The sequence below is a fragment of the Glycine soja genome, chromosome 8, assembly GCF_004193775.1.
Source record: "Glycine soja cultivar W05 chromosome 8, ASM419377v2, whole genome shotgun sequence".
Taxonomy (NCBI): Eukaryota; Viridiplantae; Streptophyta; class Magnoliopsida; order Fabales; family Fabaceae; genus Glycine; species Glycine soja.
In genome coordinates this window covers 34520206-34592294 of record NC_041009.1, presented here as the reverse complement: position 1 = coordinate 34592294, position 72089 = coordinate 34520206, and the positions used below count along the sequence as shown (strand labels likewise).

Genomic DNA, 72089 nt, shown 5'->3' with positions numbered 1-72089 from the left:
AAGCAAAGAAGCTCTGGAACATATTGAGAGGAAAAGGAGAGAATATGTCAATATGCGCATTCAGCACAAAACAAAAACAAAGTCTTGGTGAGTAGTTAGCAAGCCTCACTTTGTAATTCTAAGATCAAGGTTACCAATATAGAGTCTACTTTCACCCCTATCATCATTGGGATCTTGCATTCAACCATACATAAAATATGTGCTAGAATACACTGACATGCAAAATATCAAAATCCAAATGACCAATTTTAGGTACTACCTACATAAATGAAAGCATGTGTTTAAAGATGGAATACGATGCTGACCGAGCATAAATGGTTGTATGCTGTGCCATAGGATGCTACCAAATCAGTAGTAATTTAAACTCTAAAAGAGTAGTATAGTTCACAATTACATTCAGATTTATCTAATAATATGCAAATGGTAGAACTTCATATCTCAAAATTAACTCATAATAATAGTATTAGAAAATTAAATTATAACAATATATGTAGATTAGAGAGTTTGTAAGCACAACACAGACGACACATTATTTAAAAAAATAAGTTGTATCCACATCATAGAAACACAGACCACATGTTATTTTAGAAAATAAGTGGTAAGGAAAAATAATAAAGCACTGTTAAAAAAACCGTAGGTGTAGTAAGATAACAAAGGAGTCATAAGAAAAGGAACACACACATGAATTTTGAAGATTAGAAAACTCAAAATTTATTTGGGCATTTCGCCAAGCATACAGCTTGCAACCCATCTGGCAATAAAAAAAAGAGAAAATGAAACTCCCAGACACAAAAACAAATAAAAGAAAGATGATTTTCTCTGTCATTCGCAAAAAAGAAAAAGAAAATACACATAGGACAATTTCACAGAATAAAAATGCATATTGAAAGGTAGAATAGAGGAAAAAACATGAGAGTAAATATTAGAGAGAAAACATGAGTGATAGAAGTAAATTATGTCTTTTAATTTATGCAGATGGCACTGATGTTTCTGTGGTTTCTTTGGATGAGCAATGGGAAGACTAGACTGACAAAGAAATTAGTGATTTTTTTTAGTTTTGATTTATATTATACATGTAGTTATTTCTGTATTATTTGATTATCATGTTATATGTGAAAATGACTTTGTCACTGTTTTCTTAGTCAACTTTGATAGGTGAGTCATATGCTCTTGATGCCCTTGAGCCATTAAATGGAGTGTTGACCATTCCATTGGCAAATTGTGCCTCAATGAAGTAGAGGTAATTTTGACTTTTTACCAACTCATTTCATTATTAAATAGATAGTAGACAATCCATAACTCAAGACCAAATTGAACACTCCTATTAATATTTGAACTCAAAAAAGTAATTTGTCTCCTAAAAATATTACTCATATGAATATTTTCAACTTATTTTTAGCTCCTACTGATCACAAACCCATATCAATTTTAATAGCTGCACAAATTTCAACATTATCAAATTAAATAAAGAATACAAATTAGAGATCAAATTGACAATGAGTATCAATTTCAAATTATGTGACCAACTTAACAATAGAAGTTTCACTAAAATAAATAAGGATAGGGATGCAATAATATAAGTAAATGTTGAAAAGTTATTATTAATTTCTACAAGATCAAAATGCTTCAATAATAAGGAAAAAAGAAGATGAAAGACCCCAAAGAGAAGAAAGGGAACTTTAACCCTAACCATAAGACCCTAAACCCTAACCCTAAACCCTAAACATACGTAGATTATTTGAACTCAAAAAAATAAATTATGTCTCCTAAAAATATGACTCCTATGAATATTTCAACTTATTTCAATATTTTTTTCATGTAAGTGTTAAAAATAAGTTCATTTTAATTTATTTCAATAAATTTCATGATAAAACTTTTTGGTCCTATCCTTCCCTCAACTTTTACTGGTCAATAGAAACCCTCTCTTTGGTTAGCATGAGTTCATCATCATCATCCAAACCCACATCTGCCACACTTAACTTCTGGTTATGAATGGTGATAGTTGTGCCTTTTATGGGTGCTCCCTTTAACATCTTGGCTTCCCTAGCATAGAGTTGACAACTCAGGGTCATAATGTGCTAGAAGGTGAGAAAAAGTATTAAATATTTTTGAACTTGAAAAAGTATTACATATTTTTAAATTATAATTTCTTAATTTTAATTTTTGATTGTAGCTGCATTTGGCTTAAAAATTGGGGTGCCAAATTTTATATTAAAACAAATGAAAACATGGCATTTGATACTATAACAACTTAATAGTACATGCATTAAAATTGAGGTACCTAAACTCATACCATAACAAACCAAACATGAAATATAAACTCTTCAAAACTACCAACCTCGTTAAACTCAAATAATAAATAGTTGAACCATTAAATATTTTTTATATCAAAACTCAGTGACCTTTATCGGCCCACAAGCACACCCTAACAACATTAAAAAGCCAAAAACACAAGAAAGGAAAATGAAATATCATGCTATGGATTCCACAGAAAAAATGTACCTACTAGTTTGATGTTAAATGTTCAATTAGCCACAAAACATAACCCAATAAGATTAGAGGGCTAGAAATTTAAGAAGGGAAAATGGAAGATAACAATGTGGATCGAATAAAAAAGGGGAATTGCAAATATTAGAAAGAATGATATTTGGCTCTTAGTTTAAAGATAAATTTGTGTATCAAAGTTTGAAACAGATCATGTGAATCTACATTCAATAAAAAAAACTAAATTTATCTTTGAACCATTTATTTTTAGACATCAAAGCAATCACTTCCATTTGACAAGCAAAATATACATTAAGGAGCAGATTTGGATTAGTAAAACATACCAGTATGGTTGAACAAACAATGGCAACAAATCCTCATGCAAATTTAACCTTAAAGCATGCAGCAACTATAAATATTAGAAAATATTTGGCTCTTGGTTATTATGCAAAATTAATATGAGGTTGAGGTTGAAACAGAACCTGTGAATGTGCATTCATTAAAAAAAAAAAACAGAATTATCTTTCAGCCATTTATTTTTTTTACAGCAAAAAATATAATACTTCCATTAAGCAATGACCATGAGAAAGGTATAATTGACTACATATGCTATAAACATATATAAAATTAGAAATAATTGTATTTTATGTCATATTATTACAGTGTAATGATATATAAATAACTATAAGCAAATTTAGTTCAAATACAACCTAGGTTAAGCAATTGATAGCCTGACATTGAAATGAAGCATCTTTATTAACCCCTTAACTTTTTATGCAACAATGAAAGGAAAAATGAAGCAGCATTTGGTACACCAAAATAATAAAGGTGTGACCTGAGAAGCATCACTACACTCCTCTCATGAATTTGTTACTTTTCTCATCACACTCTTCTCTCTTGAATGTGTGTCATTCATTGTGTCTTCAATACAATGGAAAATACAAGTCACAGCCTGTTCTTCAACCTAATAAGATTGGTGTTCAATGTAGTCATCCTGAAAATTTAATAAGAATTTCAGAAAGGTGATTATTTAGCTAATTAACACCCATGTTACAAAACCCACTATTCAGAATGAAATAATAAAAATAACAACAACAACATAACAAAGATAAAATTTTGTCAGCAAATTCAGATATCTGAAACCAAAGGAGCCAAATTAAATTGAAAAAGAACAAAACCAAGAAAAGGATTAAGGAAAATTCATAGGCAAAAAGAAGTTGGTAGCAGAAGAATACTGTTTCTGAGGCCAATATTGAACTTGGGGTGAACCTTGTTGGTGGCCCAAAACATCATTCGGTAGATCTTCGGGTGCTGATCTGCTTCTGTGGGAAGAGCCCTCCCAACCACCTGGTATTGGTGAAATTGCAAACACCCATAAAACACCACCTTGTAAAAATCATTAACAAAGAAAAATAAAATCGAACACCAAATTATCTAGATCTGGTTTTGGGTTTGTTGTCTGTTGAGAGAAGAAAAAATAAAGAAAGAGAGAAACGTATAGGAGAAGCTGAAATTGGAAGGGGTAAGAGATAGATTTGAAATTTGAATTTGAGCTGCAAAATTTGAATTTGACCTATGACCTACACTATCAATTTGAATTTGGACTATTATCAATTTTTTAAGTTTCCACAAACATTTAGAACAGACAAAATCAAAATCTAGCTTGCCACTATCATCAAGATGCAATATCTATATATTGGTTTCATGACTATAATTTACTATTCAAAACATTTTATGAGCACACCAATTTGTATCAACTAATTTATCGTTCATGTTATGATTTGAATATACCACACCAATTTGTTATGATGGATGATGAGATTCCATTGATACAGAGCTACTCATTCATTTTTGTCTAATAGATGGTCAGAATTTCATCTGAGTTTGAATCCTACTAAGAGGTCTACAAGAGATAAGAAATTGTTGAAGAAAGAACAAAAGAAACATCTTGTTCTTTTCTAGGTGATCGGAAAATAACAAAATAGTGAATTTATTCAAGATAATTACTTACTTATCTTTAGGTGATAATATCATAGGGTACAATTTCACTTTCCCATCCTTAGCAACACAAACATGATTTGCAACTTGGGTGATAACAGTAATCCTTTTATGTTTTTTAATGCTTTTGGCAACTGAGAAATATTCAAAGTTATTTCCTCAACATTATTAGTCTGCTCAATAGGACAATAGGAAAAGAGTCAAAATACATGACAAATTAAAACTTGAACCAAAACTGCAAGTCTTTAGACCTGTTAATTAATGATCTTGGGATGTGACAGCCACACTCTGCATAATATACCATATTCCTACATAAGTGAAGTGTCATTTGTACTTTTCTATTGCAAACACCAAGAGATACAACCATGCAATGTCAATTGTTGCATGTTAATGGTTTTTTTTAATTATACTTCTTTTCTTCTCAATCGGTGAACAAACCTTAGATCCTTAGTACTAAAAAAAAACCATCGATATTGACAGAACTTAATGTTAGACTAAACTTTTTAACATGTGATGTTACAAACTACAAAACAAAACACAGGTCATTAACAAAATGTGGAAAAACAAAAAACAAAATGTACCTCCAGCCATTGCCATGAAAGAGCTTCAATGTTTTGGTTCTTCCAAGCTCTCACTCTCACTCTGTAGATGGTATATCACACAAAATTAGAAAGGTGAGGTCAGGGACCAAATACATGTGCTATATATCATCAAGAATGCATGTAGTAGTCATTACCACTCATTATTAGTAGTCGTTTATATTTGGCTTTTCAATTCCAAAACTGATGGAGCATTTTATTTTCCAAAACATACAAACCAAATTATTACATTCTCCCACTTGGTCCAAACATTTTGACTCTTTGTTTAAAATAAGTCAATGCTCAATCATCTTAAGAAATGAATATATGAATCATAGTGATAGTTCCTTTTCTAACATGTAATATCATCCATGTATTACAATATGTTCAATTTCCCAAGTAGTATACTCAAAGTGGTAATAAAACTTAATGAATAAACCCAATGTTTAATCTTGGTCCAAAACATAAATTTTTCTCAAATATATCAATGTGTACCTGAATATGAGAAAATATCACAATATAAAAGTTTTAACTCTAACTTGTATTTATACAATCATAAAGTGGAACCAAGTCCCATTCTTTCTACATGATCCTTGAATTTAAACAGTGGCATGCCCTTAGTCAAAAGGATCGGTGATCATCAACTCAGTGCTTATATGCTTAATGACCATTTTCTTGTCTTTTACTTTTTCTTTGATGGCTAAGTACTTAATGTCGATGTTCTTACTTCAACTTCCACTTTTTTTATTCTTAGCCATAAAGACAACAGCTGAGTTATCGCATAAAATTCTCAAAGGCCTTGAAATAGTATCAACTATCTTCAACCCAGAAATGAAACTCTTAAGCCATACACCATGTGATGTAGCCTCAAAACAAGAGACAAACTCAACTTCCATGGTAGAAGTAGCAATCATGAAAATGTACCCACGAAATAGCTCCACTAGCCATCATGAAAATGTACCCAGATGTTGATTTGCGAGAATCAACACAACTAGCAAAGTCTGAGTCTGAATAACCAATTACATCTAGTTTCTTTGTTTGTCTATACATAAGCATGTAATCTTTGGTCTCCTGAAGGTACCTCATAACTTTCTTTGCAGCTCTCCAGTGGTCAATATCTGGATTACTCTAATATAGTCCTAGCATTTCAATTGCCAAAGCAATGTCAGACCTTATGCACACTTGAGCATACATGAGGCTTCCAACAACTGAAGCATAAGGAATGTTTTTCATTTGTTCCTTCTCAAAGTCATTCTTTAGGCATTGGTTCAAATTAAAGCTATCACCCTTCACAATGGTAGAAACACTTGGTGAAAAATCTTTCATCCAAAATCTCTCTAAAATTTTATTAATATAGGTTTCCTGTGATAGACCTGAAATACCTCACGGTCTATCTCTGTTGGATCAAGTGGCCTCGGAATAATTAAGAAGGGGGGGTTGAATTAATTATTAATGTACCTTGACTAAGTAAAACTTATCCTTCTTAATGTTACTAGATTCAATTAGGCTTTACTACTAAGTTATGTAACTTAAACAAAAGTAAAGCGTAAAAGTAAAGTACACAACAGAAATTAAAAAGTGTATGGAAGAAGAAGACAAACACAAGAATTTTATACTGGTTCGGCAACAACCCGTGCCTACATCCAGTCCCCAAGCAACCTGCGGTTCTTGAGATTTCTTTTCAACCTTGTAAAATCCTTTACATGCAAAGATCCACAAGGGATGTACCCTCCCTTGTTCTCTTTGAACAACCAAGTGGATGTACCCTCCACTTGAACTGATCCACAAGAGATGTACCCTTTCTTGTTCTCAGTTACAACAACCCAAATAGATGTACCCTCTACTTGTATCACAAAGTGATATGAACCCTCATGGCACAAGGGCTGACTTAGGATCGTCTAGGATTAAACCTTGATGGAAAATGCGGAAATTGATTAAGGAAAGGATGAAAAATAAGGTGGTTAATTTCGTGGGTCTTAATAAGGTGGTTCTTGGCATAAAATAGATGAATGGGATGGTAAAATGTAGGTTAAGTGGTGGTTGGACAGAAATATAGAAATGGCAATAACGGAAGCTACAGGGCTCCAAATGAGGTGATTCCAAAACGAGGTGAAAGGTCTCATTTTGAAAGTCAATTTAGGCTCAAGAATCACTTAATTTGAGTGCGTAAAATGGGAGTTATGGCCATGAGATAATTCTGGGCAGAGGTGGATTTTTTGGAATTGTGGTTTGAAAGAACAAGGGTGAAGATGAAAGGAAGGAAAAAAATCACTCTTTCCAGTGAGGGCAACACACAAAGGTTGTGAAAGTCCTTTGATACAGCCAGGGTGTTCTTGAATCACTCAAGAATTTAGGAGAATCACTCTCACTAAGATAAAAGAGATAAACTCTAATTTTCTGAATAAAACTCAACTTGTCTTTATTGATAAAATGGTTCAGCTTATATAGAAGCTTTACAGCAGATTTTAGTAATGACCCACTAACCTAGAATTAAAATAACTTAATGCCATTAATCTAAGGAATTAAAAAAAACTTAATGGCTGAGTGTAACTGAAATTGTGGCAACCAAAAGTCACCCCCAACAGCCAACAAGTCAGCCACCATTTGGTCTCCCAAAAGGCTGATGCCTAGGTTGCCAATTGGGCCCTTATTACAACTTGAACTAAACCTACTAAAGCCCTTTTAGTTGATTAACCCAAAACATATTTTTGGTCAGCCAACTTTACAAGGATTGGGCCATTATTTAGACAAACTAAACACTCTAAAATTGAGACAAAGTGGTGCCATTTAGTCCTCCTCCATTTGGGCCATGATACAACTCACAACCTTGGACTTTTCTCCTTGAAACTTGGGCTTGTATTCAAATAGTATGGACATCACTTGTTGAAGAGCTTCCTTGGCTTTCCTTGCTCTAGCCCTTGTCATAGGCCCTCCAAGTCCTTCAAGTGGATCCTTGCCCTTGCTCTTGGTCATGTCCTCATCACAAAGGATGTACCCTCCAATGTGTTAAGACAAAGAGTACTTAGGCAGTTAGTCCTTTGAATCTTTGTAAGGTGGAACAAAAGATATCTCAGGCGGTTAGTCCTTTGAAATCTTTTGTTTAAGGGAAAAGGAAGAATCAACAGAATTCTTAGGCGGTTAGTCCTTTGAATTCTCTTGGAAAGAGATAAGGGAGACACAAAAGAATTCAGGCGATTAGTCCTTTGTTCTCTTGGAAAAGGGAGAAAAGAGACACAAAAAGAATTCAGGTGATTAGTCCTTGTTGAATTCTTATTGGCAAAGAGAGAGGAGAATGAAAAGATATAGCACACTTTTGTTTTCTGCAGAATTTTCACTTGCAGAAGAACAAGGTTTGGAAAACAGAAAACTTAGAAAGCTTTTTGGCAAAGGAAGAAGAAGAAAGATGAGTAGTAAAGGTTTCAAGATTTCTCAAAAGTTATTCAAGAAGTTCTTTGAATGCAAGTCAAGGTCTTGCTTTTATAGACTCTTCATGTCTTGTCAAGAAAACCATTGGAAGAGTTATAACCTTGAGAAAATCTTGAGAAAAACATTGGAAGAGTTACATCTCTTGACCTTTTATTCAAAACTTGTCACTCGTAATCGATTACACAATGCATTTTATGAAAAGATGTGACTCTTCATAATTGAATTTGAATTTCAACGTTTAGATACACTGGTAATCGATTACCAATATATTGTAATTGATTACACCATTTAAAAATCATTTGGAATGTTGCAAATTCAGTTAAAAACTTTTTGAAATCAAATTTTATCACTGGTAATCGATTATAGGAAACTGGTAATCGTTTACCAGAGAGTAAATACTCTGGTAACTTAGAAAAATTTGAGAAAACTCTTTTTGTAAAACAAAACTATGCTATGTTTGGTTTTTGAAAAATCCTTTTCAATACTTCGCTTGTGAATTCATCTTCTCTTGAATCTTGAATCTTCTTGATGTCTTTTCTTGAATCTTGAAATCAATCTTGATCTTGAACTTGTTGACTCAATCTTGACATCATTCTTTTGGGCTTTTTGTCATCATCAAAACTACTTGATTCATCATCATGAAGCTTGCTTCTACAATCTCTATGAATCTTAATGCCGATAACATAAGATGCATCACCCATATCCTTCACGTCAAAATTCTTGGAGAGAAATTGTTTCACCTTATGTAGCAAAACTTGATCATTGGCTGTAAGTAAAATATCATCTACATATAAAATAAGAAAATATATTTTACTCCCACTTACCTTGTGGTATATGCATTGATCCATGGGGTTTTCATCAAAACCAAATGAGGAATTTAGCCCATGAAACTTAAGGTACCACTGATGGGAGACTTGCTTTAAATCATATATAGATTTATTAAGCTTGCAAACCAAATGCTCACCACTACTAGAGGAGAAGCCTTTAGATTGTTTCATATAAACCTGCTCCTCTAAATCACCATTAAGAAAGGTTGTTTTCACATCCATTTGTTGTAACTCAAGGTCAAAATCAGCGACTAATGTCAATATAATACGAAGAGAATCTTTCTTAGATAAAGGAGAAAAAGTTTGTGTAGTCGATTCCTTCATTTTAGTAAATCCCTTAACAACGAGTCTGTGGAAGCAATGTCTTCCAAGGTTATTTTGATGATGGCAAAGAATCAAGAGTTAAGCAAAGTTTCAAGCAAAGATTCAAGAATCAAGTTCCAAGATTCAAGACTCAAGATTCAAGAATCAAGAGAAGACTATATCAAGATAAGTATTAAAAAAGTTTTTCAAAACATTGAGTAGCACAAGAAGTTTTCACAAAATCATTACCAAGGAGTTTTACTCTCTGGTAATCGATTACCAGAAGGTAGTAATCGATTACATGTGTTTTAAAATGTTAAGATTTTCAAAATTCAAAATGAAGAGTCACATCTGTTGATGTGTAATCGATTACACCTTAATAGTAATCGATTACCGGTGACTGATTTCGAAAAATACATTTCCAAAAGTCACAATTCTTCAAGTGACTTGTTTCTGAAGATTTTTTCAAAAGTCACAACTTTTTAAGTGACTAGTTTTTTAAAGAAATTGCCAAGAGTCACAAGATTTGACTTGAGTCATCAAAAGATTATAAATATGTGACCATGGCATGAATTTTTAAGGAGTGATCAATCATCTATCTTTCAATCTTCTCTCAACATCATTCAATATCTTTCAACTCTTTCAACAGAATTTTCTGATTCTTTTTCTCTTCATCTTTTTAAAAGTTTTTGTTCAAAACTTTCCCTTCCAAGAAAAGTTCTTTGTTCAAAACTTGTGTTATTCATCTTTTTCATTCTCTTCTCCCTTTGCCAAAAGAACGAAGGACTAACCGCCTGAAATCTTTGTGTAAGGACTAACCGCCTGAGATATCTTTTGTTTCCCCATACAAAGATTCAAAGGACTAACCGCCTGAGAATTCTTTGTCCCAACACATTGGAGGGTACATCCTTTGTGGTACAAGTAGAGGGTACATCTACTTGGGGATTTCTATAGTGAGAACAAGAGAGGGTACATCTCTTGTGGATCAGTTAAAGTGGAGGGTAGATCCACTTGGTTTTTCAAAGAGAACAAGGGAGGGTACATCCCTTGTGGATCTTTGGCTTGTAAAGGATTTTACAAGGTTGAAAAGAAATCTCAAGAACCGCAGGTTGCTTGGGGACTAGATGTAGGCACGGGTTGTTGCCAAACCAGTATAAAATTCTTGTGTTTGTCTTCTTCTTTCCTACACTTTTTAATTTCCGTTGTGTACTTTTCTTTTACGCTTTACTTATGTTTAAATTACATAACTTAGTAGTAAAGCCTAAATTGAATCTAGTAACATTAAGAAGGATAAGTTTTTAATTAGTCAAGGCACGTTAATAATTAATTCAACCACCCCCCTTCTTAATTATTTCGAGGCCACTTGATCGAACAAGTGGTATCAGAGCAGGTATCTTGAGAAAATTTTCACAACTTCAAGATTCATGGCCTCCTCAAATTTTTTGTTTCCGGAAGGAAACTCCATCCATAGGCCACCTATCTTTAATGGTGAGGGTTACTACTATTGGAAAACCCGTATGCAAATTTTCATTCAAGCCATAGACTACAACATTTGGGAAGCAATAGAGTTAGGACCTTTCATCCCTACCATAGTAAATGAAAGTACTAGTGAAACCAATGTGAGTGCTTTAGAAAAACCTAGAGATCAATGGTCTGAGGAAGATAGGAGAAAAATTCAATACAATCTTAAAGCCAAAAATATCATCACTTTTGCCCTAGGAATAGATGAATATTTTAGAGTGTCAAACTGTTCAAATGTCAATGAGATGTGGGATACTCTCCAACTTACACATGAAGGCACCACCGATGTGAAAAGATCTAGAGTGAACACTCTTACACATGAATATGAATTATTTAGGATGAACCCTAATGAGAACATCCAAATTATGCAGAAAAGATTCACACACATAGTCAATCATTTTGCCTCCTTAGGAAAAACCTTCCCTAATGAAGATTCAATTAATAAAGTTTTGAGATGCTTAAGTAGGGAATGGCAGCCCAAGGTAACTGCCATTTCTGAAAATAAAGATCTTTCCTCTATGTCTCTTGCCACTTTGTTTGGCAAATTACAGGAACATGAAATGGAACTCCAACGTCTCAACCAAAATGAAGAGACCGACAAAAGGAAAAGAAGCATAGCACTCAAAGCCTCTTCCTCAATACAAGAAGAAGAAGAAGAAGAAGAAAAAGAAGAAGAAGAAGAAGAAGAAGAAGAATTTGATGATGAAGAGGACTTCTCACTTTTTGTGAAGAAGTTTCATAAATTTGTCAAAAATAGAAGAATGGAGAGAAACCATAACTTCAACAATGGGAAGAGATCCCAAGAAGTTTCTCGACACTTAAATGCTATAAGTGTAATCAACCCGGTCACATAAAAGCAAACTGCCCCACAAATGAGTCATGGCCCGAGAAGAATGAGAAGAAAAGATATAAAGAAAGAAGATCCAAGAAGGCGTATATTGCTTGGGATGACAATGACTCATCTGATGGTTCGAAGAAGGAGATTAACCTTCTATCCATGGACTATGAAAGTGATGAAAACATCTCTCAAGAAGTTTAAGTAAGAAAAACAAAAGTCTGACTTCCATCTTTAAAGATCTAAGCACTTGAATCATGAAAAAGGTAACATCAAAACCATTATTTTTTTAATTTTATTTGATTGAGATTTTCTTTTTCAATTAAACTTGTTTATATGATGACTAACAAAATTTTATTTGTTTGTCTTGATTGATTGTTGTGTTTATATGTTTGATTCAGTTACTTTCGTTCTTGAAGCATGAAGATTATTATTAAAACAAATAGTTGATAGTAAATATGATTCTTGCATGATTTTTTTATATGTGAATTACTTGCTTAAAAGTCATTCATAAATTTTTTAAATCTATTATGTTATGTATATTTATTTCCATATAAAAGTTTTCAGATATAAAGTATTTTGATTCCCTTCCAAATTTATTCACCTTAATAGTCATTCAGCACTTAATTCTGCAAAAATGCTCTCTAGTAATCGATTACTACAATACTATAATCGATTACAGCAAGTCACGAAGAGTGTAATCGATTACCAAATTTTGTAATCGATTACAACGCATTCCTGCTCCTATATATTCAGATTTTGAAATCAGAAATCAGAAACCACTCATTCTCTCTCGCAAAACCCTCATTCCCAATTCTTCTTTTTGCCATAACTCACTTATTTCTTATCCAAATCACTCCCCCACAAAGCCCAAACTTCACCTTTTTTTCATTCTCTTTTATTTCAACCGATTGAAATGTCAAAAAAAATCTCTCAAATGGTGGAACCATCAAAGAAGCGCAAAGGTTCTTTGAGTAGAAGCCAATGGCACTCCGAGGCTTAGGATATTCCAGTTCCTTCCTCTATTTCCTCTTCCTCATTGTTCTCATCAGAAGAACAGCATACACGGTACACAAACCTCTTCTCCTCTCATTCTATCATTGATCCTAAGTTCATAGATATGGATTTCTTTTCTGATGAGAGTTTCAAATGCACTCAAGCATTTCAAAACTCAAATCTCATTCCCTTTATGTCTCTGAAATTGCATGTGTATTCTGAATTGGTAAAAGCTTTTTATTCGAACCTTGAAATTCAAGAAAGTACCTTGATTTCAGAATTTTATGGGATAAAGATGGTCATTGACCAATCCCTCTTCTATGATTTGACCCAATTATCTAGTGACGGTGTACCATTTGAAGGTACATTGGACGATGATTGGAAGTTTGATTTTTCTATGCATGATGCCTGCCGGTTGATTTGTAGCAACCAAGCAGATATGACCAGAAGGCTTCTTGCCGGTTCATTGGCTCTTGAAAGTCGTATCCTTCACTATCTTATTGTTCGTATCTTACTCCCAAGATCTTCAAACCTTGCTCAGGTTTCTGAAGAAGATCTTATAGTTATGTGGGCTTTTCATATCGGCCGACAAATTGATTGGGCACATTTAATCCGGTATCGCATGCATAAGGCATTGCGATTAAATGCTCCTTTACCATATCCACATTTAGTCACTCTTTTCCTCCAACATTTCAACATCCCTCTTGATTCTTAACCTTATGTTCCAATCAAGATATCTTTCTTTATTGGTGCTGTTGTGGTTACGTCCTTTGGTTACCACAAAGAGCATGATGGCTCTTGGGTAAAAAAGGGTACTCAACCAAATGATGATGAAGGACAATTACCGGTTGAAGGAGACTCTTCTCTCCTTCAAAGTATTTTGGACAGGTTCGATGGACTCCAAACATATGTTGGTGAAAGGTTTGATGCTTTGGAAGAACAAGTGGACATGCGATTCGATGCAATGGACTCAAGGATCACAAAGGTTGAAGAAGATGTCACCATCATTCGAGACTGCCTCGATTTACCTCCACAGCCACCATTAGTTTAGACTTGATTATTATTATTATTATATTTTGTTTCTAAAGCCTTGTATTTGGCTATATGCTTATTACATTTGAACACTTAATATTTTTAGTATTTGCTTAGTATGACTGAACATTTATGGATTATGATATATGACTATGTGATTTGCATTTTAATTTGGTTTATTCATGTTTTGTTTCATGATCGGTTTAGAATCTTTTATGTTTATTTTACAAAGAATGCTTTTTGTATGTTTTGAATTATGTATGTTTTACGCACTTTTGGCCTTTTTGATGTTGCCAAAGGGGGAGAGAAAAATGGGCATTTTAAGAAATCAAGATATTATATTTTCAAAACATTAAAATCAAGCATAAATTCAAAAAGAAAGGGGGAGAAAGGGATGACTGAATGGTAGAACAAAAACTGTATGCATTATCTTGATTTCAGGATTGTCATCATCAAAAAGGGGGAGATTGTCCAAGCAATGTCTTCCAAGGTTATTTTGATGATGCCAAAGAATCAAGAGTTAAGAAAAGTTTCAAGCAAAGATTCAAGAATCAAGTTCCAAGATTCAAGATTCAAGAATAATCAAGATCAAGATTCAAGAATCAAAAGAAGACTCAATCAAGATAAGTATTAAAAAAGTTTTTTCAAAACATTGAGTAGCACAAGAAGTTTTCACAAAATCATTACCAAAGAGTTTTACTCTCTGGTAACCAATTACTACCTTACCAGAAGGTAGTAATCGATTACCAGTGTTTTAAAATATTAAGATTTTCAAAATTTCAAAATGAAGAGTAACATCTGTTGATGTGTAATCGATTACACCTTAATGGTAATCGATTACCGGTGACTAATTTCGAAAAATACATTTCCAAAAGTCACAATTCTTCAAGTGACTTGTTTCTGAAGATTTTTTCAAAAGTCATAACTTTTTAAGTGACTAGCTTTTTAAAGAAATTGCCAAGAGTCACATGCTTTGACTTGAGTCATCAAAAGATTATAAATATGTGACCATGGCATGAATTTTTAAGGAGAGATCAATCATCTATCTTTCAATCTTCTCTCAACATCATTCAATATCTTTCAACTCTTTCTAACAAATTTTCTGATTCTTTTTCTCTTCATCTTTTTAAAAGTTTTTGTTCAAAACTTTCTTTTCCAAGAAAAGTTCTTTGTTCAAAAACTTGTGTTATTCATCTTTTTCATTCTCTTCTCCCTTTGCCAAAAGAACGAAGGACTAACCGCCTGAGATATCTTTTGTTTCCCCATACAAAGATTCAAAGGACTAACCGCCTGAGAATTCTTTGTCCCAACACATTGGAGGGTACATCCTTTGTGGTACAAGTAGAGGGTACATCTACTTGGGGATTGTTATACTGAGAACAAGAGAGGGTACATCTCTTGTGGATCAGTTAAAGTGGAGGGTAGATCCACTTGGTTTTTCAAAGAGAACAAGGGAGGGTACATCCCTTGTGGATCTTTGGCTTGTAAAGGATTTTACAAGGTTGAAATGAAATCTCAAGAACCGTAGGTTGCTTGGGGACTAGATGTAGGCACGGGTTGTTGCCGAACCTGTATAAAATTCTTGTGTTTGTCTTCTTCTTCCCTACACTCTTTAATTTTCGTTGTGTACTTTTCTTTTACGCTTTACTTCTGTTTAAATTACATAACTTAGTAGTAAAGCCTAAATTAAATCTAATAACATTAAGAAGGATAAGTTTTTAATTAGTCAAGACACATTAATAATTAATTCAACACCCCCCCCTTCTTAATTATTCTGAGGCTACTTGATCGAACAAGTGGTATCAGAGCAGGTATCTTGAGAAAAGTTTCACAACTTCAAGATTCACGGCCTCCTCAAATTTTCTGTTTCCAAAAGGAAACTCCATCCATATGCCACCTATCTTTAATGGTGAGGGTTACCACTATTGGAAAACCCGTATGCAAATTTTCATTCAAGCCATAGACTACAACATTTGGGAAGCAATAGAGTTAGAACCTTTCATCCCTACCATAGTAAATGAAAGTACTATTGAAACCAATGTGAGTGCTTTAGAAAAACCTAGAGATCAATGGTCTGAGGAAGATAGGAGAAAAATTCAATACAATCTTAAAGCCAAAAATATCATCACTTCTGCCTTAGGAATAGATGAATATTTTAGAGTTTCAAACTTTTCAAATGCCAATGAGATGTGGGATACTCTCCAACTTACACATGAAGGCACCACTGATTTGAAAAGATCTAGAGTGGACACTCTTACACATGAATATGAATTATTAGGATGAACCCTAATGAGAACATCCAAAGTATGCAGAAAAGATTCACACACATAGGAAATCATCTTGCCTCCTTTGGAAAAACCTTCCCTAATGAAGATTTAACTAATAAAGTTTTGTGATGCTTAAGTAGGGAATGGAAGCCCAAGGTAACTGCCATTTCTGAAAGTAAAGATCTTTCCTCTATGTCTCTTGCCACTTTGTTTGGCAAATTGCAGGAACATGAAATAGAACTCCAACATCTCATCCAAAATGAAGAGACCGACAAAAGGAAAAGAAGCATAGCACTCAAAGCCTCTTCCTCAATACAAGAAGAAGAAGAAGAAGAAGAAGAAGAAGAAGAAGAAGAAGAAGAAGAATCTGATGATGAAGAGGACTTCTCACTTTTTGTGAAGAAGTTTCATAAATTTGTCAAAAATAGAAGAATGGAGAGAAACCATAACTTCAACAATGGGAAGAGATCCCAAGAAGTTTCTCGACACTTAAATGCTATAAGTGTAATCAACCCGGTCACATAAAAGCAAACTGCCCCACAAATGAGTCATGGCCCGAGAAGAATGAGAAGAAAAGATATAAAGAAAGAAGATCCAAGAAGGCGTATATTGCTTGGGATGACAATGACTCATCCGATGGTTTGGAGAAGGAGATTAACCTTCTATCCAAGGTCTATGAAAGTAATGAAAACATCTCTCAAGATGTTTAAGTAAGAAAAACAAAAGTCTGACTTTCATCTTTAAAGATCTAAGCACTTGAATCATGAAAAAGGTAACATCAAAACCATTTTTTTTTTAATTTTAGTTGATTGAGATTTTCTTTTTCAATTAAACTTGTTTATATGTTGACTAACAACATTTTTATTTGTTTGTCTTGATTGATTGTTGTGTTTATATGTTTGATTGAGTTACTTTCTTTCTTGAAGCATGAAGATTATTATTAAAACAAATAGTTGATAGTAAATATGATTCTTGCATGATTTTTTTATATGTGAATTACTTGCTTAAAAGTCATTCATAAAGTTTTTAAATCTATTATGTTATGTATATTTATTTCCATATAAAAGTTTTCAGATATAAAGTATTTTGACTCCCTTCCAAATTCATTCACCTTAAGAGTCATTCAGCACTTAATTCTGCAAAAATGCGCTCTGGTAATCGATTACTACAATACTATAATCGATTAGAGTAAGTCAACAAGAGTGTAATCGATTACCAAATGTTGTAATCGATTACAACGTATCCTTGCTCCTATATATTCAAATTTCGAAATCAGAAATCAGAAACCACCCATTCTCTCTCGCGAAGCCCTCGTTCCCAATTCTTCTTTTTGCCATAACTCACTCATTTCTTATCCAAATCACTCCCCACAAAGCCCAAACTTCATATTTTTTCATTCTCTTTCATTTCAACTGAGGCCATAACTCAAACTCCAACCTTTAAACATAGATTTAAACATTTGGGAAGCAATAGAAATAGGAAGATTGGAATCCGTGTTCCCCCTTCTTAACATGGATGAAAACATCTTTTTTCAAACTCAGATTCCAACCTTTAAACAAATCAAAAGGTGTCTTTGGGACAGCCTTGGTTGGAACACAGTTTAATATATGCATTGTCATCTTTAGTGCTTCAGTCCACAAGGATATAGGAAGATTAGAGTTGCTAAGCATACTCCGTACCATGTCCAATAATGTTTAGTTCCTTCTTTTTGCCATACCATTCTGATTTGGAGAACCAGACGTAGTGTACTGGGCAACAATCCCATGTTCTTGAAGAAACTATGCAAAAGGATCAGGTGCTTGTCCATTCTCAGTATATTTGCCATAGTATTCTCCACCTTTATCTAATCTCACTATTTTTATTTGTTTGCAACATTGGTTCTCAACTTCAGCCTTAAAGACTTTGAAGGCATCCAATGCTTCATTTTTGTTATGAAGCAAATAAACATTTATATATCATGAATAATCATCTATAAAGGTGATAAAATATTTCTGACCACATGCATCCATATCTAGACAACAAATTTCAGTATGAATTATTTCTAATATGCTTGAACTCTTGTTAGCACCTTTCTTAGACATGTTGATCTGCTTACCCTTAACGCAGTCGACACAAGTCTTAAAGTCAGCAAAATTTGGAGTATTGAGTACCTCATCTTTCACTAACCTTTTAATCCTCTCAATGGAGATATGTCCTAATATCCGATGCCATAACATAGAGGAATTCTAATTAATATTACACCTTTTAATACCAATTTGAACATGCATTGAACTATAAGTGGCATAATTTTGTAAACCAAGAAGAAGACTGATGTGTCATCATTTTGTCATATTTCTTAACCCTTTTTGTCACCATTTTAATTACTGATTAGCCTTAATTGTCAAATTAATTATGCAGTTTTATCATTTGGGCCTACTGGATTAATTTTGTGTTTTTAATTTAATTTCAGGAGAATTATAAGCAATTGGGCTTGAATCCAGAATTTGGCTTGGACTTGAAGAGAGCGGACTATTTTATTCTACCAAATCTTATCTTATCTAGATTTTATCTCATGTATATATTATTTAGATTTGATCTCATCTAGATATTATTTCATCTAGATCTTATCTTTTCTAGATTTGATCTCATCTAGATATTATTTCATCTAGATCTTATCTTATCTTATCTTATCTAGATTTGATCTCATATAGATATTATTTCATCTAGATCTTATCTTATCTTATCTTATCTAGATTTTATTTTATTTATGGGCTTGGATTTAAAATAGATTTGTAAGCTTTGGGGCTGAAAACTTTATAACAGCACCAAGGTTCTAGTTTAAGCACTCTCTCCTCTCTCTCCTCTCTCTTTCCTCTCTCTCTTTTTCATTTTAGTTTTAGAGTGCTACTCTCAATTCGTTTTAGTTCTTTTTCGTTTTGGAAGAATAATTCTAGTTTTCTTCTTTTTCTACTGATTAATGGAAGGCTAAGTCTCCAACGTTGTTTTCTCTTGAGGATCAAGCACAGCTCTCTTTGAGGTTCTATTATTACTATTAAATTCTAATCAGTTTCTCCTCTTCAATAATTATTTTGTATTTGTTGCTATTAATTCATGCATGCTTAGTGCTTGATTAATTGTCTCTGCACTTAATTTACGTTCATGCTTAATGATCGTTCATGATTAATTGGTGTATGTGTTGCTTAATCACATAATGAATGCCTTATGTTAAATTTCACTTATTAATTTAATTTAGGGTTGGATTAAGTGGTTGAGTTGAACTGATAAAGGATAAATTCTCGTAACCTAGGATAAGAGACTTGCTTGTGAATCAAGGGGAAACAACGTGCTTTAATTCTGATATTTTCTAATTAAAATTTGCTCGCTATTTAATTTACAAAAACAAACAACCCCCCCCCCCCCCCAATTTGTTACTGTTTTATTACTATCTGTTATGAACGTTTGGTTGACCATTGCTGGTTGGGAGACGACCTAGAATCACTTCCTAGATACTACATTTTTAGTGTTTATTTGATTTGGGTACGACCTCGATCAAATTTGGCGCCGTTTTCGGGGAGCAGTGGTCCAAAGGTTCATAATAGCTAGTGATTCGTGTTTTATGTTTAGTTGTTTTACGTTTACTTCTTTTGTTTAGTGTGTTCGTGTTGTGTTAGTGTGGTATTAGTGTCATACCCTAATTTCGTCCGGGGACCTTTGCTTGATGACATGCGACCTTTCTTTGGTCCTTGTGAGGTGTTTGGTACCCATCATTAGGCAATTTGTGAAATTCCAGGACATGCCGAAAAACCAAAAAAATATTGATGCACAATCCGTAAGTTTCCGTGACACACCGGAAATCAAATGGAAGCACCGTTGCATAATTAAGTGAGGTTCCGTAACATTCCGTAAGTCAAAAAGGGGATGATTATGTAATCCGCAAGGTTCCGTAACATTACGGAAAGAAAACAAGTATCGTTACGAAATTCGTAAGTTTCCGTAACTTTATGAAAAAAGAATCACCAAAAAAAACAGAGGGGGTGTACTTAGTAAAAATGGGGGTGCAAATAGCACCCAGGCCCACTTGGGCCCTCCAGAATATTCCTCCAGAAGGCTGTTGCTTCTGGAGGAAGCAACCTGGCTCGCCTTGGCGAGCTGAGCTCGCCTGGGCGAGCTGGGCAGCAACCACCTCCCCTATTTTGCTATAAATAGGGGAGGAAGTGAAGAAGAAAAGGGTTCAGCCCCTTTGACACTTCTCTCTCTTTCGAATTTGCTTGGAAAAATTGTTTCCGTGAAGAAAATCTAAGCCGAGGCGCTTCCGAAACATTTCCGTAACGTTTTCCGTGAGGAATTTCGCAAAGGTTTCAACCGTTCTTCGACGTTCTTCATTCGTTCTTCATCGTTCTTCGATCTTCAACGGGTAAGTACCTCGAACCAAGCTTTTCGATTCATTCTATGTACCCGTAGTGGTCCACATTGTGTTTTGTGTATTTCTATTCTTGTTTCATTTACTTTTTTATACCCCCTGTTGACGTGCTTAAGCCATTTTACTTAAGTCATTTCTCGCTTAACTTAAAAATAAAATAAATTTCCACCGAACGTTTGAATTGTATTATCCGTTAACTTCGGTTAAAATAAATTCCGACCGTTAGGTCGTGCCGTAACCACGTTGGAAATCAAAAAAGAGGTAAAAAATAATATAATAATCAAAAACATCTTTTAGCAAAATAAAGCGGAAAATCAATCGGACGTTTTCTCTTTGGGATTTCTCATTCTTAATCGAATTGATTAATAACTAAAGTGAAACTAAGGCTAAAATCAACTCACCTAGTCAAGCTCATCCACAAAAATAGGCTTTTGAAGTTTGTCATTTCAATTTCTCACTAAGTAAAATGGATCATTTTTAAGGTCCAACGCCTTAAAATGATCACCACTTAAGTAAAAAAGAATCACTTGATAAGAAAGAACTACGTAGGTCTGATTTCCTCATCGCAAATTGAGGAATACGTAGGAGCAAAGGGAAACACCCTTGTCGACCACAAAAAAGATAAAAAGGGTATAAAGGATATAAGGACATAAAAGGGAACGTAAAAATCAAAGTCATGTTTGCACATTCGATTAAAGGTTGTCGTCCCTTGTGACGGACGTGTGGGGTGCTAATACCTTCCCCGCGCGTAAATACAACTCCCGAACCTTTCACTTAAAAGTTCGTAGATCGCGTCTTTTCCGGTTTTTCCGACGTTTTCCTCAAATAAACGTTGGTGGCGACTCCGCGCGTATTCCTTTCGTGGAACACGCATCCCGCGAGTCTCGCGTTGCCCTCCCGCCGAAGGGTAGGTTGCGACAGTTGGCGACTCCACTGGGGACTTTTTTTTAGAGAGTTAGGCCTTTTAATTTTGTGCAATGTTTTACCGTGACTTACCCCTTTGTTGGTTTCCTTTCATTATGTTCTTGTGTATATAAACTCTTTGTTGCTTTTAGTGCGTTTTAAAATGTATGCATGAAGTAAATATTTTGGTTTTATGTTTGTGTACAACATTGCATGTTCCTCTTTGAATTTTGGGTTATGTACAGGTAATGGGTAATTGTTTTTGAAATAGGAGTTTCTTGGCATTTTGTGAATTGAAACCCTTATTTTTCTCTACATGTCAAGTTAGTTTTGAAGGTTCGAATTGAAAGTGATAGATTTACTCTTGGTGAGAATTTGAGCCATCATCATCTATTTTATTCGGTGTATTTTGCCCCATTGATTGCTTGCACAATAGCCTTGGCTTGACTCTTGTTGATACTTCTTGCTTCACATGCATGTTGGGAGATGATTTAGGCATTTTGTTCGTATAAGCCTCTAGCCAAATGAGCCTACCTTGAATTAATTCCTTTGATAGCCCCTTTGAGCCTATGTTCCCCTTTCTTTGTTTTGAAGCTCATTACAAGCCTTAAGTGAAAAAAACCATGATTTCACCCTACCCTTAAGGAATTTTGGAGCTTTGGAATTGTTTTGGGAATAAGTGTGAGGGGGGGTATGTTTCATTGGGTGATATGTTTTTGTTGGCCATGCTTGATGATGTATTTTGGTCATGCTTGATGTGTGTGTGTGTGTGTGTGTGTATATATATATATATATATATTGCTTAATTGTTGCTTTATTTTTCAAATGCTTTCAATTGCTACTGTTCATGTTCAAAAGAAAAATTCAAAAAAAAAGAAATAAAAAAAACAAAAAGAAAACAAAAAGAAAAAAAAAAGAATAGAAAAAGCATGAAGTTGAATAAATGAGGTCTTGGTTTGAAGACTTGGATTGGTTTAAGGACTTGGTTGATTTTGTTTTGGGTTTACTTTTTAATTTTGATTTTGGGGTTTACTATTTTTTCTTATTTCCCACTTATTCCCCATTGCTCCTCTATTCCTTTGGGTTTTAGCTACTATTCCATACTTTCATCTACCTTGTCCTTGGCCCCATTACAACCTTAAAAGACCTTTTGATCCTCATGTGCATGTGTTTGTGATGTGGTTGTCAATTTTAGAGTCTTGCCAAGTCTATGTGGTGTCTGTTTTCATGGGTGCTCTGAGAGTAAACAGTAGCCTAGACACTTGAGAGATGGAGTGCATATCTTGTGAGGCTTTATCACTTTTCATTATTGAGCTGATTTACTATCTTGCCATGTTTGAGATGCTTGGATGATTTTCATGATGGCCTTGATTCTTTAACTCTTTACGTGTTGAATGTTGCCCATTCTTTTCATTCCTTGAGATTGAGATTCATTGAGAAATATGTAATTGTTGTTATGTTTGTTTGTTTCTCTTTAATGTCTCTGGATTTGTCCCTTGCTTTGTTTTTTCTTTTATTTTGCCCAAGAGTGCAAAAGGCTAAGTGTGAGGGGATTTGATGTGTCATCATTTTGTCATATTTCTTAATCCTTTTTGTCACCAGTTTAATTACTGATTAGCCTTAATTGTCAAATTAATTATGCAGTTTTATCATTTGGGCCTACTGGATTAATGTTTTTAATTTAATTTCAGGAGAATTATAAGCAATTGGGCTTGAATCCATAATTGGGCTTGGACTTGGAGAGAGTAGACTATTTTATTCTACCAAATCTTATCTTATCTAGATTTTATCTCATTTATATATTATTTAGATTTGATCTCATCTAGATATTATTTCATTTAGATCTTATCTTATCTAGATTTGATCTCATCTAGATATTATTTCATCTAGATCTTATCTTATCTTATCTTATCTAGATTTGATTTCATCTAGATCTTATCTTATCTTATCTTATCTAGATTTTATTTTATTTATGGGCTTGGATTTAAAATAGATTTGCAAGCTTTCGGGTTGAAAACTATATAACAGCACCAAGGTTCTAATTTAAGCTCTCTCTCCTCTCTCCTCTCTCTCTTTCCTCTCTCGCTTTTTCGTTTTAGTTTTAGAGTACTACTCTCAATTCGTTTTAGTTTCTTTTTCGTTTTGGAAGAATAATTCTAATTTTCTTCGTTTTCTATTGATTAATGGAAGGCTAAGTCTCCAGCGTTGTTTTCTCTTGAGAATCAAGCACAGCTCTCTTTGAGGTTCTATTATTACTATTAAATTGTGATCAGTTTCTCTTCTTCACCAATTATTCTGTATTTGTTGCTATTAATCCATGCATGCTTAGTGCTTGATTAATTGTCTATGCACTTAATTTACGTTCACGCTTAATGATCGTTCATAATTAATTGGTGTATGTGTTGCTTAATCACATAATGAATGCTTTATGTTAAATTTCACTTAGTAATTTAATTTAGGGTTGGATTAAGTGGTTGAACTGATAAAGGAAAAATTCTCGTAGCCTAGGATAAGAGACTTGCTTATGAATCAAGGGGAAATGTGTTTTAATTATGGTATTTTCTAATTAAAATTTGCTCGCTATTTAATTTACAAAAACAAACAACCCCCCCCCCCCCAATTCGTTACTGTTTTATTACTATCTGTTATGAACGTTTGGTTGATCATTGCTGGTTGGGAGACGACCTAGGATCACTTCCTAGATACTGCATTTTTAATGTTTATTTGATTCGGGTACGACCTCGATGAAAGACCATTAGACAAGATACCATTCCCAACACATTCAAAATTATAAAATAACTCAAATGATGTGCCTTTAAAATTAAAGGAATATCCCAAAGGTACGAATCTAGAAACAAAAATCAAGTTTCAAGAAAAACTTGGTACATAAAAGGTCCTTTCTAATTTCAAAAATAAAGTCACTACTTAAAATTAAAATGCAATTTCCAATAGCCTCCACAGGTGAGCCTAGCTTGTTGCCTGATAAAATTAAAGGAATATCCCAAAGGTACGAATCTAGAAACAAAAATCAAGTTTCAAGAAAAACTTGGTACATAAAAGGTCCTTTCTAATTTCAAAAATAAAGTCACTACTTAAAATTAAAATGCAATTTCCAATAGCCTCCACAGGTGAGCCTAGCTTGTTGCCTGATAAAATGCTTTGCTCACTTCCCACTAGGTTCCTTAGATTTTGCATACCCAGTAAAGAATTTGCAATATGGATAGTAGATCCAGAATCAATCCACTGGGTGTTAATATTAACACTAGCCATATTAGATTCATAACATACTAATGAGATTGATTTACCTTTTTTCTTAAGCCATTTCTAGAATCTGGGGCAATTCTTCATGTGCCCCTTCTTCTTGCAAAAGAAACATGTTGCCACCTTCTTAATATCAGCTTGAGGTGGTATTTTACCATTCCTCCTCTGATTAGCTTGAGACTTAGTTGCTTTATTCTTCCCACAAGCAGTTGTCAGCGATGCACTCTCACCCATCTCCATTACAAGCCTTTCTTCTTCCTGAACACACATGGTCATTAATTCATTGATAAACAATTTGTCCTTATGTTTGTTGTAGGAAATCTTAAACGACCCATATTCCTGTGGAAGGGTGTTCAAAATGAAGTGCATCAGGAAGGACTCATACATATCAACCTCCAGTTTCTTAAGTTGAGCTGAAATATCTCACATTTGCATTATGTACTCATGCACACCTTTCATACTGGTGAGCCAGAGAGAGGAGAACTTCATGATCAAGGTGTTTGCTAAAGCCTTATCTGAAGTGATGAACTGGTCATTAATGGCCTTAAGCAAGTCTCGAACCTTTTCATGCTGGTTGACAAAACCACGTATCTCGATCGAGATTTTGGTCTTAATGAACATCACGCTGAGCCAATTGGATTGCTCCCACCACTCATATAGCGCAACATCAATTGATCTACTTTCATCAGTGATTGCAGGTGGTTCGTCTTTCCTTATAACATAGTACATGTCCATCCACCCTAACTGCAGAAGAATTCTCTTCCATATCTTATAGTTATTTCCTTTAAATTCGGGAGCATCACATTGAATATAAAAAAACTAACAATTTGAGAAGCTACAAAATCCAAAGACTTGTGTCAAAATTTGAGGTAGATTAATCTTAATTGTATTTTTTATCAATGTAAACATACTAGAAAATTGAATCTTGTGACATAAAAATTATCTGTGGGCTAAATTTTTAATTCAATAAGAAATAATTAAACCTTATGATAGAATAATCAAATTACAAACTTCAATTCATGCTTTACGGGTACAACATGAAAATAATTTAATTTTCTATTGCAAATATTTATTTTATGATAAAATTGACAAATTATAGATACCTCATGATTCCAGTGGGTAAACCTTGAAAAATAATGTCATTTTATCTCAATTAATTATACAAATATAATAAAAATTCATGTGGGATAAAATTTATTATATAAAGTATAATTAATCACAATATTATGTTTAATTCCTTATATGATCTTTAAAAAACTTAAATATATAATTTTAATCAAATTATAAATGTTGTGGCTAATCCATAATTAATCAAAATTATAAAGATCACTTAGACATAAAACTTAATCATATGAGAAAAAATCATATTATGCATTTCAAGATCAAGATATAATATAATGATGAATAAAATTCTCATATATAATAATTTCATAATTGAAACATAATATTGTGCATTTGATTTCATATATATATATATATATATATATATATATATATATATATATATATATATATATATATATATATATATATATATATATCTTTTAAGTCATAGGTTTGAAGCCCAGCTAGTGCAAAAATGATGTATTTTTTTGGTTTTTTTTCACTATTCATCATCTTCAACCTCTAGCGGGTCAAATTCGATCCAAATACAGACTCGGTCGGTTCTTACTCATTTGGGCACCTTTTTACACTATTCAAAAGCCAAAAACAAGGAAATCAATCAAAATAAAGATTTCCAATCTTATTTTTAACAAACAAGGCTCTAAATACCATAAACGAAATTAAATAAGAAAATCACTAAAACGAACAAGGTAAAGGAAATTGAGGCTTTGATACCAAATGTTAGATTAAAATTTTTAACTTGTGATGTTACAGACTACAAAACAAACACAAGTCATTAACAAAATGCGGAAAAACAAAAAATCAAAATGTACTTCCAGCCATTATCGTGAAAGAGCTGTCTTGTTTTGATTATTTCAAGCTCTCACTCTCTCTTTCTAGTTGATGTATCAAACGAAATTAAAAAAAGTGAGCAAAGACCAAACATATGTGTTATATATAGATATTCTACTATCAAAAATGTATTTAGTAGTCATTACCACTCATTAGTAGTAATTATCACCCATTAGTAGTTATTCAATATTTGACTTTTCAATCCCAAAATTGATGGAGCTTTATTTTCCAAAACTTACATACCAAATTATTACACTTAAAATCCATATCAAACTTATAAAATATAGAAGGAATAACTAATAATAAGTAAACATGAGAATGTCCTGCATTTCGACAATAAAATTTTTCACCCGGACATGCCATTGTACTTGCCCAAAAAAAAATGAAACAAAGAATTATTGAAACAACAAATGATCCAATATGAAAAAAATAAAATAAATCAAATACTATTAATAATTAAACATTGCATAATTAAAATAAAAACCAGGTTCATTGGTGCCATCAACACAATCGCACATATCATCATTCAACTGCGCCTTGGTGAATTTTCCGGATCCATCTTTACACCTTATTACCAAGACTTGTAATAATTGTCATCTGCGAGAAATAGCAACACACATTTCTTCAATTTTGAAACATAAAAAAACCAAAACAATCTCAAAATATAAATGAAATTACAAAAACGATACATAATTGTATTAATTCCTAGACAATGGAGAAATGCTTTTATTTGTTTATAACAAATAACGATAAGCAGTAGAATTATTACAAATATTAGTAAATTGTTAAATGATTTTCTGGCCCAAAAAAATAAAAGAAATATGCAAATCTATTGATATTTTTGCAACTCAGTTAATACCGGAGTGAGTATTAATTTCGATTCCAAATAGAAGTTATATTTGCTACACAAAGAGGAATAAAAGAATCTAAATTTCCATCTGAAGTGATAAACTTAGAATGGTGAATCTCATGACAATTTTAGCAAACGATCAAATAAAAGCTTTTCCAAAAACATCACTCTTTGAAGAGTCAAAAATGGAAAAAGAATTATAATGAATTTAAAAGAGAAGGAGATAAGCTTCGATAATAATGGTTGTTGTTGCCATGAGAGTCACCGGAGCTGAATTTGTGGCCAGAGAAATCATGGAAAATGAGGAAGGATTTGCAACGGTAGGACCGGAGTGGTGAGAGGTGGAGCGGCAACGGAGCTCTGAACGGATCAAGCAGTATAGCTCAAAAATAACTTTGAAAGGAGCGAATGATACAACATTTTTTTTCTTAGAAAAAACATAAAGAAGAAGAAAGAGGCAATTATAAAAGGGAAAAATTTGAAATTCAAATTCAAATTTTTCCTAACTCATACAGCTCATTCAAATAATTCAAATTTGAAATATGAAAAACTCGTCACAAGAGGAAGAGGAAGATGAAGACCAACTCGCGTTTATTATTTTATAGCCAAAAAAATTTGTGGTATTACCACGTTAGCTTGTTGGTTGTTCTTTTATTAATATAGATTTTATCTACATATTAAAAAAATATAAAAATTTATTTTAAAATCAATTTTTTAAAAGATTTAAACAAACTAATCCAAATATTAAATTAAGAACACAGATTACATAATTCCTTCACACTCACTCATATCATAAAAAGATCTAACTAAATAAAATAAGAGACAAACCCTTAGTAGAATGGGTAACCCTTTATTCTCAAACACGAGTAGAAAGGTGATGGATCTATCATCTTCTATCAAAGCACTCTTAATTATTATTATTTTTATTACATTCTTTGGTGCAGAAGCATCTGCGACTGAAGCCACGGCAGTGTCCTCCAGAGAAACCTTCGGTTCGGCAAACAGAGCCACAGTTGGTGTCACTTAAACATGGCCCCTTGAAACGATGGCTCTGAGACTCACAAGTTCTTGCTTCTGCCACCATTGTTGGCCCCATCTCTGCACAATTTTTTGAATAATTTTATTAACAAATCATTAGAAAGAGAAAAAGTAAAATAAATAAAGAAGCTGGCTAAGTATCAAACAAATTTAAATTAATTAAAATAAACTTTACGCATCTTAACTTTAAAAAAAAATCATTTAAATTTGTAAATATTTATAGTTCAACAATTTTTAATTATCATAAAAAAGTCTTCAGTACAGGATTTTGTAACTTGGAAATTAAAATTTTAATTGGTAAGAGAGAAGTCAATTTAACTGAAACTGAACATGGTCGGGTCAAGCTATATAAATATAAATATTAAACACTTGATTAACTAAGATCACAATAAAAGAAACCCAAAAGTGTTTATATTAATTAGCTAGCATCAAGAAAGGCCTACCGGTGGCTATCAGAAGAAGAAGCAAGACAAAAATGGTTGAAACCAAAGGCACTGAGCGAGCCATGTGTGTGAGAGTAAAGTTTCAGGAAAGAATGCACAAGCTTGGGTTGGGTTGGTACAAAATGAAAGTGAAGCTAGTGTGTCTTAAATAGAGCAATAAAAGTATATTAAAGGTTATTAAATAGAGCAATAAAAATATAAACAAATTATCTTTTTTTTTACGTACTTAACATTAAGACATCCTTTGTTTGTTTGTTTTTTAAGAAATCTTTTAAATTCTTTCAAAAAAAGAAAAAAGAAATCTTTTAAATGAAAAATATATTAAAGGTTTACATTTATGACTTCTCTATTAATATTTACTAACTATTCTTAGTTAGTTTTTATATATAGTAACTAAAATATTAAGTGATTCTTTAAATGTTTTTAATGTATTAAATAAATATATTTTTTTTATAGGAATTATTTTTATTTTATTAATTGTAGGGATCATTATAATTTTGAAGATTAAATGATCATTTACTCTTTTTTGTTTATTTATTTCATTAGGATATTGATATTTTTCTTCTTTTTCATGATATATTTATTACTCATCTATTAATATTTAATAACTTGACACATTATTTTTAAATCTTTCCTATAATAAATACAAATATTAATGATTCTTGTATTTCTTTAATGTATTAAATAAATATATTTTTGTTATAACACAATTTTTTCAGTTTATAAATTTTAGGAACTAATTTGACCAATTTTTATAATTTCAAAGACAACTAATTGAATGTTTTTTTAGACAAATATAGTGAAGTGTTTGGATATTATGTTTTAGGTCTTAGATTTAATCCTCATTGTCACCTGTGTTTTTTTTTCTAGTGAAAAGATTGTTGGAGACTCCAATAACCTTTTCTCCTTCTTCATCCGCTACCATTGATCTTCAAGAAGCAAAGGACTTCATTGATGAAGAAGATTCAAGGCCTACAAGCTCTATATGGAGTTACATCATGTGGTATCATGAGCATCTTCATCTTAGTGATGTTCTTTTGCTTCCTCTATCTTTTGTTCGGTCAATTCACTTTAATTTTTTATTCTTCATCTTCTTCTCCATGTATCTCCTTCATTGTCTTGTGGTTTGGTGTTGTTTAGAGAATATTCAAAAAAAAAATAATCCGATTAAATCTTAGATCTACACTTTTCTATGGTTCTGATTTTATAGATCTACCCTTGAATCATGTTTTTGTGCTAATTTTTGGTTCTATCTTCTTTCAGTCATAATCTTCTTATGTTGAACCTTTAGATCTCAATTTTCTTGCAAAATATTGATTAGAAAAGAAAACAAAAAAATCTAAGTGTAAATCTCTTCTTTCATGTTGTCTTAGAGTTATGTTTAGTCATAATAATTGTCACATTATGTTCTAAGTTTGTGTTGAATTTTGATTTTGTTGATTGAATTCTAGATATATTTGTTCATGTATTCTTGCAATTCTTAGTCTGTCATTTGAATTTTGAGTCTAATTCATCCATGTTATTTAGTTCATAACATGTTCTAAATCAATTCCTAGAAGTAGTCTTGTTGTTGAACTGTTTTGCTTTTTTAAGTTTCCTATATGATGCCTATGAAGAAATTGAGTTGTGGTGCTGAGTTGTGGCTAGATTTGTAAATCAAAATAAGTCTTAAGCTCTCTTGAATTGTGTTATTCAAGACAATTGAGCATAAGCAAACACAAATTGTAACTATCCAAGCCTTAAACAACATAAACACTACTCTTTATTTCTAGGCTGAAATTCTGGTTGTTGTCAGTTTTGGCACACTGTGTTCTTAACTCCACCATGGCTTGAATACTTTGAGTTTTGAGATGAAATATTAACTGGATAAAATAGACATCTAGATGAAAACAATGGAAAAAGAATGAACAAAAACGAAAAATAAATGAGCAAGAAAATGTGATAAAGATTAACATCAAAATACACGTCCAGAACAACAACAGAAAATGTGTATGCTTGATTTGCTTGAAAATTGTTCATTATTTTGAGTTGTATTACAAGCTTATTTGAATCTTGAAGTTTTTCATCTTTTAGATGTGTTGCTAAATTGACATAACTAGAATTTTGCTTTGAGTCTTGTTTTTAATTTGTCAATCTAATCTAGTGTCATTCTAGGACTTCCTTTGTGTCCACCTTGGCTTGTGGTGTTGTCCTTTTGCTTTATTTTTCCTTGAATCTCATTGAATTAATGTCATGTTAAATTTCCATTTGTTTCATCTTTCATTTCATCTTTTGGTTTCTTGCTTGTCTTTTTTTTTTGTGTTTAAGTGTTGCCTACAATAAGGATTCAAAGAGGAAATTGGTGCATTGTTTGAAGAAAGATTTTTGAGTCTTGGAGGTTAACCATCCTAGGAGCACCATTGGATTTGAAGCAACCAAAGCCTCACCAAATTTTGAGTGAAACACTTGAAAAAATAGACGAGCATTGAAGATAAATTTGAAAACCTTAATTGTTTTGCTAAATTTGTTGTAATAGAACAATTGAGTGCTGAATTTTTTTTTCTATTGCAATTCCTTGTATTTGGACATTCTTCAAAGGTGTATTGGGAGTCTCCAAGAGACCACCCAAACCTCTATTTTTGTGTAATAGTTGAGTGTAAACCGTGTATACTAAGTGAAGAGCTAGTTAGGACCTCCAAAGGGTCATCCAAGCGTTCACATGGAAATCGTCAAACTTGCTTTAAATTTCTTTTACCTTCCATTGTCAAACTTCCTAGATAGCTTTCTTTTTACCAATTAGTTTTTACCTTATCTTTCGCACCTCTTTTAGTGTTTATTTTGGCTAGTTTCAACCATAGTTTCTTTTACCTTTTATTTTCAAACCCCCAACAAGAAAGAACCATAACTTAGGAACCAACATGAGTCTTCATTTCTCATCTAATGTTAATGGTGAGGGTTACACTCCTAAGGACCCCTTGTATAGGATATTAGATGAGTTGAGATCCCTTAAATTGTGGAAAGAAAAACAAGAGAGAAAAGAAAGGGGAAAAAAAGAATGGAAGAAATAAGTCAAGATGAAAGAGAGAAAATAAGAGAGAAAGAAAGAAGAAAAATAATGAAAGAAATGAAAAGAGAAAAACATGTCTCTTATAGTAGTCATGACTCTTGCAAGAGTTTAAATGAAGAACTTAGCGACTATTATGGAGGGCGGCAGAGGTCACATACTAAACATCACTCCCAAAGAAGAGAAAAGCATAGAAGGTCTCAACAGGTTAACATTAGCCTCCCATATTTCCATGGAAAAGATAATGTTGAGGCATACCTAGATAGGGAAATGAAAGTTGAACAACTCTTTGCTTGCCATCATATTAGTGAAGAGAGAAAAGTTCCATTGGCTACTCTTAGCTTTCAAGGGTATGCCCTCTATTGGTGGATTTCCCTTGTTAGGTAAAGAAGGATTAATGGGGATGCTCCAATAGAGTATTGGAATGATCTTAAGAGTTCCCTTAGGATGAGGAACATTCCTTCCTACTATGAAAGGCAGGTTATGGACAAGCTCCAAATGCTTAGACAAGGGAGTCTGAGTGTTGAAGAATATAGACAACAAATGGAACTACTCCTTTTAGGAGTTGGACTTAGGGAGGAGGAAAAAACAAGCATAGCTAGGTTCCTTAGTGGGCTTAATATGAAAGTGAGGGACAAGGTTGAACTCCTTCCATATAGGGACCTAGATGAGCTAGTCCAACTTTGTATAAGAGTGGAGCAACAACTTAAAAGAAAGTCTTCTTCAAAATCTTATGGCTTTCACTCAAGGAAGGACAAAGCCCAAGGAATTTTGGGGGCTGCACCTTTAAAACCCAAGGAAGATAAGGGTAAGACCATAGAGAAATCCACCCCTAAGACTAGTTCCCAAGAAAGGACTAGCAACATTAAATGTTTTAAATGTCTTGGGACATGTCACATTGTCTCTCAATGCCCCACCAAGAAAACCATGATTATGAGGGGTCAAGGAATTTATAGTAGTCAAGAGGAGACTACTTCTTCCCCTTCCTCTAATGGAAGTGAAGATGAAGTAAGGGGTGAAGAGTCTAGTGAGGAAGTCTACCCCCATGAAGGTGACCTCCTAATGGTTAAAAGACGCCTTGGAGGCCAATCTTGTGATCTATCCCAATGCCAAAGAGGGAACATCTTTCATACAAGATGCAAAATTTTAGATAAAACTTGTTCTCTCGTTGTGGATAATGAAACTTGTTGCAATTGTTGTAGCACAAGATTAGTTTCCACATTGAACCTCACTATCATTCTCCACCCAAAATCTTATAAAATTTAATGGCTCAATGAGCAAGGGGAAATGATAGTTAACCAACAAGTGAAGGTACCTTTCTCCATTGGGACATATAAGGATGAAGTTATTTGTGATATAGTTCCCATGGAGGCAGGGCATATTCTCTTAGGAAGGCCATGACAATTTAATAGGAAGATCATTTTCGATGGCCTAACTAATGACATTATCCTCACCCATCTTGACACTAAATTTGTGTTGCAGCCTCAAACACCTTCATAGGTAGCTAAGGATCAACTTACAATGAAGGACAAGAGGATGAGGAAAAGTTAGAAAAACAAAAGAAAAAAAAGGATAGTAAGGCCTTAGCTCCAAAGGTCAAGGAGAAGGAAAAAGAGGGAGGTTGTTCCTCTAAGAAAACTGTAAAGAAGGAGAGTCATTTTGCAACAAAATGAGATATTAAGAAGGCTCTTATTCTCAAGCAGTCTTTCTACCTTATCCTCTCAAGGGAGACTTCCTTTAGCATTGCCATAATTCCCACACTTGAGACCATTCCCCCAAAGTTCAAAGAACTCTTACAGGAATTTGGTGATGTATTTCCCAAAGAGATACCACATGGGTTACCTCCTCTTAAGGGAATAGAACACCAGTTAGACTTAGTCCTAGGAGCAAGCCTTCCTAATAGGTCAGCTTATAGGACTAATCCTCAAGAGACCAAGGAGATTGAATCCCAAGTTAAGGAATTGTTAAAGAATGGTTGGATCCAAGAGAGCCTAACTCCTTGTGATGTGTCTATGTTATTGGTTCCCAAGAAGGATGGTAAGTGGAGAATGTGTATAGATTGTAGGCCATCAACAACATAACTGTAAAGTATAGGCACCCCATTCCTAGGCTTGATGATATGTTTGAAGAGTTGCATGGTGCAAACATATTTTCCAAAATTGATCTTATAAGTGGTTATCACCAAATAAGGATGAGAGAAGGTGATGAGTGGAAAACCGTTTCCAAGACCAAGTTTGGGTTGTATAAGTGGCTAATGATGCATTTGGGGCTCACTAATGCACCAATCACCTTCATGAGGCTAATGAATCATGTCCTAAGGGAGTTCATAGGTAGGTTTGTAGTTGTTTATTTCGATGATATCTTAGTCTATAGTAAGGACCTAGATGATCACTTAGGACATCTAAGGCAAGTTCTTTTGGTTCTTAGGAAACACATTCTTTTTACTAATATAGATAAATGCACCATTTTTTTCAATAGTGTAGTCTTCTTAGGTTTTGTGGTTAGAAAAAATGGGGTCCATGTGGACCCCGAGAAAATCAAGGCCATCCAAGAGTGGTCCACCCCAAAAAGTGTAGGAGATAATAAGAGCTTTCATGGATTAGCAAGTTTCTATAGAAGGTTTGTTCCTAATTTCTCTACACTTGCTTCGCCACTTAATGAGTTGGTGAAGAAGAATGTGGCATTCACATGGGATGAGAGACAAAAGCAAGCATTTGCTTTGCTCAAAGAAAAACTCACTAAGGTACCCGCTCTAGCTCTCCCTAACTTTTCTAAAACTTTTGAGCTAGAGTGTGATGCCTCTAGTATAGGTGTGGGAGTTGTGTTGTAGCAGGGTGGGCACCCCCTTGCTTAATTTCGTGAGAAACTGCATGGTGCCGCTCTCAACTACCCAACATATGATAAAGAGCTTTATGCCTTAGTTAGAGCCCTCCAAACTTGGGAACATTACCTTGTTTCCAAGGAGTTTGTTATTCATAGTGATCATGAATCACTTAAGTACATTAAAGGGCAATGCAAGTTAAATAGGAGGCGTGGAAAATGGGTAGAGTTCCTAGAGCAATTTCCATATCTTATCAAATACAAAAATGGAAAGACCAATGTGGTTGTAGATGCTCTTTCTAGGAGACACACATTGTTTTCTTTTCTTGGAGCTCAAATTTTAGGATTTGATAACATAAGGGAATTGTATGTTTCTTATGAGTACTTCTCTCTCATTTATGCTATCTGTGGGCACAAGGCCCAAGATGGATTCTACATTGCTAAGGGCTATTTGTTCAAGGAGGGAAGGCTTTCTATACCCCAAGGATTCATTAGAAAGTTGTTGGTCAAAGAGAGCCATGAGGGTGGGCTAATGGGGCATTTTGGAATTGATAAGACTCTTGTCTTCCTCAAGAAAAAATTCTTTTGGCCCCATACCAAAAAAAGATGTTCGTAGGTATTGCACTAGGTGTATAGCTTGTTTACAAGCCAAGTCTAGGGTGATGTCTCATCGACTATACACACCCTTACCCATTCAATCAGTTCCTTAGGTAGATATTAGTATGGACTTTGTCCTTGGGCTTCCTAGGACCCAAAGTTATGTAAACTCTATCTTTGTGGTGGTGGATAGGTTTAGCAAGATGGCACATTTCATACCATGCCACAAGGTAGATGACGCTAGTCACATCTCAAGACTCTTCGTTAGAAAAGTTGTGAGGCTTCATGGTTTGCCTAAGACTATTGTGTCTGATAGAGATGCTAAGTTCCATAGCCATTTTTGGAAAACTTTATGGGCTAAGCTAGGAACTAAGCTTTTTTTCTCCACCACTTGTCACCCACAGACTGATGGGCAGACAGGGATAGTGAGTAGATCTCTATCTACATTGTTAACGGTTCTCCTAAAAGGCAATCACAAGTTTTGGGATGAGTACTTTTCTCATGTGGAGTTTGCCTACAACATGGGGGTTCATAGAACGACTAGGAAATCACCTTTTGAGATTGTCTATGGGTTTAATTCTCTCACACCTTTGGACCTAATTCTCCTTCCACTTGACACTTCTTTTATACATAAAGAATGGGTATCTAGGTCAGAGTTTTGTGAAGAAATTACATGAAAGGGTTAGGAACCAAATAAAGATGTATGTAGCTAAATACAATAAAGGAAGGAAGGAGTTGGTGCTTAATGAAGGGGATTGGGTTTGGCTCTATGTTAGGAAGGATAGATTTCCTACTAAGAGAAAGTCCAAACTTATTCTCAGAAGTGATGGCCTTTTTCAGGTCTTGGAGAGGATCAACAACAATGCTTATAGGCTAGACCTCCCAGAGGAGTATGGAGTTAGTAACACCTTTAACATTACTGATTTGGTTCCTTTTGCATGTTTAACTGATTCAGATGATGAGGGGTATGCAGATTTGAGGAAAAATCCTCTTCAAGAGGAAAGGGTTGATGTTGTCCTCCCAAGGAGAGGACCCATCACCAGAGCAATGGCTAGGAGACTCTAAGAAGATTGGGATAGAGATGCAGGAGAAGGCCCTAGAGTTCTCATGAGCCTTACAGTAGATTTTGGGCTCATGTGCTAAGTATGAGCCCACTTATCTTTGTACATATTAGATTAGGGTTTCATTATTTTTGGGCCTTGTATTTAGGACTCCATAGTGTGGGGAGGGTATCCTAGTAATGTAAGATTTTTCAGCCCTTGTATTTTAGGGCACCTAGACTAGTTTTTGTATTAGGGGTAGTTTTATAATTTTACATGCATTAAGTGCACTATTTGATGTGTGTGTTGGGAGAGAAATTTAATTGAATTGGGAGAAGCCCAATCCAATTAAATTTTGAACCATCCTAAGGGCGAGGTGAGCATTTGCTTGCTACACCCTATTGTCACATTATATAGTCACACTTTGTGTATGTCCTTCATGTTTTACATGCCTCATGACACCTAAGCACACTTAATGGAGAATATTGGATTAGTGGGTTGAACCATAACTAAAATTTACTAATCATAATTAGTGAAATTTTGACTCCAAATTTAGTTCAACAAATTCAAATTCAAGTGAAATTTGTATAGAAACTCAAATTTTCCTCCAATTTTATGTGACACTTAGGCTATAAATGGTTGTCTTGTGTGTGCATTTTTTCAACTATGATCATTTGAGGTATAAATTTCGTGCCATTCTATTGCCATTCACCTTTCCTCATTCTCCATTCTATTGCCATTGATCTTCAAGAATCAAGGAACTCTATTGATGAAGAAGATCCAAGGCCTACAAGCTCTATATGAAACTACATCAAACTCTCTAGAGGTCCCAGCCCATTGAAGATGCCATTTGGGAGCTTGCTTCCTCCATTAGTGACAGGTTTCCTACGTTCAACCTAGAGGACAATGCTAATCTATTAGGGGTAGGTATTGTTAGGAAACAAGACCCAAATGAAAATAATTCGGGTGTTGATAGGTGTACCATCCATATTGCTTGTGCACCCAACAATAAATGGATATTCCAAAAATACCCCTATGTATTTTCTTCTTCCTTTTAAGTTTATTTTTTTACGGTAATGCATTCATTCATTCATTTTCTTAGTTTCTTTTAGTTTTTTCATTGTCGTGAGAGGTGCATTATGTTGCTTCGGTCAAAATGAAAGAGTTACGGAGGTACGTCGATGGTGGTTGTGACGGTGGTTAGTTTGATTGTTAACAGAGGTACATCGGCGTTATTTGTTTTTATTATTTTCTTCATATAATACGGATTCAAGAATCTGTATAAGTTATAATCCGTATAACTCATGGTAATCCTTATGACTTATACAGATCTTGCAATTCGAACAACCAAACAACTCACCCACCAACCAAATAAAGCAAATCAATGACGACAACCACTTGCAACGACGACAATGGCAACGAGTTTAGGGAGACGGTTACATTTTTAAAATTTAAGTAAAGGACATTTTTATCACTTCATATATTATGTTGGGTGCACCTAGAATACCCAAATAAGCCTTTGTTTATTCTCGTAGGCTCAAATGTGGTAAGCATGACACTTGCTTGGTCATATTGGGAAGGAGTAGTGAGGTAATTGCTGAGGTTGTTAGAAAATAGTAGTGTGCCTGAGTTTCTAGGGGAGGGACCTTTCTAATTGTAGGAATTATCCTGGAGGATCATTATTGAAAATTGGGAGCAGAAAGTATTGAAAATTGGGAACAGAAAGTGTTTTCTCTTGCTTAGAAGGAGGGCTTTGGCTCTCGGTCACATCTATCTTCTTTCTTCTCTCTATTTTGTTATTTTCCTTTCCCTGCAGGTATCCCTGATACAAGTCTGTATGAGTATAATGAAAATTTAAATTTATATAATTAAACGATTGAAGGTAAAACGATTTAAATCATATTCCATTTTCAATTCGAATAATTCATTATATTGTTATGTTCAAATTAAAATCAAATTAAATATTATATTAATATTTTTAAATTAATTTAAATAGTTAAGGAATATAATGAAATTTTAAATTTATATAATTAAATGATTGTTAATATAAAAAAAATATTTATCCCGAGCATTTACAGGTGTTAAAACGCTCGTTATAATAGTAAATTAGAGTGTTTCACCACATTATTTTAAAACAACCTATATCGATCACATTATAATGATTAATTTTCGATTTCAGTCGGTTTTCCAATTAAAAGCAAACAGTTAATTACTACCACCATTAACATTTTACTAAACAATTAAGGGAAATCCTTTAAAAATACAATGAAGGGGAAAAGATACAACTAATAACATTTTAATATATTTCCATTAACTTCGTTTAACCCATCATTCGGATTCATATAGTCTATACACAAAAAATGTTTCAATAACCTTTTCTTTGAAATTAAACAACCTCATGAAAAGATGAAAAACGGGATCATATAGATGGGAATCACATATCTGAAGTTCTCAGTCGGCAAATTTAACCCAGTAATGAACCCGAACTCAGTCCCAAGTCACCGAAATCATAGAGTTCGCAAGGCCTGATTCCTGGAAGGTTGAATTACTTTCATAGTCCAGAATTTTAGATGCTCCAGGAATTGCATGTGTTAATCTAAATGGCTTTCTTTCATCTTCCCCTAGTTGAGCAGAAATGAAAGACCACAGCAGCTTCAAGAAAAACAAAGAAAATCAAAACCAGACAAATAACTATGAACATCAAACACAATCAATGTTCATCCCAAAAAGCAAAGTCTTTGGATACTAATTTCCACCCACCACCACTAATACTTGTTTCGAACATTGAAATGAACACGCACCCTTGGTTTGGTAGAGGGAGTTTAGAGTGGGGAGGAGAAATTCAAAAATTAGTGTTGGTCCCACACCTTCTATACACTACTTTAATTCAAATATCTCTCCTATTTCCATCTACTCTATTTCCAGCAGGGTGGTGTAAGAAATTCATGAATTCAGCTGAGTCGATAACACTCTGCTCCAAATTAACAAGAAAATAAAGCAACTTAAACTAGGAAACATAGTTATATTATCATTAGTATAATTATCTCCACAGTTATCCAACGGTCAACAAATAAAATGCCAGTAACACTTCAATAGTATTGTAGTACATAGTCATACTAAAGCAAGAAGGGTGTGCATGGTAAATTTAACAATTAAAATACTGTCACTTTGCCAGAGACCCAGTATCACATACACATCCACAACAATCACCATTTCAAAATAATGTTGCATGATCAAGACACGCAGATATAGAATCATATCAAGCATTTTGTTGAAGAGGGTAAAGAAGGTACAGCATACAGAAATCATACCTAAATTGGCAGCAAATCAACCATAAGATCAATGAGAACATACGGTTGAATGAATTCCTACAGGTATACAAGGGCAACATTTGTTACCTGAATTGGATCAGTGCGTAAGAAGTTACGCTGAATCCGGTGTCCATCTGGAAGACGAACACCAACCCTGCATAGGAGATTTCTTTCAACCTTGGGTTCTTCAGGCAGGGCTGGATATATGGGTCTCTTAGCCAAGGTTGTTTGTTGTCCATAGACTGCAACGTCTGTATCTATATTGTCTCTTCCAGTCATAACAGTTGATTCTTTCATGCTCTCCATAGAAGCAGCTAGAGCTCTTTGAACTTCCTCATCCTCCTCTTTATTCTCATCTGATTCTACCAAGGCTGTGACAAAAAAAAAAAAAATCATGATGATGACAATTCGAAAAAGATGGTTTTTATCATTAAAAAACATGATGTGGACTGTGGACCACTAATTAGGATTCTTTTTTTGGGATCACCATAACATTGGTGCGAAGTATACACCAATTTTTCCGATGACTAATCTCCCTAGGAAAACCTAACTTATCAACTTTAGTAGAGTCTCCCCTTCCAAACACATTTTTCCTATCCACAAGACTCAAACCAGAGACCTTGGTTAAAGAATCCAAGCTTAGTTCCACTCAAACCAATGACATGTTAATAACACTAATAAAGATTATCATATCTCTATTTAAATCTTGATTTATTTTAATTTATTTATTTTGTTTTTTTTCTTTTCCTATCTTAATAAGATCTATATCCCTGATTTCAGATCATAACAATTATTCAAGACAACATAACGATTTTGGCCACTATTTTCCACGATTTTGGCTGCAAAAAAGAGCTGCTCTAGCCGTGTAACAGCCAGGTGAGATGCAATTGCCCTTGGTGCGACAGGGTACCATGACATGATGCCCTGACACAATAGCGCCACTACTGCACGCAACTGACTACTTTGATTGTAATATTATGAATGAGAAATAACCTCCGAAATTTTGTTTTAGCCTAGGAGGGACTCTGCCAAGGGCAAGTTTGCTTCTTGCTTTCACCATAGATGGAAAGAAGGATCACTCTGACTCAATCCTATGTGAAGGGTCATAACAAAATGATGGATATAGATTTGTCAGTAAGTAAAAGCAAGACTTTTAACACGACAAATAAAAAAGTGTCCAGAAGTGGATTAAGGGAGGTGGGTAAGGTCCATCCAATATATGGAGTGTTGATCAGTATAAGAGTATACTTTACTTCTTGTGTTTTTTACTCTTTCTGTTGTATTCTAGATCCTCACTATGGTTAGTAGTGAGTTCTCTTTCTTTTGTATGTTAACTAACTCAGGTTTGTTAGAGTTAGTTGACAGTTAACATAACTGTCTATATAAAGTCTTTTAACAACTTTTTCAGTTGGGCTAAATAATACAAGATTTCTCAATCTCAGTTTTCTCTTCTCTCTCCTTTTCTCTCAACTCCATTATGGTATTCAGAGCATAGGTCGAAACCTAGCCTTCATTCATGGCTTCCACTTCTCCTCCTCCCTCTGTTTTCATTGAAAGTTACATCTTTAGAGATATAAAATCTACCATCAGCAGCAAGACGAGAATATCCTAAAGGTTCAGTCAACAATTACAAAGCCAGGCTTGTTGCCAAGGGCTTCCAACCAGAAGTTAGGCTTTGATTACAAGGAGACCTTTTCCCCTATAATAAAGCCAGTAATTATCACACTTGTACTCTCTCTTGCCATTTCTAACAACTGGCCCCTTCAGCAACTAGATGTCAACAATGCCTTCCTCAATGGCATTCTTGAAGAGGAGGTACACATGTCCCAACCCCCTGGATCCTGTGTCTTCTAACAAGAATCAAGTGTGCAGATTACACAAAGCTATTTATGGTCTAAAGCAGGCACCTAGGGCCTGGTTTGACAAACTTAAAGCTACTCTTCTCAGCTTCAATTTTTCTTCCAGAAAGTGTGATCCATCACTCTTTGTTTTTTCAGAAAATGCTTCTGTTGTCTATATATTAGTGTATGTAGATGCCATTATCATCACTGGAAACAACAAAACTCATTCACTCACTTGGGGCTCAACTCAATTCTTTCTTAAAGACTTGGTGATTTAGATTATTTTTGGGGAATAGAAGTGCAAAGGCAACCAGATGGATCCCTCATTCTGACTCAATCAAAATACATCACAGATCTCTTGGTCGAGACTAAAACGGATGAGTCCATTCCTATCTCTTGTCCTATGGCTGGAGGTTGCAAGTTAACCAAGATTTCTCTGATCCTACCTTATAAAAGTCCAATAGTTGGGGCTTTGCAGTATGCTACTATTACAAGACTGGAGATTTGTTTCTCTGTTAACAAGGCCTACCAGTTCATGTCCAAGCCTTCTAAACAGCACTGCTAGCTGTAAAGTGTATTCCAAGGTACCTCAAGGGTACTATCTCTTGGGGTTTATATTTTCAGGCAGATTCTCTCAAACACCCCTTTCCTCTTCATGCTTACTGTGATGCTGACTGGGCCTCTGATCCTGACGATAGGAGGTCCACCTCTGGTGCTGCTATTTTTCTTGGACCCAATCTCATTTCTTGGCGGTCCAAGAAACAGTCTGTGATGGCTAGATCCAGCGCAGAGGCAGAATACAGATGCATGGCTCTTATTGCAGCAAAGGTCACTTGGATTCAATCCTTGCTGTCTGAACTTCAAGTTGCTCATGCTACACCTCTCATTCTCTGACAACACCAGCACTGTCTCATTAGCTCACAATCCTGTTTTACTCTCTAGAACCAAGCATATGGAGCTGGATTTGTTTTTTGCCCGAGAGAAAATTTTGAACAAGAAGCTTGATGTTGCTCATGTTCCTGCTATGGATCAAATTGCAGATGTTCTGACCAAAGCTTTGTCTCCCTCTTCCTTTCTTTCTTTTAGGCCCAAACTCAAAGTGGTTGAAAGACTTCTTCCCACCCCTCTTGAGCTTGCAGGGGAGTACAAAAGTATACTTTACTCCTTGTGCTTTTTACTCTTTCTGTTGTATTCTAGATCCTCACTATGGTTTTTGTTTTTTTTTGCACAGCAAAAATCAATATATTATATATGGAATTCAGTACTAGGTGTACTGAAATTACAAAGATAAAAAACAAGACAAATTCAGTCTGCAACCCAATAGGGGAGACCGAAAACAGCCCACAAAAAATACAAACCCATCCCCTCTAAGAAAGAACATCCTTTAGATTGGATGACCAGAAATTAAAGTGCATTTGGAAGTCCTTCTCCACACATTTTATCCAGGACCAGGTGTGGAACAAGGCATCATCCATGACCTTTTCAGGAGAGAACTGCTGGTTCTTGAAGATCTTGGCATTTCTATGGTACCAAATGGAGAAGGACAGGGCTAGCCACAGAAATTCCCATGCTTTGTTGGTACTATCTTTGCTATTCCATTGGGTGAATTGTAGAAAATGATTCTTTGGATCTATGGAATAGGGACCCACTCTATTAACCCATCTCATTGTCTCCCACCAAAGACTCCTAGTCTTTTCACAGTTGAACATAAGATGATAAATCGTTTCTTCTTCATGATCACATAAAGGACAAATATAAGAAGGCAGTGTGACCTGTCTCTTTCTAAGATTGTCCCTAGTAGGAAGTCTATTCTTGAAAAGTCTCCAAGAAAAAGCCCTCACTTTTGGGGAATTTTCAAATTCCACATAATGTTAAAAACATTGTCTTCCCTGTCACTATGATGAGCCTCCTGCAGCACTTTGTAGGCAGATTTTGTTGTAAAAACTCCATTAGTGTCGGGCTTCCACCAAAGGAGATCTCTGCTGGTTTGGTGAATGTGAGCAGAGTCGATCTCAGCTAGGAAATCAGCTGAAATCAGCTGCCAACTGAATTTCATGATCAAAAAAATCCCTTCTCCATGATAGCTTCCATTCCCACCTACCCTCCACAAAATCTCCCATAGAATTAATTGATGAATTCTGCTGTTTACTTATTAAATAAAGCTGGGGGTATTTTCCTTGGAGATTACAATTGTCCTCCATCCAATTATCCTTCCAGAAACTGATGCTGGACCCCCTACCCACTCTCCAACTTAAATTATCAGTTAAGCATTCATTGTGTTGCTGCTGAAAGATACTCTTCAAATCCTGCCACCATTGGGAAGTGAAATTCCTCCTACCACCAGAAATCAGCTCCTTCCACCCACCATACTTAGAGATTAAAATTCTAGACCAAGGTTGGTCTCGATTGTTAGCCAGCTGCCACCCCCATTTGCCAAGTAAAGCCGCATTAAATAAGGATAAGTCTTTAATCCCTAGACCCCCTTTGTTCTTAGGAAGACAGACTTTGTCCCACTTCACCCAAGGAATCTTGCTGGCCTCTTGGTGACCTCCCCACAAGATCCTCACTATGGTAAGTAGTGAGTTCTCTTTCTGTTGTATGTTAACTAACTCAAGTTTGTTAGAGTTAGTTGACAGTTAGCATAACTGTCTATATAAACAGCCTTGTAACAACTTTTTCAGTTGGGTTGAATAATACAAGATTTCTCAATCTCAGTTTTCTCTTCTCTCTCGTTTTCTCTCAACTCCATTAATCAGAAAAAGTAAACAAGTAAATATAACAATAAAGACACATTAAAGATCAAGACATCTAACATTGAACAAAGTACTGGAATATAGATAGATACTAGCAACATACCTTTAGATTTTGGTGGGCTAGAACTTCCTCTAGGACGCTTGTGAGACAAGGTAATATGATGGTCCTTAGGCCCTGCATCAAGGAATGCTAGTAGACCCTAAAGTAAAGCACAAGACTCTTCAAATCAGTAAGTAATGTAAAACAACCAAGTTCAGGATTTACATATGAATAATGTTTCAATTCCCCAAGAAAAAAGTATCCATCATAGTAAGTTAAAAAATTGTATTGCATACTTCCAATAAGCTTTCAGGTTGAACCATTCCAATCCAAGAGCGCATCTTTTGGCCAGTGATGGGATCAATAACAAGTACGACAGGAATTGAATCCAGTCTGTAATAAGTGCAAACTTTTCTGCCTTCAGTTGTATCATCATATACCTATACGCAAAAAAAGTAAATGACAACAGAAAATTACATATAATACAAAAATATACTATAAATGAACATGTTTAATATCAGCAACAAATACTTATGAAAATATCACAATAAAACCCAAGTGCAGCACCTACTAAAGCATTCAAAATGCTGAGGAATTAGAATAGCTGCCATGGCAAAAGCCATTGTCATTTACCACTTAAAGCAATATTTATGCAAGCCAAATTGCCAAGACTCAAACCTCCCTTCTTAAACCTACAACAGCATACACTACTGTTAAAGTATTATATTGTGCAAACAGTTGTATGTAGACAGCTGGTGTAGGTGTAGACAGCTGTATTTTGTACTAGTTGTATCTTTGTAAAAGTTTTTTTTTTGGAAGGCAGAAAATATAGTATATTATTAATCAGAGCTATAACAGCACCAGAGGTACTGCTGCAGACAATACATAAGTGCCATACATGTATTACACTATTACACTACCCTCCAGTACAAGATAGGAAAAACAACATTGACCCCACCACATATGCTAGATATGTGTAATCCAATTTAGCCAAAGTATTCCACAAGGTTGGAAGACCAGTGATTGAAAGAAGAACAGAACTTTTTATCTCTGGTCTTTAACCATGACCATAATAGGAATAAGGCATCTTCCATTACTTTGGATGTATCAAATCGATTGCCTTGGAATAACAGTAAATTCCTATGCTGCCAAATTGAGCTAGTTAGTGCAATCCACCATCCACACCATCGATTATGATTCTTCCCATCACCGAAGCCATCACAGAATTGAGCAAAGTGAGATGCTGGGGAAGCTGCAAGTGGTCCCACCATCCGAGTCTTGACTGGTTTAGAAAAGGTTGTTTTTAGTGTGGATTCTGAAGAGCCTAAGTAGGAGTAGGTTCCCTAGTCTGAACCTGTCTTTTCTTCTTTCTTATTGTACTCTTTCTGTTTTATATAAATATATACAAGCAGTGGCTGAGAAAGTGAACTCAGCACTTCTCTAATACAATGTGTATCTCAAACCCTTCAACAATGTAGCCCTTAATTTTTAACATGGTATCAGAGCAAGTACAATCCCGTTCTGACTGTTTCCGGCGTTGCCACCGTCCGCCGCCATCTCCGGCCGCCGCCGCCGTCTTTTCTTCCGGCAAACCCAGGTTAGGTGCGCCTTGAAGAGCGCGATCCATCCCTAGAAGTCGCGTGTCCTGAATCTCAGCCACGCGCCGCCTCCGGTACGTGCAGTCCACGCGCCGCCCTCCAAAAGCTCGCCGGACCAGTTCCAAAAGTCTCGCCATCTCCCTCTGGGCACGTTTCAGCCCCTGTTTCAATCTCAACTGTTCCAGCTCTTGCGTCCCTTTCTTCTTCTCCGTTACACACACACGCACACACGCGCACACGCGCACACACACACTCAACCACGCGCCGCCTCCGGTACGTGCACGCGCACACACACACACGCGCACACGCGCACACACACACTCAACCACGTGCCGCCTCCGGTACGTGCACGCGCACACACACACACGCGCACACACACACACACACACACACACACACACACATACATACATACATATACATATATATAAAAGGTCATATGCAGGTCCTGTCTAATCAAACCTCCTCTTTTGGCCCTTCTTCTTTGTCTTCAGAACTGTGGCATGTTCTAGTCTTGTTTAAGGCCTCGCCTGGTTTCTTGTCTCTCTCTTTTGTTACAAACAGCAACATTGTTACCAAGACAGAGAGTACCCATTGCTTTGGCTTCCTCAAAAGCAGTTGCTCAGTTTGGTATGGTTTTGAATGTTGCCAAGGCTCCCCTTCCAGCTGCCTTCCAAGTTCCATTGTGTTCTGGTTCTGAAAAATGTCAACTTCAGGCCCTGTTCTTTCTATTTCTAGGACATCCTCCATTGGACTTTTGAAGAAAGATTGGTAGGGATGCTACTGTTTTTAAGTTCTCTTTTAGTTTGGCAAGAAGTGCTCACAAGGTTTTTGTGCATATTCCTCTTTGAAGGAAAATTTGAGTTTGTTCAGTTGGGGTTTGGAGTTCCTACCATGCTTGCAAGAGATTATTCCCTCCTCATTTGTCTCTCTTAACCCTTTGTTGTGCAGCTCCATTTTCTCTTGTTCTTCTATTCATCTGTTGTGTGGTCTGCTATTTAATATCGCTGTCCCCTTCATTCATCAAGAGGGTCTCAAGTGTTTATATTACAAAAAAAAAAGTCATTTGTTGATCCTGTTGTCCAGCAACTTCTTCCTTATCTTTGTCCTTGAAGCAATTGCTGTCCCCGGGGTTCGATCTGGTCAAGAATTCCTACTATATATTTTTAAAAAAAATCATTAAGCTTCTATCCATGGTGGTTACGCATTGATGTCAAGCTTCTATCATGGATGGTTAAACATTGGTGTGTTGCTTCTGCCTTTATGGTGGTTAAGCATTCAAATATTGTGTTTAGCTTCTGTCTTGAGTGGTTAAGCACCATGTTTAGCTTTTGCTCTTGATGGTTAAGCTTTGTTGCTTCTGTCTTTGAATGTCTTCAGTCATTTTCAATCTGTTACCAATGTATTTCCAGCATGTTTCATTGTCTATTTTTCTACTTGTATTGTTCATCCCAAGCTGAAAGGTAGAGTCAGCTGGAAGTGTTGACTCCACCTCCCATCTTGTGAGGGGGAGTGTGTTAGTTGTCTCCTAATCAGTACTAATCATTCTGAAGGTCAGCCCCATTGTGTTGTTATCTGAGTTTGAGATCCCTCGTTTTGGTTTGAGGAAGTTTATCATGGCTCAGCATCAGTTTCAGTCATGGGTTTCAGTCAAGCAATCAAGCTCCCCCGCAGCATCTAACTAAAGAAGAAGCGAAAGGGAACGTCCTCCACCACCGCTGCTGCTTGCCATTGCTGCCACAGACCATCTGGAGCACCCTCAACACCAATTCCTCCTTCCTTGTCATCTCCTCGATCATCTACACTGTTTTCTTCAGATGATCAACGTCAAAGGTACTACTCCCAATTCTGCAATCGAGTCATCTTAGACCCTAAGTACCCAGACATTGATTTCTTTTATGGTGAACCATTTGACTGTTATCAAGTCTTTCAAAACTCTGGATTAATTGATTTTATGTCCTTGAAATTGCCTCATTATCCTGAATTAGTTAGTCTTCTATAATAATTTAAGAATTCAAGATGGTATAATTAACTCTAAGGTGCATAACATTCCTGTTGTGATTGATCAATCTCTGTTCTTTTCATTGACTAAATTAACAAGGCAAGGTGTTCTATTTGAGGGCACCCTTGTTTATGACTGCAAGTTCAATTATTCGAGTCATGATGCTCGCCGTATATTCTGTAATGACCAGGCTGATATGATCGGCAGATTGCTCGCTGGGTCATTAACCTTTGATTGCCACATCATGTACTACACAATTGCTCGAATTTTACTACCTTGTTCGTCTAATCTTGCTCAAGCCTCTGAGGAGGATTTGATTCTAATGTGGGTTTTTCTTACCGGTCGTCAGATCGAATGGACCCACTTGGTTCGGTATCGGAAGCATAAGGCATTACCGGCCAATGCACCTCTTTCTTATCCTCAGTTAGTCACTATTTTTCTTCATCACTTCCAAATTCCTTTGGATGACGAACATTTTGTTCAAGTTAAGAGGTCTTTTGCAATTGGTGCTAGAGCGATAACTTCTTTTGGGCACCGCCAATTCCTGACGAGCGTACTCCGTCTCCTCCGCCACAAAGAGATGTTTCCTCTACTCTTATGAATGAAGTCCCTTTCTGAGCTATGTGGCCTTCGAGTGTTCGTCAGTGACTGTTTTTATGCCATGGATAGTCGCCTGGATGTCATGGATGCTCGTTTTGAAGGCATGGATACACCGATTACTCAGCTTGAAGACAACATGGGTTTCATTCGCCGTTGCTTCAATCCACTGGCTGCCCCATAGTTCTTTCTAAGTAGTTCTTTATTTTAGTCGTGCATTTGGCTTTTATTGTCTTAGTTATGGTTATCTTGCATTTTTATTACTATTTCTAGACTTTTAATCAGTGTTGTTAAAAAGCGGTTATGGCAACGCAATGGCAATATGGCGTCGTGGGTTTTCAAAAAAACGTCACCAAATAGCGGTGGCATTGCGGGTTTCGTATGGCGGCAGCCAAAGCCATGGCAGTCATTGCAGAATGGCGATAATGGCGGAATAGCGCTTTTTTTTAAAAAATTTTGCGCAACACGTGTTGGGCTAACCCGACCCAACCCAACCCTACCCAAATTTCGCCTGCAAAAGGAGACTCGGAGCGCGAGCACGAATAGCAATAGCAGTCTCCAGCATGACGCACAGCAGCAACGCGACAACAGCAGCCGCAGCACGACACACGCGAGCACGATGCATGAGTCACGACACACGACAAACCGACGGCGACAACAAAGGCAAAAATATGCACGTGTTCTTTTTTTGTTTTTTTTCTTGTTTGACACCCGTTTTTTATGTTTGGTTTTTTTTTCTGTTTGACACCCATTTTTTATTTTTGACACACTCGTTTTTTATATTTGTTATTTTGAACTCTTGAATGAGTTTATTTGGTGTTGGTATTTGGTTATTTGTGTAAACTCATGAAACTTTTTCAGTTTATTTGAATGCAATCCATTGTTTTTTTTTAATTTTTTATTTATATTTATTTTTTATCTATTGTTTTGTTAATATATATATATATATATATATATATATATATATATATATATATATATATTTGTTCGCCATTTTTCGCTACGCCATCTGCCATATTTTTATGGCGGATTTTTGGCTTTCCGCCATGAACTGCCATCCACCATTAACAACATTGCTTTTAATTGATTGTTTAAGACTTTGTGTGGTTTGCTTTAGTTTATGACTAACTTTGTTTACTATTGATTGTTTTCTTTAGTTCTTTTCCTTATACGTTGTTGGCTTTTTGATGTTGCCAAAGGGGGAGAGAACATGGGTTAGAAATCATTAACTTAGGCAAAAATTCCAAAAGATAAGGGGAGTAAGGGTTGTGTGTACACGTTATCAACTTGTATATAGTTTATCTTGATTTCAGGATATTGTCATCATCAAAAAAGTGTTTCTCAAGTTTGATCCAAAACAAGAATCCAAGAAATCCAAGATAAATGATAAAGTTAGTCTCTAGAGTCTTAGAAAGAAGTTTCCAAATTGATGATGCATAAGTAATGGCCAAAGGTTTTTTCTCAAAAAGTTTTTAAAGGAGATATTTACTCTCTGGTAATCGATTACAGTCACTATAATCGATTACCAGTGGGCAGTGACCAAAATGCTTACTGGAATGTTTTAAAATGTTTTTAATGTTTTTGAAAGCTTGTAATCGATTACACAAGGCTTGTAATCGATTACCAAAACTTTTGAACATTTTTAAAATAGCCTTTAGAAATTTGAATTTAAATTTCAAAGTCTATAATAGATTACAAAGGGTATGTAATCGATTACCAGAGTTAAAATTCAAATATCAAATGTGAAGAGTCACAACTCTTCAGAAAACAACTGTGTAATCGATTACACCATTTTGATAATCGATTACCAGTAAGGAATTTTCTAAAATAACTCCCAACAGTCACATCTATTCAAATGATTTTGAATGGCCATCAAAGGCCTATATATATAGGTGACTTGGGACACAAATTTTTAGAGTTTTTCGAATTAAAATGTCTTATCCTCTCAAAAAGATTCCTTGGTCAAACACTTGCATATTCAATAAGGAATCTTGATTGATCCTCAATTGTAAAATCCTTCTCTTAAAGAGAGAATTCTTCTTCTTCTTATTCTTAGAGATTGATTAAGGGACCGAGAGTCTCTTAAGTTGTAAGGATTCTTGAACATAAGGGAAGGGTTGTGCATGTGTGATTCAGACCTTGTAAAAGGGTTTTTACAAAGAGAGTGAAAAATCTCAAGTGGGTTGCTTGAGGACTGGATGTAGGCACGGGAAGTGGCCGAATCAGTATAAATCGAGTTTGCATTTCTCTCTTTCCTTATCTCATTTATTTTATTGCAATCAATTTTGTCTTACATGTTTAAAGAACATTATTAAATTAATTGTTGCTTCTTCTTCTGCATTCTGAGCCTATCATTTAGAAGGGGGTTAAAAGTTTGTTAGTGAAAAATTTTGAAACTTAATTCACTCCCCTCTTAAGTTATTGAGGCCACTTGTCCACAACTGCTTTAGTGAAAAAGCAGTGTTTAACTTGTATGTAATCTGTTGTATCAGTGAAGTTGAACTACCTGTTAGAATGATATCATCCACATAGACCAGAAGATAAACAACATGCATATGTTAGCAAAAAATGAATAAAGATGAATCACTTTTGCTTCCAATGAAACCAAACTACAGTAAAGTAGAATTTAGCCTGTCAAAACACTGCCTTGGAGCCTGTTTTAAGCCATAAATGACTTGGTTGAGTTTGCAGACCAATGACTTATCTACAACTTCAAAACCAAGAGGCTGAGTCATGAAAACAGTTTCTTCAAGTGACCCATTCAGAAAAGCATTATTTACATCAAGTTGAAGTAATTTCCACCCATGAGACAAAGCCAGAGTAAGGATGATCCAAACAGTAACCAGTTTGATCACAGGAGAAAAGGTTTCATGAAAACCAAAACCATGCACTTGATGAAATCCCTTGGCTACCAATCGAGCTTTGAACCTGTTAATGAAACCATATGCATTTTCCTTTACCCTGAAAACCCATTTACAGCCAATATCTTGCCTATTAATGATACCAAGTCCCAGGTTCTGTTCTTTAGCAAGGCATCATACTCTTGTTGCATAGCAGTGAGCCAATCTGCATTTGCCAAAGCCTGTTTTACAATTTTAGGCTCAGAATAAGTAAGAAATAGAGAAGGATGTAATCTAGGCCTGTGAATATCAGATTTAGACCTTGTTTGCATAGGATGAGTATTGACTGGTAAAGAATTTGGTACAGAAATAGATTCTGAAGAGAATGAAGCAAGGGTAGTAGACTCTGAATTGACATGCTAAACAGAGGCAGATACAATGGAAGTAGAATTTTGAGGTACAAACTCAATGTTGCCAGAAGATTGAGTTGATAAAGGAGAAAACCCAGGAGGAACAAGGGGAACAGAAGTTGTATTAGACACTTGAGATGTTTGAGAAATGGAAGAGACAGAGGGTGGAGAAAGATTTAGATTGAGACTAAAGTAGGAATCAAGGTTAGTGACTAAACTAGTAGAAGTGGAAAACAGATCAGAATAAGGGAACCTTTTTTTTTTATCAGCATAGGATATATATATATATATATATATATATACACATCGTCTTAATCCCTAAGGTGGTCAATCCACAATCGTTGGAAGAGTACAGACCCATCTCACTCATTGGATGCATGTATAAGATCGTGGCCAAATTGCTAGCCAACAGATTGAAGAAGGTTATGTCATTCATAATAGATGAAGGTCAATCTGCATTCATCGAGGGGAGGCATTTGCTACAAAGTGCAGTGATAGCAAACGAGGTAGTGGATGAGGCCAGGAGAAGTCAAAAGCCGTGTATAGTTTTCAAAGTGGACTTCGAGAAGGCATACAATTCGGTATCTTGGAATTTTCTGGTATATATGCTAAGGAGATTGGGCTTCTGCACCAGATGGTTTCAGTGAATTGTGGGATGTCTAAAATCTGCATCTGTATCGGTACTGGTAAATGGCAGCCCCTCGACCGAGTTTTCTCCAAAGAGAGGCCTTCGACAAGGGGATCCACTAACACCTTTCCTCTTCAATATTGTGGCAGAGGCACTGAATGGGTTGGTGAGAGAGGTCGTCAAGAGAAAGTTGTACAGCGGATTCCATGTGGGATCAAACAGAGTTGAGGTCAGCATCCTTCAATACGCGGATTATCGAGAGAGATTCCAGAGCTCATCGTGAACTTGACGAATCTTTGCACGAGTGAGTGACTGAATGCAATCACTTAGTTGCCATGACGATCAGCAACCAACAACTCAAGGAAGAATATCACCAAAAAATAGTGGATTGCAACCACACAAGGAGAAACTGATCATGTTCGTACCAAACATGATACTAATTGGAGACTTTATCAGCATTGCGATCTTCAACCGAAGCATACTTCGGAGGAGTTTGAGGATTAATGATGTAGCCTTCAAGATGATGACTACCGAAGCATACTTCGGAGGAGTTTGAGGATTAATGATGTAACCTTCAAGATGATGACTATGTTCAACCCGTTGAATCCAAAGTAAATAGTTCTTTGTATGCAATTTCTGAGAAATTGATTGTGTGAACGTTTTGGAAGAGCCCACCGATGACAGTGGTGGTGGTAGGGAGGAAGGAGGAGTCAATGCAGAAGCCATGAAAAAAGCTTGGTTTCAACCTAAGCTACGTATACCACCATATTAGATTTCAAAGAGTTTGAGAGAGAGAGAAAGAGAAGATTGAGATTGAGAAACTGTTAATATTCAACCCAACTGAAAACAGTTACAAAGAAAGATTATATAGTTGCAGTGAGTAACTGCCAAATAACCTATCTGTCAACTAACCAGAGTTAGTTGATAGAGCTAACAGACTAAAGACTCCAAACTACAGTAAGTAAAAATACTTGAGGTACAGTATACTCTTATAAAGCTTAACGTCACAAGTGCCATTTTGAGTATTGAGTCAAAATAATAAATACAATTTTTTTAAGAAAGTGAATAATTCTGCAAATATATCTACTGTTATAAGTGACCATGCCAATAAAATTTTGAAAATAGAAAATAACTAACCACCAGTATTCAAGTCAACCGAGTAGGAAACTGACCTGCCAGAATATGCAGTTTGTACTAATAGTCTGAGAAACAGCTTCATTGGCCCACGTATCCCGGTTAAGCTTCACAAAGCAAACAAAATATTATAAGTGTGCATTCCACAAAAAAAAAAAAAATATTATAAGTGCTAATGCTTAAGCAAATCAAGAGAAATGTAAATAGAGCACCAAGAATATAATACCATATGCGAGCTGAATTCCTTGGTAGATTGTATGTTCACCAACAACCATTTGTTCTGCACAGAAGCAGCATCTTTTGCCTGCATCCAAACAACAAATATTAGTCACAACCAAGGTTATCAAACTCGAGAGTTTACGCAAACTCGTGAGAGTTTCATGAACTCGACTCGTAAACTCAACTCGCAGACTCGTAAGAGTTTACTTCATATAAAAATAATATCCAAATATCTATAAATAACATACTAATTAAACATTTCAACAATATAATAAAGCAAAGCAGTATCACAAAGTTCAGAATATTTGAATAACCAAGTCTAGTAATAATACATCACTAGTAGACAATAACTTGTAGAAGTTATAGTAGTGGTAGATCATTCTCATCGAGAGTTTGATGTTATTAAGTTTGGTATTATTAAAGTTAAGAATTTTCTATTTGAGAATAGCACGCTAAATGAATATGTTAAACACTTAGAAAACAATAAAAAAATGACTTACATTTTGGTCTAATTTTTTTAACTTGCTAACTCGTTGACTCGGTGGTAAACTCGAGAGTCTACAGAGTTTACTTTGAGTTTATAGAGTTTACTCAGAGTCTACTAAAAAAAGAGTTTACTGCAGAGTCAACTCGCAGAGTACAAGTGGACTCGTAAACTCGTAAGAGTTAGCGAGTTAACTCGAGAGTTTGATAACCCTGGTCACAACCACTTTTTTTTTTTTTTGGAAGGCAAAATATATATATTATTAATATGTAAAATAGTACCAGTGGTACCAGAAATATAAATTACAAAGCACCAGAGTGCTGCCCTCCAACCAAAAACCCATCCTAAAACAACAGAATTAAGAAAGCCCAGCAGAACATCCAAAGGAATTCGAAATATATGATTATATTTCAAAATATATGTAACTACCCATCTAGAGGGTCAAAATATATGTAACTACCCATCTAGAGGGAACAACAACTTCTATGCAAACAATTCCCATAAACTATGGAGATGGAAATGATTGAAATCAAAATGAGTTTAAGTCATCAACTTGTACTATTAACAGACCAACAAAAATAAAATAGAAATTGAATTTGGTGGGACAAGAGAAGTGCAAAATATTCTCATCGTCTAATGAATATAATGACATCCTCTCTTTTTACATAAGTTCAAGAACAGAGAAAACAAGAGCTTGCTACAAACAGCTTATCATATAAGCTTACTTTTTGTTTATTTTCAAGACATAAATACAAGGTCAAGCAAGTAAGCCCATAAAACCAGAAAATGATAAAAGCCTAAATTTATTCCCAGCATCTAATATTACTCACATGATTTCGAATAAAACAATTTTGTATATAGCAAAGTCCTGGGGTACCAGTAAAACCTAGCAGCTGGATACTGTCAAGTGTATACACTACATAATCTGTGGGCTGATTTATATAAGAAAATATGGAGACCAGCTCCTTACAGCAAAAAGATAGACCACGAGATTTCCTCAAAACAGATAAAGAAAATATATGGCGATAAGAACCTTAGGAGAACCACACAGTAAAAGCTTAGCCATGGCAGTTGGAGAGCACATGGCCTTCTAAACCCCCACAATAGAATCTCATACATTCAAGGCTAAATGTCACTTTTGATCCTTTATGTTTTTGTGTTTTGGTACATTAAGTTTTAAAAGTCTTTTTTTGGTCCTTTTTATTTTTGAAATGTTTCATTTAGGTCCTTTTTTCAATTTTCCGTTAACGACGTTAGTGTTCTGTTAACTTTTTAATTTAGATATAATACTTCAGAAAATATATTGGGGGATAATGCTTGAGTGTCTCTATCTATGACACACTCAGCTGGAGCTTTTATATATATTAGATGACACAAAGGTCAACAAGTACAAAAGAGAGCAGAGGTGCAAACTGAGGCACCTTACAACAGAGAAAAAGAGCGAAAAAACTAAGTACTACCACAAGACAGAAATTAATATAAAACACAATAATTTAACATTCCCCCTCAAGCTGGAGCATACAATCTATATGCTCCAAGCTTGGAACATATGAACTGTATTCGAGGCCCTCTCAAAGACTTGGTCAAAATATTTGCAAGCTGATCATTTGAGCTAACAAATTCAGTACTAATCTCCTTAGACAGTAGCTTTTCTCTGACAAAATGATAGTCAATCTCTATATGTTTAGTTCTTTCCTAAAACACGGGATTGGAAGCAATATGGAGTGCCTGGTGTCACAATACAACTTCATTTGTTTAACTTCACAGAACTTCAACTCTTGAAGAAGTTGTTTGATCCACATACTAACTCACAAGTGGTTGTGGCCATAGCTCCATATTCTGCTTTTGCACTAAACCGAGCAACAGTGTTTTGCTTCTTGCTCTTCCAAGAGATAATATTGCCTCCAATAGATACACAATATCCAGTAGTGGACATTCTGTATATGGGGTATCCAGCCCAATCAGCATCACAATACCCAAGGATTCGGGTATTTCATTTATCCTCATAACAATCCCTATCCTAAAGTCTTTAATATACCTGAGAATTTGAATCACAACATTCCAATGATCAACATCAGGAGCCTGCATGAATTAACTAACCACACTAACTGCAAAGGAGATATCAGGTCTTGTAATTGTGAGATAAATGAGCTTTCCAACCAGTCTTCTATATCTTATTGGATCTGAATATGGCTCACCTTGATCTGCCATTAATTTTTTATTTGGGTCCGGGTCCATAGAACTATCAATAGGGCTACAATTAGTCATGCTTGTCTCCTCCAAAATATCAAGAGCATACTTTCTTTGTGAGACAACAATGCCTTCTTTTGATTGACCTACCTCAATACCAAGGAAGTATTTAAGGGACCCAAAGTCTTAAGTCTGAAAATGACTGGCTATTTCAGCTGGGAGATTTTAGCAACATCATTCCCGGTGATAACTATGACATTTACAAAGACAACAAGATACATGCACTTCCCAGGAGATGTATGACAATAAAAAACAGATTGATCCACTTCACTGCGTTTCAATCCAAAAGCCTCCACAATGTAACTAAATTTTCCAAACCAGGCTCGTGGAGATTGTTTGAGCCCATAGAGAGATCTATGCAATTTACAAACTAAACCAGACTCCCCCTGAGCAACAAGCCCAGGTTGTTCCATGTAAATCTCTTCATCCACGTCGCCATGAAGAGAAGCATTTTTAATATCCAACTGATGTAGAGGCCAATGGCAAATGGCAGCCATGGCAAAGAAGAGACACAGTGGTAATTTTTGCCATAGGAGAAAATTTGTCATTGTAATCAAGACCATATATCTGAGTGTATGGCCACTGTTTTCTTGCCTAGGAGAAGAGGAACCAGCTCCCATGTGCCACTTTTTCAACAGCCTACGTTTCAACAATCATGGCTTGTTTCCATTCAGGAATTGCTTCACGAACATTTTTGGGAATAGCAATAGTAGACAAAGAAGATACAAAGGAGAAATATGATGGAGACAAATAGTGATAACTCAAATAAATGGGATGAGGATTTCGAGTAGATCAAATACATTTTCTAATAGCAATAGGCAAACCAAGGCTTTCATCATGAGGAATCATCATAGGGGTGACTAATGGAGCAGAACATGAATCAAGTGACTCATCCTGTAATGAATTTGTTCCTTGTGTTTTGTGTCAAGAAGTGATGAAAGGAGATGGACTTTCAATTGGAAAGTGGTTTTGAGCAGATAGACTTTTAGTTGAAAAATGGAATTGATTTTCTTCTTGGTTGGGAGGCTCATACTGGAATCTTGCATGGAAGATAAGAAGAAAGGAGTTTCTACAAAGAGTGTAACATCTACATACATGTATAACCTTTTAGTGTCTGGAGAATAACATTGATACCCTTTCTAATGATGGGAGTACCAAAGAAAAACACATTTAATTGTCCTTGCAGAAAGCTTGTCCAGCCCTAGAGAAACATCATGGACAAAACAAGTACAACCAAAAACACGAGGAGACACATGATATAAGGGTTCATTTGGAGAGATAATGGAAAGAGAAATCTTATTATCAAGGATTGAAGAGGGCATTCTATTTAAGAGAAAGCTAGCAGTGAGAACTGCATAACTCCAATAATGAACAGGAAGATTTGCATTGAGCAATAAGGTGTGAGCAGTCTCAACCAAATGTCTATTTTTCCTTTATGCCATCCCATTTTGTTGTGGTGTATGGGGACAAGTAGATTGATGCAAAATGCCCTGTGAGGATAAAAAAGAAGCGAGGGTAAAAGAGAAATGTTCTTTGGCATTATCACTCCCAAGAACTTTAATAACTATACCAAATTGGTTCTGGATTTCATTGAAGGATGTAAAAAATAGACAAAAGTTCAGATCTATCTTTCATTAAATACACCCAAGTACATCAAGAATGGTAGAAAGGGAGAAGTACATTGTGTTTCAGTTTGCTTTGGAAAAGAAGACCTAACATGTTTGCCTAATTGACATGATTCACATTCTAACCTTTGCAGTTTACTAAGACCAGAAACCATTTTCTTCAATTTTGACAAATATGGATGACCCAAACGATCATGAATTAGTTTGGGAAATGGGGCTGCTAAACAGGACACAGAAGAATTGGTTTCTAGATAGTAGAGTCCTCCTGATTCATGTCCTACTCCAATTGTCTAGCCCGTACCACGTTCCTGTAACAAACGAATCAGCATAGAATGTTACAGAACAATTTAAAGACTTGGTTAACTGATTTAAAGAAATCAAATTGAAGGGACAATTAGGAACAAAAAGAACAGATTCCAAGTTTAGGGAAGGAGAGTGAAATTTTATCAATACTGTTAGAAGCTACCTTAGACCCATTGGCTAAGGTTATGAGATGAGGAAACTTTAGAGAAGACAAAGGTAAATAAAGAGGCATTACCAGAAATATGATCTGAAGCATCTAAATCGATTATCCATGGACCTTGACTGTCCAATGACTGAGAAATACAGGTTATTGAAACACTTGGCACCAAACATAATTGAGCTTGGCTGCTGGATTTCAACATCAAATATTCTTGATATTCCTCATCAGAAAATCTTGGCTTAGATTTTTTAAATTTAAATGTGTGCTGTCTTGTTAGGAAAGTCATACAAGGAGTAGCAAGTCTCACGTGTATGGCCTATTCTCTTACAATAGGAACACCAAGGGCGATCACTTTTTCCACTGCTAACTCGGTTTCCAGAGCAAGGGAGAGTAGTGCTTGTGACAGTCATATTTGAAGAAAACAGAGACGACCGAGCCCCTAAATCCCAAATTCACAGCCAAACAGCTATTGTACATGCACGGGAAACCAGACCAACTATCCAAACAGCTACAAAATGATGATCTGAGGGCTGAAACAGAACTGGAAGCCGAAGAACATAACCTTGGCATCGCAATGAAGTTCTGACGACCAGAGACCAGCATGTAACCTGCAGGTGCTTGACGGAGACGCATAAAACACAGGTGCATGGTGAGGTTTCAGACTTTGAAACCTCCTGGGATGGGCTGTGCTAAATGTCAATTTTGGTCCTTTACGTTTTAGTATTTTTTTTCATTTTGGTATATTAAGTTTTAAAAGTCTCACTTTGGTCCTTTATCTTTTCGAAAGGTTTTGTTTTGGTCCTTTTTTCAAGTTTCCATTAATGACATTAGTGTTCTGTTAAATTTTGAAATAATACTTTAGACAATATATTTGGGGATAATGCTTGAGTGTCTCTATCTAGGACACACTCAGCTTAAGCTTTTATATATATTAAATGATACAAAGGTCAACAAGTACAAAAGAGAGAGCAGAGGTGCAGACTGAGGCACCTTACAACAGAGAAAAAGAGAGAAAAAAAAACAAACTACAACAAGACAAAAATTAATATAAAACACAATAATTTAACAATAATTAATTTAAAATAGTGGCAGCTTTATTTTATCTCAAAAATTATAAACCACTGTAAAAAAAAACACTGGCAATTTTGTAATTTTGTTGAACATTTTAACATTGGTTATATGTTTAACTGACGTTAAATAACACATTTTACATCAGTTATACATTTTACCCTTAATCAAATCGGTTTGATATCCGTCATGGTTCTCCCACACATTTAAGCTTCAGTCATTGGTGGCTCCACCAAAGCTCAACCACGAGTCCACGATTTCACTAATCCTTAAAGGATCTCTTATAACAGCTCTATATCAAATAAAGGTGTTAGATGCTTCGGTAGTGATAATGGTTCTTCTGCTGAGGTATTGAGGTGAGAACAAATGTGTCCATGATTTCATGAACAAAGTTGAAGACTTTCCGTCAAGGGCTGTGTGATGTATTGTTATTCCTATCGGAAACCCTTGGTTTGGGAAGAGGGTGAGTTGAAGCGCTAAGACAGAATGTTCTTCATGGTAAATGGTTAAGGGGGTATTAGGTTTTGGTGGTGGATGTTGACTTTTGAGAGGTTTGAAGATAGGGTGTTGAAGTTAGTGTTGAATTTGGTGATTGTGAAGGGGATGGAGTTTCTAGGGGTATAGGTGATGAAGGGTAGGGTTGAGTGAAGGGGCCATGTGATGGTGCCAACGGGAGGTGGGAAGTCTTGGAGAGTGTTTGAGATTTGGGAGAATGATGTCAAAGAATGAAGTGGTTGTTGTTAGGTTTGGGAAGGAATAAGAGAGACACTCGAATGGGTTTGTTAAGGGCCTATGTTGTTGGGTTTGTGGTGCATTTTTTATTCTTCAAAAATAAAATAAAGATAGTGGCAATTTTTAGCCGCCAGAATTTTAAATTTTAAAAATTAACGGAACAGTAACATTGCTAACGAAAAATTGATGTACTAAAAAAACACTAAAGAATAATGGACCAAAAGTGATATTTAGCCTCCTTTCAATGAGGGATTCAAGTTCCACACCTTGCAATTGAATCCTAATATCGACCACACCCCACAACTAGAAGTAGCAAAACAAACTATATCCACCATCCATCTAATCCATACACGAGAAAATCCATCCAATTTTATGGATGGTTAGTGATCCATCCTCTTCAATTTTCAAATCTAATGGATCATTTGTTTTAAAAAAAAGAAGAGAAAACAAAGGCATATAGAGCAGAAACTGTGTGTCTGAATGCACCACAGAAAACAGTTTATATAGGCTTTTATTGAATTAATTACACATGATTAGAGAATCCCGTGGGTGAAGTGGGATGTAATTTGTCTCCCCAAGGAGGATGGGGGTCTCGGGATCAAGGATATCTCTAAATTCAATGCAGCTCTGTTGGGTAGATGGATCTGGGCTCTATCCTCTAATCTAAATCAGTTGTGGGCCAGAATCTTGATATCCAAATATGGAGGTTGGGCAGAACTCAATAATGGCAGAGACAAAGCCTGGCATTCCCAGTGGTGGAGGGATCTCAGAAAACTAAATCAGCAGCCTGAGTTTAGCTCTATCCATCAGCAGATGGTATGGAAGGTCGGGTGTGGGGATAAAATTAAATTTTGGAAAGATAAATGGTTGGGGGTTGACTGTAATATTGAACAGCAGTATAATCAGTTGTTCATGATTAGTTGACAGCAGAATAGTACCATCTCGACAATGGGAAGCTTTTATCAGGGTAATTGGTGTTGGGATTTAAAGTGGAGGAGGAATTTATTTGATCATGAACAAGATGTAGCTGTGGCTTTTATGGAAGCAATTAATGCTACACAAATTCAGACTCATCTGCAGGATATCATGGTGTGGAAAGCTGATCCATGTGGCGTGTATTCCACTAAGTTAGCTTATAGAATATTGATGACCAGTAATAGACAAATCCCAGAGGCAAATATCTTCAAGACAATTTGGAAGCTGAAAATACCCCCAAGGGTCGCGGTTTTCTCTTGGAGACTTATTAAAGATAGACTACCCACTAGATATAACCTCCTTAGAAGAAACGTGCCCATTCAAGAAAATGAATGCCCTCTCTGTGGGTATGATCAAGAGGAGGCTGGCCATTTGTTTTTCAATTGTAAAATGACCAGAGGTCTATGGTGGGAATCCTTGAGGTGGAACCAGATGGTAGGACCACTTTCAGCTTCTCCAGCAACTCACTTTGTTCAATTCTGTTTGGTGCTGGGAATCTATTGATATTCCAGGGCAATCACTTTGAACCTTCCAAAGTGATGGATGATGCTTTATTCCTGCTATGGTCATGGTTAAAAACCAGAGAAAACTTCAGCACTTCTTTCAATCACTGGTCTTCCAACCTTGTGGAGTACTTTGGTTAATATGGGCTTGGTATAGCTATCCTATGTGTTGGGGTCAGTGTTGGGTTTCCTTTTGTTTTTGGAGGGTGACACTGTAGGTGTCTTGTACTCAATTATAGTTCACCAGTACCTCTGGTACTGTTGTTCTTTTTATTAATAATATATATTTTCTGCCTTCCAAAAAAAAAATGATTAGAGAATATTAAGTTTCCGCTAAATCAGATATATGTCTATAAACTCTATCTCATTGTGATTCTCAACACATTTAATTAATACTTAAATGAATTAAAATCAACCCAATATATTTTTTATATTTAATTTTTAATACCCTTCCCCCACTCATTTCTCTCTCTCCTCTCTCTCTTTCTCCAATCCAAACCAAACCAATTTAACTCAATTGTGACTCAATTGAATCAGTTTGGAATTGGAGAAATGGATTTGTCCAATATCACGTCCATTTCATTCCTGCCAATTATACTCGTATCTTCCAGCTTTCAAATTTCTAACTAGGGAGTATAGAAGAAAGTAAATTCAAGAGAGAAGCAAATAGGTTCGATTAGAACTATCATCCCCATTAGTACCTAGTGTTAGTAACCTTCACTACCAATTAGCATAAATTTAAGTCTAACAGGCTTGCTCTTCTTCTATAAGTTACCTTAACCTATGAATTAGTAGTTTCTTGGCATTGGCCGCAATACATGAGTTATGACCAATGTTGTCAATAGTGGATCATGGAAAATTGCAAAAAGCTAAAAATCCGCTATATCATATAACGGATAGCATCGGGGGCAAATAGCGGAAATCACATAGTGGTTTGAATATTATTGTTGAGATATGGCATTTAGAATATACAATTCAGATATTCAAGTTGGTATCAGAGCCAGGTTGAGGGATAATGAAAAATTGTGCTCCACCAACGACCTACTGTCCCTGATGGACCTCTTTGTTTGTCCTCTATTTGTCTCCCTTCTTCTGACTACCTATTTCCACATTCTAGTGGACCTTTATACTCGACATACCTTTTCCAGCTATCATTTTTCATCTGTTTTTGCTTTTCAGCGACATTTTCTACATTTTCCGCTGCAAATCGCCACTGTCGCCGTTCCGACGACATTTTCGACTGGTGACACCATCACGTGACTCGTCTTCTGCCAATCTACATGGCAGTGGACACAACATCAGCATCATACTACTCACGCGCCTTTTCTTCTACGCGCCAAACAGCCCCAATGCAAACCTTCTGTCGGGGCGTGACGGTGTCCTCTTCTACCAGCAACATCACTGACAGACTGGCCATTCCGTTTCAACAATGGTCATCATCTAAGTTGGTGGATGATGCAATTTTTCTCACCTGGTCTTGGTTGAGGGGGTGGGAAAAGGACTTTGCCATTCCGTTTCAACAATGGTCATCATCTATGTCCTTCGCCTTCTCCTAGTATGGGAAGGTTGGGTGGGTTTTGTAAGGTTTATTGTTGGGGAGGTTTTTGTAGCCTTTACTCTCTAGCCTCAGCTTATGGCTTTCTATTTGTATCTTTGTAGTACCCCTGGTACTATCCTTTTATAATATATGATACTTTTGGCCGTTCAAAAAAAAAACTGACAGACTGGCCGACCGCCAATCTTCCCAAATCTGATCTCTGTTTGTCCTAAAGATCTCTAACACGTAAGTACTGTTATGTGTTTTTTGGTTCCCGTCTCTCTCAACAATGGCTTCCACTAGCCTATCTTTGTCCCACATGCAATGGCCTTGACTTTGTCCTAGATGCCCTGGCCCTTGTCTATGTCCTAGATTCACTAGCCCTAGTCTTTGTCCCAAATATACTGGCCCCATTTATGTCCTAGGTGCACTAGTCCCAACAATTGTCCTAGATGCATTAGTCTTGCCTTCAATTTGAATAATTATAGGTCTTCCACAAATGAAATTGAAATTGACTGTCACTTTATGCGAGAGAAGTTAATTTATGGAGAAGTCACTAGTACTAGTTATTTGTACCAAGTCACTTAGACAGTCGAGGACATCCTACATTTCTTCCAAAGCTGGATGCATATGATCTATACACTCAAGCTTGAGGGGGAGGGTTGAGATATGATTCTGATTAGATATCATTCTGATATGATTGTTTCCTTATTTACATTAGGATTGTTTCCTTATTTACGTTATTGATTTAGTTTCCTATTTACTATTTTTATGTAATTGATTTAGCTTGATTATTATCCCTATAATGAAGGGATTAGATTATTATTTTAATTAAACATTGATTACTATAAATAAACAGCCAAGGGTACATTCTCTTTAAGCATCTAGAATATACAATTCAGATTCAAGTGTTATGTGTGTGTGTGTGTGGAATAAACTGTGGTAAAATAAAAAAGAGAAAGGAAAAAGAAAGAGGAAGGACTAAAGAAAAGAACAAAAAAAATAATAATTGATGCTACATGTAAAAAACAGAGGCGCTGGACTGGATAAGAAGGCTGGCGTGTTCAGAGTTTTAGAAGAGGAAAGAAATTTAAGTGACAGAATGATTCTGAAAGGTTGCAAGCAATGGAAATAAATAGGCTACTGTTGGACTATTTTAAAATAAGGAAGTCCAACTCTACGTTAAAAAAGGGGAAAAAAGAATAAAAAAAACAAATGTGACTCTTTGTTTTAAAAGCCACTTGAGTTTTAACATAAAATATCGAATTAAAAAAACAATTATTTCTTATGTTTTAAAAAGGCACGTGAGTGTTAACAGATAGAATTTAAAAAAAAAAAAAATCAGACTCTAAGGTTTATCAGGTGAGGTCTAATTTGCACAAGACCCGCAAGCCCAAAAAGCAATAATCTCTATCACGCAATCCCTAATTCTGAAATCACCAGGACTCCACTCTGCAAATGGCTTTCAAACCTCACTGCTCTGCCTTTCCTGAACAGCACAGTGGTGCAAGATCCGCGATTGCATTTTTTGTGATTTTTTTGTTAAACGAATTTTTAGTGTATTAAATGGATTAGTGGATTGTCTTTATCCACTCCATTATATTAAACAGGAAATTTATCCAATCCATTCATTTTTCACCCCAACCAACAGCCCAGGCAGTTCGCACCCACACAAGCTGACTGAGCACTACCCTTTTGACTAGTCATAAACAAACACTATAATGCAGGCCTCACCACCTGCACTTCTTGTTTGCAACAAAGAGACACAATGGAAAGCTTCGATATCAATTGATAAAAACCTCGGGAGAACCACAAAAGCTAGCAATTACATTTGAAGAGCCCAAGGCCTCATAAACCCCACACTTCAATGTGTGACTCAAGTCTCATACCTTGCATTTGGATCCTGACATACTACAGAGTAGAAACAGGTCATTGCAAAACCAGTAACTCCCCCCTAAATCCTCACTCAATAGTCAATAATAGCCTACCTCTCATTTCCCACCTCTTCAGATGTATTCCACACAACCTCTAACTTTACCAAATTGCTTCCCACACCCATTTCCATGTAGTCAAGTCTGTTTGTTAAAGCCGAAAAGGGTAAAACCCTCTTTTGCCCATAGTCATATTTTCCACACGGTATAGCATAGGAGTGCCTAACATCTAATAGAAACAAAATGACTAACAAAGCCATCAGGCATCAGTCCACCCAAAAATATTGTGAAATGGCAGATGTACCCCCTTATAGTTTCTCATCCTACACCTACACCTAGAGTCCTCTCTTTGCCTTCAAACCTCCAAACAGTAAGCCAAGATGTCCATCCCCAACATTTTACATTTCAGTTATTAACAGAAACAGAGGGTTTAATTTAGTCCTCTAATTTTTAAAAACGATTCATTTTTTTGGTTAAATTAGTTCTCTATTTAGGTTTGTTAAATTAGTTTTTTGGTCCTCTAATTTATTATTTAGGTTCAATTTGGTCCTCTATTTTTTGGGGTTTAATTTAGTCCTCTAATTTTTAAAATCGACTCAATTTGGTCCTCTAGTTTTTTTTGGTTCAATTTGGTCCTCTAGTTTTTAAAAACGATTCATTTTTTTGGGAAATTTGAATTTTGTGGCAATTTGAAACCACTTAGTGGCAGTTTTGAACATCCACAAAGTGTGATTTCGTACAATTTAGATTGAAGGACCAAATTGAATCAATTTAAAATATTAGAGGACCAAATAGAACCCAAAAAAATTAGAGGACCAAATTGAATCTAAAAAATAAATTGGAGGATTAAAAAACTAATTTAACCAAAAAAGATATCCCAGAGTTGAAGAATGGAATTGATGATGTGTTCAGACAGTGCTCTGAATTTTATTAACAGAAATTGTTTTACAATCTTTTACAGCAGTCAAAATAATTTGAAATAATAACAGATGAAGCTAAAAGACACAGAACTAAGACAATAAGACTGATAGAACAATACCTACCTAAATATATCTAATCTAAATATCTATTAACAGTCATTTTGGTGTTTTGATTGTTGACTGATGGCCCCATTCATTCCTTGCTTACTATGCTTAAATGGATTTAAGTGTAGTGCATTTTCAAAATGCAAGGCAGAGCAAGCTGTGCGAAGACTAAATTTTAAAAATATCTAAATAACATGCAAGTGTTAAGGTTTATTAGCTTTTAAAATAGAGGTTATGTAAGAAATCAAGAAAATAGAGTGAAAATTTGAGTAATTACTATATTTTAATACTTGAAAAGCATAAAAATTATAAACAATAATCAAGATGAGTCTAAGAAATAAGGTTGAGCTTGAGCTTGGCTTTGCAGGCTCATGTTTAAAATCAAATTAAATAAAAAGATGTTTTGGCTGAACTAGGCTTGACTAAGTTCCACTTTTGACAGAATCCATAAAATCCAAACTAAGAAGCATATTTACCTTATCAAAAGGACCATTGAACATTAGATGAAATGGAGGGCGATAAAGTGAAGCAAGATTATCTCGAGAAGTCTCTGCTGTAGAAGCAGCACCTTGTTCCGACTCCCAAACCCCTGGTTGTCTCATTTCCTCTTCAAAGTTACGAAATGCAACCAGGGAGCTCGGTTCGTGGGAACGATGGCTGGCCCTTGATGCTCTGCATAAACGTCACAAAACACAACATGAATGAATAGTTTGAATGTCAAAAGCCACATATATATTACGGAAAAACAAAGTAAACTTATAATGAGCCAAACTAAAACACAGGTAGATATTTCCTAAAGATAAGACAACTAATAAAACAGCATTAATTGAATTCTGACTACAATGTCACTTCATTCACACAAGTATTTATGTAATTTACATTATGAGGCATGGTTCTAAATTGCAATTATTGCAGCCTGCAATTGCGGTGACAATGTAAAGGTTTTTTAACCCACTGCAACCGCAATTGCAATTGCATCAGTCACATTTTCCCACAATCTCCTACACTGTCAAGGATCACAACGTAACCACACCCGCAATTTATAAACATGAAACGAAACAAAAGATCCCAACTGTAACATACTTTAGAGTAATATGCAAGACAATCTAATAGTTCTGATAAGTACATAATAGGGTTAACGGTGTTTTGAGTCCTTGAAACATTTCCAAATTTTAGTTTTAGTCCTCAACTTTTAAAACATTGGTTTTAGTCCCTATATTTTTTGAAATACCCAAACTTTAGTGCCTGTGTAGGGGAAAAACATTAACTTTAAGTGTTAATGTTAGGGTATTTTCAAAAATACGTGGAGAAAAACTGTTGGCTTTAAAAGTCAGACAAAAAACAAAATCTAAAAGTTCTTCAGGTAATAAAAACACCACCGTATATAATACATTTTATATTCCACAAAAAAACTGTCAGCATTAATGCATTATGCTTCTTAGTGGATCGCCATCAAGCATTACCATACACACCACTAAAACAGTGTTGAATCCTTCCAGGTGTATATGGATAACAAGACTACCATCCTAGTCACAACAATTCATTTTTTTTTCACCTGACTTTGTTTCACAGTTTACAAAGGCACAAACAGACAAAGAGTTGCTTATTATACAATTATGCAATCCAAATAACGATAAAAACACCGAATAATATGCATTTCCAACAAAGCAAAGAAATAAATGATGAAAGGCAAAACATACCCATACAGCATTGCATCGTCATAGAGAGTTTCCCTTATTACAGGCAAGGGAGGGCGCACTTCTTCTGCATCATTGAGATCAATACTTTCACTTGCAGCCGCCGCGGCGTCCTTCCTTGGTTCACTAAAAACAACAACTGCAAGTTTAAAAGCAACAACACACAGAACAAACAATTACTGAGTTAGTCCATCAGAGTCATGGTACTACCTCAAAGGCTGTTGATCAGTCCAGGAATCGACATTTTCCAAAGGCGGAGTGTGCAACAACGGCGGCGGCGGCACCGGCAACGGCACCGCCCCACCTTCACTCCCTATCAGAAACAGCTGAAGAGCCTCCTCAAGCTTCCAACTTGTGGCCTGTCACAACATCAATCACAACAACAACAACATTGTTATTATTATTATTTCGTAGATCTGTTCACAACGACAATAATAATCTAATTCTTCGAAATCACGAGTGACCCTAATTTGAGAATTCAGAAGAGAGTGAAGAAACCTGGAGGAACTGGCGCGCAGTCTCGGCGGTCTGGCCCTGAGCGACCTCGAGGAAGGAAGAGACCATGCTCTGTTGCTCGTTCGCGGACAGCACTCCTTCCATTGATGATTCTTCTTCCGATTCCGAAGGGGTTAGGGTTCCGATGAAGACGAAGAAGAATATCAGGACTCCTCATTAACCAGCTAACACACGTCCTTACTCCACTCTTCCGAGTAATGTAACGTCTTTAGGCAATACTTTTAAATTTTTTTAGGTTAACATTTGGTTATTAGTTTTATTGGTTTTTTTAGTTTTTTTAGTTTAAATTTTTTTTTTATAATTTATATTTTAATTATTTTAGTCTCTATAATTTAAGAGTGATATTTATAATTTTTTTCAATTATATTTTAATTCTCTTTTAGTCTCTATAGTCTAAAAATAATTTTCTTAATTTTTATAATTTGTATTTTAATTACTTTTTAGTCTTTATTATAAAAAATATGTAAAAATAATTAATTAAAAATTAGTTATAAATTATTAGTTATTTTTTATTAAAATTATCTTACCATAAATTAGTTATGAATTACTTGTTAATATCTTTGTAGTTAATTATAATTGATAATATTAGTTATATTTTGATAGTAAAGACTAAAAGAAATTAAAATATAAAATATAGGAATCAAAAGAAAATTAAAATGTAAATGATAAAAACTAAAAATATCATTTTCAAACTAATTAAAAGTGAATTAAAATATAAATTATAGAAATTAAAAAAAACCATTTTTTAAACTATAAGAATTAAAAGATATAAATGATGAAATTATAAAGATCAAATGAACAATTAAAATTTTTTTAATGTATGAGTAATGTAGGATGGGATAAATAGTTGTATATAATCATTTAAACAAAAATTATAGTTTTCATGGTGGGTTGTGTTGAATGACATTGTAAAATTATTTTACACTATAATAATTTTTTTACTTGGAAAAGATAAATATATATTAAGGTGATTTTCAATGCTTATTTTTGTACTTATATTATTATTGGGTGTTATTAACTAGTGTTTTGGGGCATTGATTAAAAAATTAAGAAGAAAAAATATTTATTATGAAAATCATAGAATAGTCTAAAAAAAGTTATAGATAGCCCAAATTTTATGTATCCTAATAAAAATATTTCTCATTTTAATTCTTTAATCAATATTATAAGAGAGCATTTGGTACAAGAAAAAAATGTATTAGGAAATCATGTTTTATGGGAATCATAAATATTGTAAATCAGATTCCTAGCTATGATTAAAAAAAATTGGTTTGTAATAAATAATTTATATAAGAATTTTGAAAATCAAATATTAACATGATACTTTTACCAAAAAAATTTAAATATTTATCGAATTAAATAATCTAGTAAGAGTAATATGAAAAAATTTAAATATATTTATCACAATAAAACCTTTTTTTTTAACTCAGAGCATATAGATTCAATCTCCTCCCATGGAATATTTTATGGAAAACATAGTGGAAACTCAATTAAAAAACGATTCCTATGAATTATTTCAGAAATTGATTTTTAAAATATGCATACTAAACATAAGAATTTAAGATTGTCAACCTAAAATTCTAAAAGAAATTAAAAGAATTTTTCTACCAAATGCCCCTAAAGGCATTAGTTAGCATTTGTAATAAATATTTTGATTATTTTCCTCGAGTATCTTGCCCAAAAAAATTCTTTTTTAATGTTTCTAATTTTTTTCGGATGTTTATATTTTTTTTAGCTTCATTATGATGAATGCATAATGTTATTATTACAAACTCCAAAATTATAATATTTTTTATGCAAGTCTATTTTATATTGGATGATTTCCATTTTAATATGTTATTTAGTAAACGTCAAGCCTATTTTTCAATTTCTATAAATCATGCATCACTTAACATAATTAGGATTCAAAATGACATACAAAATCTATAATAATTACTATAAGAAATAATAATTACTTCAAAAAGAAATTATAAAAGAAATAAAGTTTTTTTTATCAGTATGAAGTAGTTCCATAGAATGCAATGACTAACTTTGGTAGGAGACCGTGAGTACATACAAAATAAGTATTATTTCTCTCTTAACATAATTTATTCCACTCAAAGACCAACAATGATATATAATAAAAAAACAAAACAAAAAGTTTGGTTACTTTTGTTTTTATTTCCTGTGTTTTTACTTTTTAATTACAAAATATTTTTAAACATTTGTGCACCAAACAATTAAAACAACTTTTTGTTTGTTTTTTTTATAAATCTTTAAAATAGGAAGCAAATTAAAGATGAAATAATAATTTTGTAGTTAAAAAAGTATAAACAAAAAATGAAAACAAAAGTAAAACAATATGTAGAAGACCAAAACGAAAAACAACTATATATATTATACTAAAGTTTATATATAATATACTTAATACTTAATGTTAAAAATGTGTCATCCAAATATTTATATATACTAGGAGTAAACAAGTTATAAAATTGTATTTTTGAGAATTATATTTGTAAAATTATTATGCTTAGGAATATTATTCCTATGAACATGTTTGGTTGTCGTTTGCAATTTTAGAGAAAAAAAATTATTTAATAAAAAAATAAAGGTAAAATAAGAAATGTGAAGAATGAAGTGGATATAGATAGTTATTGTAGAAAATAACTTTCATTCTCATTATCATGGGAATGAAAGATACCCACCTATTAGCATGGGAATAAGAAGTAACCTAAACATATGTATTATATATTTCTAGGAATGAACCATTCCTGACATTGTTTTTACAAATCTTGTAATAAACATGGAAATGTGTTATGCTTAAATTCACATTCTCAAGAAACTTTCTTTATACCATGAAACATCTTTGTAGCTATGTAGAGAGTCTTCTTCTATATGGCTAGCTCCAATTCCGTCTATTTGGAAATGGTCAAGATAAGCCCTTACTCGTGTTGCAATTAGGCTTGGCACCTTCCCTTATTCTCCTACCTTTCCTTTTGGTAGTGCCAAGTCATCAAAAATTTCCTCAGGCTATTAAGGATCACCTTTCACCTATGTGATGCAATTTTTTAGTGAGGAAGTTTTTGTTAGTCGGTATAAGCCACCCTTTTGTATAACTTGCAATGGGAAGGAATAGAAAGCAGGGATACCCTACAAGGGATATATGTTACGTTACAATCTAGTCCATCATTCAATTTATTTGCTAGTCTACCTCTTAAATTTACTATAAATTACATTACAAGGAATATTGGCTCTAAAAAAGAGAATGGGTATTGTGAGCACATAATGTAGCAATGGAATATCTCTATCATAAT

At 35.0% G+C, this 72089-nt stretch overlaps 2 protein-coding genes and 1 long non-coding RNA gene across 3 annotated transcripts; all 3 read right to left on the bottom strand.

Moving 5' to 3' along the window:
• Nucleotides 1–27095: 27095 nt before the first annotated feature.
• On the bottom strand, nt 27096–28081 carry LOC114422147. Its single transcript, XR_003668631.1, has 2 exons — nt 27902–28081; nt 27096–27383 (listed from the first exon to the last, which is right to left on the bottom strand). It is a non-coding gene; the product is annotated as an uncharacterized LOC114422147 (long non-coding RNA).
• A 277-nt stretch (nt 28082–28358) lies between these two features.
• Nucleotides 28359–29255, bottom strand: LOC114420878 (defensin Ec-AMP-D1-like). Its single transcript, XM_028386595.1, has 2 exons — nt 29118–29255; nt 28359–28734 (listed from the first exon to the last, which is right to left on the bottom strand). The coding sequence occupies exons 1-2, from the start codon at nt 29179–29181 to the stop codon at nt 28544–28546; spliced, it is 255 nt and encodes an 84-aa protein (XP_028242396.1). The 5' UTR covers nt 29182–29255; the 3' UTR covers nt 28359–28543.
• A 9640-nt stretch (nt 29256–38895) lies between these two features.
• Nucleotides 38896–69004, bottom strand: LOC114422970 (plant UBX domain-containing protein 7-like). The gene is made up of 10 exons (XM_028389545.1): nt 68779–69004; nt 68491–68639; nt 68284–68406; nt 67060–67255; nt 53998–54075; nt 53810–53878; nt 44859–45002; nt 44626–44722; nt 40016–40299; nt 38896–39269 (listed from the first exon to the last, which is right to left on the bottom strand). The coding sequence occupies exons 1-10, from the start codon at nt 68878–68880 to the stop codon at nt 39105–39107; spliced, it is 1407 nt and encodes a 468-aa protein (XP_028245346.1). The 5' UTR covers nt 68881–69004; the 3' UTR covers nt 38896–39104.
• Between the last annotated feature and the right edge of the window lie 3085 nt (nt 69005–72089).

Excerpts from the sequence above, each read along its gene's own strand:
- LOC114420878 (XM_028386595.1), bottom strand. The coding sequence starts at position 29,181 with ATGGCTCGCTCAGTGCCTTTGGTTTCAACCATTTTTGTCTTGCTTCTT. Across the intron at positions 28,735-29,117 it reads TCTTCTTCTGATAGCCACCG|AGATGGGGCCAACAATGGTG; the intron begins GTAGGCCTTTCT and ends AAAATTGTGCAG.
- LOC114422970 (XM_028389545.1), bottom strand. The coding sequence starts at position 68,880 with ATGGAAGGAGTGCTGTCCGCGAACGAGCAACAGAGCATGGTCTCTTCC. Across the intron at positions 53,879-53,997 it reads AGGAATTCAGCTCGCATATG|CTTAACCGGGATACGTGGGC; the intron begins GTATTATATTCT and ends TGCTTTGTGAAG. Across the intron at positions 45,003-53,809 it reads CAAACTGCATATTCTGGCAG|GTATATGATGATACAACTGA; the intron begins GTCAGTTTCCTA and ends TTTTGCGTATAG.